This window comes from Daktulosphaira vitifoliae, unplaced genomic scaffold, assembly GCF_025091365.1.
Source record: "Daktulosphaira vitifoliae isolate Bord-2020 unplaced genomic scaffold, ASM2509136v1 Scaffold_5, whole genome shotgun sequence".
Classification (NCBI taxonomy): Eukaryota; Metazoa; Arthropoda; class Insecta; order Hemiptera; family Phylloxeridae; genus Daktulosphaira; species Daktulosphaira vitifoliae.
Window position 1 is genome coordinate 31,845,596 of NW_026099576.1, and position 72,089 is coordinate 31,917,684.

A 72,089-nucleotide genomic window follows, 5' to 3' on the forward strand; every position below is an offset into this window, starting at 1 on the left:
GATATAAAAAATCTTACATACAATGTTCGGTATAACTATTATCTTTACATGAGTGCAACTAATGTTGCCTACAATTACATGTTATGCATTTAAGTAAAAATAACGATTGTCATTAGCAAATTATATTTTTTATCATTATTATTTACTTGTATTGTATAAAATATTTACAATTAACAAATTTTTATATTTCATTTACATATAATAAAATACAAATATAAACACATATCTATTTCGTAATTAAGTATTACGGCGTCCTCTGTCTATATACTATATAAATGTTTTATTTGCAGCATTATTTATGTTGTAAATATTAACTATTTTACTGTTTAAAAAGTTGCTTACCTCTTTGACTTCATTAAATAAATAACTATCTGCAGAAATTTTATTTTTTATAATTTTATATTAGAAAATTTTAAATACATAATTTACTGTAAAGAAAGTTAAATTTGGCCACCTAAAAATCAAATATAATATTTAAAAATTACAGTTTACTATAAAAAATGTACAATATTTTAGACAGTTTTACACCTTCACTGAAAATAAAATAAAATTGTACCTATCTCCTTTAAAGTTGGAAATTTAAGTCAATTACATATAACTGACTTACATCAGTGATATAGGAAGGATTTCTTAAATAGGAAGTGTCATAGATGTAAAAATCGCAAAGAGACCGATAGTTTTAATAACCTACTTTTAAATTTTTTTTGCTTCTTAATTCATTTTGAAAAAAAAATATCATGGTAAATAGGGGCATGACCTTTGTGATCCCTTAATTAATCCAATTACTTAGGTTCTTTTGATAGTTTACTATTTTTACTATTATTTGTGTTAAGCTTCAGATGCGACACTATTATCTTTAATATTAAAATCTTTGGAGAGTTTTTTACTTTTGGGAGCTTAATTTTAGCTCATTTAAAACAAATGTCGCAAATTAATTCACTAAAAAAATGTAAAATATTATGCTGAACTTGTTTCTTATCAAACTTATGACTTTATTAAGTTGAAAAAATGTTCTATCCAGGATTGTTACGTATGAAACAATTTGTTTTAAAAGATGTTTAAAAGATGTATTACTAACGCAATCAACAACATTTTAAATTTATTTTAGTTAAATAAATTTCTTGATTTTTCAAGTTGAAAAGAAGAGGAGACAGGTTTGCGGAACACAAGAAACGATAGAAATAGGTTTAGTAATAAAATTTTTATATTTAACAAATTAAAATTCATTTGTTAAAATTGAACAAGTCAGATAAGAAAGTATTAGCTAAACCAATTTTTGCGAATCTCGAGATTAAATGTGAATGGTAGACCCTATCAAATGCCTTCTTAAAATTAGTATTAACAACATCTACTTGTTTGTTTAAGGAAAAAAAATTTCATAGAAATTGTTTGAAAGTGCATAAATTTGTTAATGTGTATTTTTTTGGTGTAAAAACTATGTTGTTGCGGTACTAAAACATTTTTAAAAAGATGAGATGATATAGAATTAACAATTTTGGAAGGATTGAAATAATGAATATCGGGCGATAATTAGTTATTTGTGATCTATTGCCTTTTTTAAAAATTGGAGTGATGTAAGTATTTTTTCAAAAAGAAGGGAAACATCCGATTTTAAAGATTAAGATTATTGAGTTCATTAGAGACATCAAAGAAGTTAATGGAGCAATCCTTAATAGGAAAACCTTAATAAATTCGAAGGATTCGATAACAGGACCATTGAAATGAAGTAAGTTCATTTTTTTTTATAATTGGACGCAAAATAGTGACTAAATAAATCTACAATATCTAGACCATCTTCAGCTGCATCATGATACAAGGATAAGGAATTAAGAAGACTAGCTCAACCTTTTATATTTTTAATAAATGACTAAAATTTCCTGGAATTAGTTTTAAGAGAATATTGGATAGGAACTTAAAGAAATATTTAATACTTTCTTAAATGTCTGTTCAAACAGGACTATCTAATATCTGAGTCTAACGAAACATTTTAAACGGTTCAAAATGACAACTCCATTTTTTTATACAAGATAAAAAAACACTATAAAAATGATGATCTTCTATAAAATTATTTTTGCTGTAAATATTTTTTATCGAGGCTTTCAATAAGTAAAGCTAATTTTAATGAAACAATTTTTGATTTTATTTGTTTCTTATTTTTTCACATACAATTTCCAGCTAATCACACACTTCACTCGCCGAAAGATTGTCACTTTCCATTCTTATTATTGTATCACACACTACTGTTCATTTGGCTTTGAATAAAATATAATCATGCAATAGAGACAGGATTATCGAAAAACTGTTTTAGAATTGTAAAGTATTTATCTTGAATTGAAAAATCCATATATGTGGAAATATTGAAATATCTTATTAATTATGGATTTAACTAGCAAAATATCCGTACTAGTTTGCATGACATTATATAAGATATGAGCTGCATAACTAAAGTCTGATATTTGAGTTTTTAAATTTTCCTTAAAATTTAAAAAACCTTTTATATTCCTTAAAAACCTTAAATCGCCAAAATTTGTGTTGGAGTTATCTTTCAAAAAAGCTACTATTTTATTGGCTAAATTGTACTTTTATAGAAAATCCACAACAAATAGTTAGCATAATAGTATGAAATGAAAATATACTTTCCAACACATTTCCTTTCATCCGATAGCCCAGATTGTTCTTTATTAATAATAAATGACGTTCATTTATCCGATTTAGAATTACTTGACATGGCCAATAAATGATTTTTTTTTTGTAAGTAGTGTTTGATATCTGATAACCCTCCATGTTTTATTAAAATAGAAATTTACAGATGATATACTGAACTTTTCCTATTTCATTGGCTTCTCTTAGAAAAGGAAACTGTGTTTACAACATTCTATTGAAACTACACCGTCTCTTTGGCATATTAAGTATTATTTTTTAAAGAGTGAAAAAAAAAATTAATATCTTAATTTAGCACAGTAAAAAAATTATAGAATAAAATTGATAAGTTCACCGATACGCGACAAATCCAAAACATAAATATGACTTCGCGAGATCATCAACTGTCAGTATCAACTAAGCTATGACACGACTTACGTCGCAAAAATGTGGTCGACACTGGTTTTGAGGGTAGATACCCGTGGGCCGTTTATTAAATGAGCGACAACACATTATTTTAAAAAAAACCGAAAAGATAAACACAGTAATAATAATCTTCGCATAATATCGCGGCACTTTCGCTGGCGTCGACGACGCAATGTCCGGCGTAATCGTTGGACGGTAAATGGTTAGCAGCGTTGTGGCGACGGTGCGCGGGTGCGGATCGGTTGGTCGACGTTGTCGCTTTCACAACGGGAGGGGACTCCCGCACCATTTGCGGCGGGTCGTCGTCGGCCGTGCGGCATTTGCTGGACTTTGCACCGTAGCGTATAACACGCGGTGTTGGTCAGTCAAATACTCATAGTAGGACGACGGCTGATAAAGATGGCACGAGTCGCGGGGCACCGTGTATAACGAAGCTACGCGGGCCGTGTCAGCTATTAATACTTATAAACGTCTAAGAGCGGAAGGACTCAGAGAACGTTAGCAAATTTGTCGTTCGGATTTTTTATTAAACGAATATAAATTATATATTTTAATATCACTGTTTGTTAGGGTGGTCCTCTGTCATAAGTGAAGCAAAAAAAAATTTTGATTGTTCAGTTGCAGGATCCTCTAAATTTTTTTATTACTATAAGTAAAACATTTTGGTGAAGTTTAGTCGTGATTGGTCAACCCCTTCCCGTGCCGCAAAAGGGTTGAAAATTTGATAAATGGGGTAGTTTTATAGTTTTTCGCTTATATTTCAATAACAAAAAATCGTACAAAAAAATGTTCAGGTATTAATTTGTAGATCTAAACTTGTTCTTTAAATATGTCATGACGTATTCCCTGATTAGACCATTATATGCACCCAGAGAAAAACCTCGATCTATATAATAAATTCATTGTTCAATTTGATAAATATATCATTACTATTGAATCAATGATATATTTATCAATATGATATTTTTTTTTCTTGTCTTGAACAATAATTATTTATAAGAATAGTTATTTTGTTCGTATTAATAAAACATTATCATAAACCCTTGATAAAATTTCTCTTTCAATTTTGATTGAGGTTTTTCTTTGGGTGTGGTCTGTAAAATTTAAAATAATAGAATAATTTAATTATTTTACAAAATCGGTTTTTTTCTATTATTTTGTTCGTATCTTACGTATTGTCGAATTTACAACAAAAAGTTTCTTATAAAATATACTTAAAATAATATTTTAAGTAAAAAAGATATATTTAAAAATTTTAAATTGATTCACCATTTCTTTTTTATTGAGAAATTTGTCTCATCATTTGGCGAAAATAACAAAAAAATACAAACAGAACTAAATTTTTTTACACTAACATATTACGAACTATCGACTAAAAAAAATAATTAAGTATAAATTTATTTCCGATTAAAAACTTTAGTTAAGTATCAAATTAATATGAACGGAGTTCTTAGAGCTTGTTTAGTACACTCAGGATACGTTTTTCTGTATTTTGAACTACCTTAAATAAAAATGAAAAGTAAGTTAAGCTAAATATTTTTATTATAAATATATTGCTGTTTAAATTACTTGTAATAATAATTGTTATTGATTTTTATTTTTATTTTTGGTGTGTTTGTTGTTGTAATCTTCCATGAGTTTAATACTTCTCTCAACATTGTCATTGACGATTTTTAGTCCATCAACAATTTTTTTCCTAATATATAGAAGGAGTCTTTTTCCAAGTCAGCTGGGTCTACATCTAAAAAAATTATGTTAATATGATATCTTTTGAATAAGTTTAAGGACTGTTTAGTGAATAATGAAGTTGGAAAATTTGTTGCTAAAAATTCAGGTACTTTTTCAATTTTAAGAGACAATTTCTTTGAACTTAATTTGTCGTCTTCTTCTAGTTTATTTTCCAAACTCAAATCATTAATCTTGGTCACAATATCTTTTTTATTTCTGCAGGGAGTCTTGTATCGAAAATAGAAAACGCAACACACTCGTCACTTAAATACCACAAATGGTTTAAAAATTTCGAAAGGAATGCATTTGCAATCTCTTTGTCATCATTTGTGTAGGCATATAAAGTTCGTATTAAGTTTATGTCATTCATGGGAGCCTCGCTTTTTGTGATAGATGTAACCCAAGATTTTATGTATACTTTTATAATGAATGTATAAATTCTTTCTAGCGCATAATCGACTTATATTTAGCCCACCAGTTGAAGAACGACCCGGTTGAGAGTTTTGATATACATCAGTATTCCAATTTTCTGATTCTTCTGATCTTAAATATTTTAAACTAATAGCTGAAAAATAATTACATTGAGGTATGTTGAAGTAATAATATAAATATGCGCAATATTTATACAAATATATTTGACTACCCGAATCTATTTCTTTAGAGGCAGTATCAAACTCAAGTCTTTTTGTTACTTCCGATTCAATTTTGTCGGCTTTTCTTTTTTCTTTATCTGATAATTTTATATCGATTCCTAGCATACAACCAGGACGACCTGGCTGTCGTTGTAAAATTAAAAACTTTTTGTCTTCTTCAAATTTTATAATTTCTAAAGATTTAAGTGAGCAATGTCAAAAAGATTATCTAAGTATTCTTGAAATGATTTAAACTTATTTAGGTGTTTTTCATTAACTCTGTTCTTTGATTTTTCTATATCTCGCTAAGTTTCATAATATTTTTTCAGCTTTTTTACACAATCGGCTTTATGTTTTGTTAGAATTCGGGCTTTACTCCAGTAAATGAGACATTTGTCTATCACTAAGTTAGAGCTTTCCGATTAAAAAAGTTTCACAACACGTAAATTAAAAAATAAGACTTGTAAACGATATTTTAAAGAAGGTAGCTTACTCCCTAATATTTGATTATTCAATGAACCGACTAAATAAATTGTTTGTCATTGCATTTTGAATAAAAATATATCTCATGTATACAAATAAAATTACATAAAAAAATCACTATTCGATATATATAATAATAACCTACAACTGTACTGAAATTTAATAAAATGTTATCAAATCATCACGATTATGATGATTTGTTAACAGTGATAACGTGTCTTAACTTATTTAACTTTTGAAAATTACGCCCTTCGTATTTTTCATACAATTACAAAAAATGGCAAGTAATTTATTACAAACAAAAATTTTCGATATTTAAAATTGAGTAACTGCTTAATTTACTTTATTGATAGTTTGCAAAATGTAAGTGTAAAAAAATTTAGTTCTGTTTGTATTTTTTTGTTATTTTCGCCAAATGATGAGACAAATTTCGCAATAAAAAAGAAATGGTGAATCAATTTAAAATTTTTAAATATATCTATTTTACTTAAAATATTATTTTAAGTATATTTTATAAGAAACTTTTTGTTGTAAATTCGACAATACGTAAGATACGAACAAAATAATAGAAAAAAACCGATTTTGTAAAATAATTAAATTATTCTATTATTTTAAATTTTACAGACCATATAATGGTCTAATCAGGGAATACGTCATAACATATTTAAAAAACAAGTTTAGATCTACAAATTAATACCTGAACATTTTTTTGTACGATTTTTTGTTATTGAAATATAAGCGAAAAATATAAAACTACTCCATTTATCAAATTTTCAAACCCTTTTGCGACACGGGAAGGGGTTGACCAATCACGACTAAACTTCACCAAAATGTTTTACTTATAGTAATTAAAAAATTTAGGGGGTCCTACAAACAAAATTTTTAAGTTCAAATTTGAGGACCACCCTACTAAACAGTATACTAAATTTCTATATTATTTACAAACGTAAATAATATAGAAATTTGTAACTGTTGGTTAGTAGTGCATGTGTCATAATTTATTTTATTCTTATCACTAATTTTAATGTTCGTAATCATTAAACCCTCATTTCACGAAAACTGTTATCTGTGACTAATAACATTGTTTTCATATATTTTATATAAAATTACTTTATATTTGTTTCAAAAATTAATTTTTTTCTCTTTTATTAATATTATTACATAATATTTATGAAAGAACGGGACTATTTTCTAAAAATGGGATAAAAAGCGCCTCATTTGTGTTTTGTCGAGATAACGGGACATGATTATCAAAAATGAACAATCCCGTTTTAAACGGGACGTATGGTCACCCTAACGTAAAGCTGTATAGCTAAACCTTCTAAGATGGTGGCGACAATGCAGACACAGAGAGAAGACCGACAACAACACCGATGGTAGTGTTACCAAATTAACACAATTCCTTGACAGCGCATTCGACCGATTTGTATCCAACAAAGAGTTTAAATTTAAGTTAAACATAGAATCATTTAAACGAGGAAATTTATAGCCATCAAATAGTAATACAGATGTATCAGAATATAAAGCTATTGTGTTATCAATAATATTGAAATTATAGTGGTATAAAGAAGGGTTAAAATTTGGAGGAAAATAATCGCATATCGTATAATCGTAATAAAAAATAATCNGAATATAAAGCTATTGTGTTATCAATAATATTGAAATTATAGTGGTATAAAGAAGGGTTAAAATTTGGAGGAAAATAATCGCAACAGAGTATTATTTTCTTATTTGAGTTAATTTTAACTTAAAATAATATTAACTCTAAAGACCGAACATCTATGTTAATTTTAATGAGATGAAAGCATTATTGACAGAAATTAGAACACCTCCATCTCTTATTAAGGAACTTGAAGCAGTGAAACTGTCACATTTAAAAACAGAATAATTAAAAATAAACAAGTTTAGATGAGTTAAAATTTTCATTTAACCATGTTTACGAGAAAAAAAACGGACAAATTGGATACAGAGATTTTAGTAATTATAAGATTAGTTTTGATATTTAAACACCTAATATTTTGATAATAACAATCAAATTGAACAAGAAGATTAATTATCCTATTTAATTATTAAGTCCGTTTCGCTATAATCCCTACGATGTTGGAGCTCATTGCAAAATTCATACATAAAATCACGTTGTCTCATGGTTTGTACTGATGAAAATCGTAAGTCTCACCATAATTAATGAGATTTGAATTTATTTTGAGAAGCAAAAATAGAGAAAACAACTTTTTTATCGTAGAAGAATTATTATACTGGCCTAGGTTTAACTAAAGTAGGTTGAATAAAAACCCATGTGAATAATAGAAGAATAAGAATAGTATGTATGTTAAGAAACTAAAGTATATTATTTACTTGAGTCAAATCATCATTCGAATCATTAGAAATAGATGTGGTTTCCAGAGAATTAATAATAAAACATAGGCTAGAGTATTATATTTGGTCGTAAAATCATTGATCTTATAAGTTAAGGTAAATAGTTTTTCGGACTTAGAGTTAATCAAAGTGTCGATACAAAGAGTTGATCATTGAGTCGTTTCAATTTAATTGATAGATTTGAACAAACTATCAATTTTAAAATATGCACAGAAATGCTCTTTAAAATCGGTGAGATATAAATGAAAAACTCTAACGTAGATTGTTTAGTTTGCCTCAGAAATTGATCAACTTAAGTACCACTCGTTGAAGTCTCCAGTCAGTTGTTAAGCGAGGCAAAATAATCAAGTGATACAATATAGGAACGAGCCAACCATCTAGTTCCAGATAGTTGATGAAAATGATAAAATATTTCCTTTCTCCATTAGAATCTATGTTTAATACATCAAGTCTTTTTGTACTCTATTCATTTTAATTAACTGAATTTAAGCCAAATTTTCTGCAAATGAAATCGATAATACTAGGAACTTTATTAGCAGCTTTTGAAATAGCACTCTTTAATGATTGGTAAATTCATCACACTACTTACTACTTCTAAGTTAGGATTATGCCGTTTCTTCAAAATGTTTATACCCGCAAAAATTATTAGCGCCATATGTGCCAATATAAACTAGATGTTTTAAATTCAAACCAAGTTTTTCAATGTGCTTATGTACATATGTATATAATAAAACTTCTGTACAAAGTTTTACTTCAATAATGCTTAGGTATTGAATTTTGATTATTTAATATTGAATACTAAAATACTTAATATATAAACATTATTTTTTCTATAATAAAGTATATTTCATTAGCTTTAATTTAAGTTATATATAAAAGTGTCAGTATTTCCGGAACACTTTCAAAAATTAAGTTGAAAAAGTTAATTTTTTGTGAAAAAGTTGTCATTTTGAATCCCACTTGTGGCCAGGTAAAGGGTCAAATTTATAAAAAAATGACAGGTAAATACCTCATGTATCTATAAAAATATAACACGGTAACACGGAGATGACTTAAACGTTTATTTGTGGCGGGTCGTCAGACGTGCGCATTTGCTTGGACTTATTACTTAGGCATACGACACGCGGTGTTAGTCAGTCAAATTACCCTATACATGTAAAGGTGTCATGGGTCACGGGTTTCTGTGTGATGTGAAACGACGCAGGATTGTGTTAATATTTAGTTTATAATATGTAAGCCGTATTAAAAGTGCCGTGATTACACATTTTTATCTAGAATTAATATTTATGAATATATATATATATATATACAGGATGATTTTTTTATCATAACCCACTCAATTACTTACTGAATAAATATAATTTAAACATTTTCTCTTAGTTATCTTTCGTTACACATTATTCTTGAATTATTAACTATGTAATACTTTTTAAGTTTAACCCTTATGCCTTAAAATGGCACCAACTTTACTTTTTTAAATGGGAACACATATTTTGAATTTAATAAAATGTTTGATTTTTTAAAATAGTAAATGGCATTTAAATTTTTAATATAACTTAATTAGTTTAATAGATATAAACATTTAAAGTTTCAAATTTTTGAGTTTAATAACAAAATAACAAAAATATCTATTGGATGCACATTAGGGTACCATTGTTTTTTGTAGAGTAAGTACCACAAACTAATAATAAATACATTTTTCAGGTAGATAATTGTGTCATTACAAAATTCAAGTAGAATACCCAAAAAATTCAAAGAAAGAGGAATCACAGTGTAAAAATTGTAAAGCTTTTAACATATATAGTCGAAGTATCAAAAGCGCATATTGATGATTAAGATCTAATATACATACAAATCTGATTAATCGAAATAAACGTAAGATCATATAAATGTTTGTAAATACTTAACCTAGGTAAGTGCGAATATTTATTTTCATGTTTTACTCCCTAAAAATACACGTAATTAACAAGAATAAAAGAATGTGAGGTTGGATATTTTATTATTCGATAACTTCAATATACTTCGACCTCAAGATATCCAAAACTAAATTCATATCTCTCTCATTATCCTTTCTACTCTTATAATTTTCCATTTTTTTTCGTTTATAACAAGGTTTACATAAAATTTAAGCATACCATAGACAGCTTATACTTTTTTCCTCTATACATTTCTATAAATTCACACAAAGTAATGACTCCATTGTTGACTTACCAGGCTTAAATACAAACTGGTTTTTAGATACCGATGTCTTATTTATTATTTTCTTATCTTACATCTTAATATTGTGACTCATAAACTTTATGTCTTTATAATTTTCACACTCTTTTACGTCTCCTATGCATTTCATAATCAACATTATAATACTATTCTTCCATTTTTTTGGTAGTTTTCTTTCTAATATACTACTTGGGATTTATACTCCTACAACTACTCGAGATCCGCCTCCCTAGTTTTTTGTTCCTAGTCTATCGTATCTCTTAAACTTCGCCTTACTTACTGTGAACTTGGATTCTTTGCACAAGTGTTTATACTGCATTCAATCTTCTCTCCTTTTGCTTTTCTGTCATACTTTAAACTGATTTTTCATACTGTCTATGATTTTCTGAATGTAAATGGTTTTTCATAAAAAAACCCACCAACAAGTTTTCTTGTTTTTCTGGTATTCTACTCCTACTTTCACCAACAATTACTCTTTAAACAACTATCCAATTTATTCTACACATCATTTATGACTTACTCCAACATTTCACACCGCCCTCTCTTTTATTGTCTTAAAAAATTATTTTCCTTTTTCAATTGCCATCACCGAATACTTGATTTTTCTCCTGTGTTCTTTTTGTTTTTGTATATTCTCTTTCCACTACACTACAACCAATGGATATGGTAATCCATTACCATAAGTTTCGCCTGAGATAATTTTACAATCGTTTACTCGCATTAAACTCTATCTATTCTACATAAAATAATCAATCTGTGATCTATTACTCCTACCCTTATAAGTTATATAATGTTCTTCCCTCTTTCTAAAATAATTATTAACCACAACTAGATCATGCGATACTGCGAAGTCCAGAATTCTTTCTCCAGCCCCATTCTTCCCACTAAAACCATACCCTCCATGTACTCTTTCATATCCTCTCCTCTCATTACCTACATATCCATTCATATCTCCACCTATCACCGCAACCTCATTACCAGGTACCCCTTGCATCACCTCATCCATCTCTCTCCAAAAAACTTCCTTGTCTATTTCACCACATCCTACTTGTGGTGCATAGGCACTTATTACATTCAGCACTTTTTCCTCGAATATCAATTTCACGACTATAATCCTGTCACTTTTTCTAGCTACTTCTACTACTTTACTTTTCATTTCCTCAACCATTATTATCCCTACACCATTCTTTGTACTATACTTTCCTGAGTATATTATTTTATAACTCTCACCTATTTCCTTTGTTTTCTTACTTTACACTTAGTTCCCTGCACACAACAATTGTAACTTTTCTCCTCTTCAATACTTCTAATAATTGTTTACTTCTAACAGTTAATGTTCCTACATTCCATATACCTATTATTACTTTTTATCTGTCACTCTCAAAATAAATTCATTATTAAAAAAAAATAAATTCAGTTTTAAGTTATATACAAGGTATCCCACCGTGATTTATTGATTTGATAATATAAACTAATGTTAAAATTAGCAAATTGTGGTTTAATTCCATTATGCTATGGAGTTCTTCAATGTGTCTTAGCGTAAATCATATGCCATGACCTTGATCTTAAAGTACTTAGCAAGGCCTTTTTTCTTTGACTATGTTTGAACGCATTGCGCCCGGTGGTATTCACGTGGGTTTGTTAACGTTTGTGGTTTTATTTTATCTTAAGTCTTTAGCTATGTCGAGGATAAGGAATGAGGTGAGTGGAATGTATGTTTGAATGTAGAATGAATTTTACAAAATATAATTATAACAATTAAATGTATTATACAAGAAATATAAAATCTTATATACACCAATGTGGATAGGGAGGGACACTTTTTACTAATGCCACAAAGGCGCTAATGTAAACAAATAATAAATTATACAAGTTAGTAAGTCTTAGAAAGATAGATGAACAAGCATTATACTTATCGGCTAAATGAAACGGCTGATGATAATGTTGAATATTGAAAAGATCAATTGAAGTCGAATGTAAGTAGCTGACCAACATTTACAATATGCTATGATCAGTATTGTGATATATCTCAGAAAATATATAGACCCAACGGCAATAAACTGAACGCACAGGGCACGACAATCGCAAAGTAGATATCTTTCTTTTACAGTAAAACGAATACAAAACTACTGGCTCGCAAACGCCATAGAACTTATAGCAGAAGAAACATTAAGATGGCGGCGACAATGCAGATATAGAGAGAATACCGACAGCAACTCGATGTAACACAACAGCAACATGTTACAACATTCGATCGATATGTATCCAACAGACTAAGTTTAACATTTTATTGTTTGTCTTCATTTCCATCCATTTTATTTTCTCCATTTTTCGTCAACATCACATTGTAAAGTTTCCTGAGCCGTTCCATTTTTTTTTGTTCAACGTCCATGTTTTATGTCAAAATAATGCTGTACGACATACATACATTTTAATTAACCGTTTTCTTGTTCTTAAATCTACATTTTTTAATGATAGTAATTTATTTCTATCTAGGAATGTCTATGTCAATATTATCCATTATGTTAAATAGTATTTTCCAATTAATATTGTCGAAAGTTTTTTCTAAATCTACAAAAGTCATAAAGGATTTTATTTGTCTATCCATATCTTTTTCTAGAATTATTCTTAAGCGTAGTACTACTACTCATAGTCTAGCTATTCTTCAATTCTATTTCCAATTCTTTTACTTATAATCATTTTTAGGAGTTTAGAAGCATATAATATTAGATTTAAGATCCTGAAGTTACTACATTGATTTTTCACTGCTTTATTGGTAATAATACTAGTGTACTTTTATAAGTCTTTTGGAACAGTTCTCCGTATTTATATTATTTGATCCTGTGCTTTATTTTGTTTTTATGAATATTAGTGCATAACCGAATTGCAATCTGAAAATAGTTCTAGTTGTCATGTTTCCCCACCAGTCTCCATTTTCTTGCATTTGGGTAAATACCTTAGTATAATTATTTCATATAGAGATTCTACATACTCTGTTCATTGGCAGCTATGTCTTCTTCATCAATTAGTATATTTCCATATTTGTTTTTGATGTGTGCACATTGTGTTTTTCTCATTACGAAATATGCCTTTATTATTTTGTAGACTTGATACTATATGTATTTCATATTTAACATTATTTTAGTGGTAAATATTAAATTCATCATTTAAAATATTTTTATTAATAAAATTTAAACTATATTCCCACTCGCTTAGGGAACGATTTCAGTCATCGCGCCTGATTTTATAACTCTAAAAACAAGTTCAATAATAATAAATATTTTATTANCTTTTTAAGCAGAGCTTATAGTTCAATAATAATAAATATTTTATTACCAAATTATCAAAATAAAAAAAAAATAATAATAATTTTTTTTATAATAAATATGTTACACATATATCTGTGGCTATTTTGTTTTTAAAATATATTTAAGAGTTAAGTAAAAAATCAATTTTTTGGTTTCAATTGTTCTCTATTGACTATATAAAGGTCAAAAAAAGATCATCATTGAGTTTTATCAACTTTTTTTTTTTATAATTTCATTGGATATGTATTACATTTACATTCCATCAAAAACTAAATTAATTTAAAATTCACCATTCCTTAAAAAAGGAATGAAATTCAAAAAATACATTCTATTCAAACACTGGGTTTGTACAGCTTTTTTCTATATTTTATTAGAAGTTTAGAAATCAATAAAAATGTTTGAAAAATTATAATCAGAATGATTTTTAATTTATAGTATAACTATGTAAACACACTATAGTAATGATAAAAATATTATAAGACAATTTAATATAACTATAAAAGGAAAGCTTTTTTCTTTATATCTTTACGAATAAGTAAACATACATTATATCAGTGTTTCCCAAAGTGGGCGATATCGNCATTATATGAATAAAACAAAAAACATATTACATATTTTACTATTACTATATTATTTAAGTTATATAATAAAATATCAATATCATTCAGAGGATAGGTGTGTGATTTGTGAATAGTTAATTTCAAAACATAATAATAATACTCCCTGCTCTAATTTATGAGTTCTATATGCGAGATTAATAGGTAGTGGTCACCACGGCATTAGTTAGGGGAGGGAAAATAGAAAGGACAAGTGTGTTCGGCGTCCTCGTTTTGTGATACAAACACTTTGAGATCAAACCTCCGGCAAATACGGTAACCGGCGTCAGTCTCGATCCGGACACAACGCGTGACTGACCTAAGTGATAATTTACCTCTGAAGGCGAAGCAATCGGATAACTCGATCAAATTTCGTATAATTTATCCATTTGTGGTTGTAAAAATAATCAATAGAATAATTAAAGCCTAAGTAGTTTTTAATGTGTTCCGGCCGGTTTGTGCGTGAATGTTAGTGACCGAGTGCCAGCACTCAAATTTGGATTCTAACAAACAACAAACCAAAATAAACAATGGTAAATATTTCTAATACATTAATAAAATAAATCAGTAGATTTTTGAAAGACTATACTCGTATATTAATATTTAGTTGTGTCGTTCTACTTCATAGAATAAGAAACGAGCGTTAAAGTCACTGAGACTTAAAAATCAATTTTTTTCAAGGGACTATTAAAAACTTATTACATAAGTCCACTTTTTACTAAATTCATATTGTTGTATTGATAGTGTAATGATATGTTAATAAGTATTCATGCATTATGTTGAAAAAGTGAAAATTAAAACCATTGGTATTATTTTTGAATATGTGTTTCTGTAATTAAATAGAAAGTGGTTAATTGTATATTGCCAGTCTTTCGCGATTGCTTTCTCAATCAGCTTTACTTTAACTATGAGGCATGCAAATTAATTATTAGATTCTTATGAGTGAAAAAAATAAATTAAATATAATTTATTACCTTGCATAACTTTTAAGTACCGAGAGGATTATTAAACTATTGTAAAATTTCCTACAAGTTATGCTTGACAGAATTTTCTGAGACACTATATTTACTAATTTCTATTGAATTCCAAAATCCAAGTTCCTTGCAATGAAATAAATGAATGAATTTAAGTATGAAGTACTCTAAAGAAGTTTTTATTTTAACAATAATAATAATAAAAACCATTCATCATGCAATTTATAAATATAAATATATTTATATTGTTAATAAATACTTGCTTTATTTACTTTCTATATTCATGTTAATTATCTTATTTATGTTACTATATGAGAATAATATTGACTTAATATTGAACATGATAAGTGTTTAGGTATATTGAAAAATTTATACGAAAAATCCTAAAGTTCATCGATGAGAATTTGATTTTTCCCATTATTTATACTTCTAAATATTTTTTTTTTTGTTTAATGAATTTTTTATAGTTTTCATATTTTAAATTGTTAATTTTTATTTTTACTTTAAGTTATATTTAATTTTAAATGCATATTGCAGACATTGATTTTGCTATTTTGAATTGTTCATATTTCAGTAAATATTAATAAACTCTAAATAAGGAATTAAGTACATATTCTTGTTCAAACAATTACGTGTGATTTTAATTTAAAGCACGTTGGCAATCTGGCAGTTCAATCAACCTGAATGATGTACTTCCAGCAACATGGTGTACATACTTTTTGTATAATAAATACAGAAAAATATATATTGATATGCTGAGCTCGAGTAACTCTGCGGTCAGTAGCACGAGACGATTTGCCAATAATTTCGGACGTGTTAAAAATTCAAATTGGAAATTAAATTGCTTAATCATTATTCTACATAAACAATATTTTCTTGATGGAAATACACACATTTTAGTATTATAATGTAACTTAATTTTTTTAATTAAAGAATTGATTTTAATATTTAATGAATAAAAAAGATCAATTTTTTTGTATAATTAACCATAGTCATGTTAAAACGTACGAAGTTGAACTGTTAGTAGTAATTAATTTATCAAATACGTGGTACATTTAATCGCACTCTATTTTGATGTTAAGTATAGTATTTTGGCATAGATAAGGTTCCACGACCCTTTAATTATTTTCGTTCGCGCCACAGTTTACCTTTCAGACAGCAAACTTTCTGATAACAAAATTTGCGAAACAAACATGCTGTAATTATTATTTTTTCTGTGTTCTGGAGGTCAAATTAGAATGGGAACTTGGTGGTGATTTTGCAATTTACGAACAGAAATGGAAGTGATATCGTGGTATAATTATTTCGGAGCATAGTGATTTTTAATTAAGTCACGTGGGAGCAACTATGGTAACAATTATATTTTTGTTTTTTGTATATATTTTTTTCTCTGGGAGAAAGGCGATTGTCAACTCGAAACCCGCATGCATACACACTTGTCGACGATATGCGTATGGCAGTTGCTTAATGTGTTATGGCTGTTGTTGGCATGATAACTATTATGTCGCTGATCGTTCAGCACATTTTTTATAACGCGCGTTTATAATCTTTAAGGAAAATAGCTATTTTGCACGTGTATTGTTACCGTCGGACAATAACAATAATAGCGTTGCTTATAAGAATCGCCGCAATAGCCACCACAGGAAACTGAGAGCCACTCGAACAAGCGTTACACGGGCACTATCTATTCGTCTTAGTGCTGACAATCGATGACGCCCAAGCATACTTGACGTCTGATTGATGACCGAGAATAATAACAATAATTAAAATCAGAAACTTTCAGCTCGCGCGACATCATCAACGACATACCGATCACTTAACCTAGTTTAGCGCGACACACGTTATAACAACAACCAATGCAGTAACGAGAATTTTTTTTTAATAGCATATGGTGTGAAAACGTATTAGCTAATGAAAAATTGAATTATTTATTCGTTCAAATCTAATTGACCATGAATAAAATGGTAGGGTTACAGAAAAATCTCTCGGATGTCATTTTTTCTACTTAACTTTTGATTTAGTTAAGAACCGGTTTCCGCATTACAGATAAAATAATGAATTTTTCTGCACAAGTTCACACTTTGTTGTTTTGTTACCAAGTTACTGTTGGTAAAACGGCATATGGCTTTTATCGACACAATCGATTAATTTAATATTTTATTCATGGTTTGATTTTTCGTCGATGGAAGCAGTCCGGTTTTTTTTATTTAATATTATGACATCCAAGACAGCAGTCTTGCGTCACCAGCGAGTGGCAGCACAAATTCTATCTATAATGCACGGAGCCTTTCGTTTTTTCACCAATACGGTGATCTATTATTATTGTAATACACTCAAGTCAATGGTGATAGAAGTGATAATTATAATTTAAACGTGCGCCGTCCGCGGAGGTTCACATAAACTAGCGGTAGACTTTCGGGAGCTGCTATGTAGAAACCAACACGTTAAACGACCGTTGGCGCGACCTATTGTTGTCGTTTCGGGTAACAACAACAATAAATATGCGTTACGCAATACGTCACAATATTTTAATCGCCCTGAAGTTCAGCACGATTTTTCTATATCAAAACGCACTGAGCAAAGACCACCGCCCACTCACTGCACTGGTCTCGAGTGTCAAACAATTAACATACAATCAATCGACGCGTTTCAGTCATAATATGAACATGTGAATTGCATAAATATTATACAATTCCAACAATATTTCACATTTAAATGTTAGCACTAAATTAAATGTTAGATACACATTATGTCAGGTAAACCTAATGCTATTATGAAGAGCGGTCCACTTATTTGCTCGGCAGTAAGTCGTACGTTTATTAAACAATATTTATTTTTACATTTTTTTTTTATAGTATTTTCCCGATATCATAAGTAATGGTTTAAATATATATAGTATAAAATACATCATTTATTTTATATGCATATAATTGAGTAGATATAGTGAGTTTCTGCTCTGAAAATTACATCCAATTAGAATGCACCGGTATAAATGAATTGATATCGAGTAGTCAAGGCAAGAAAGTTGTCTCTTTGGACATTTGTCCATTAAAATATTTAACCAATAGATTACCATAGGTCGACAAAATGGGACAAAAATTTTAGTTTCATAAACAGTCCTCATTAACAAGACATTTCGTCTTTAAGATGATTTTCGTTGTACGTAATACCAATAAATGTACAGATATAATAAATCATTACACTATCGAATCTAGAAAAAATAAAATTTGTGTTAAATTTTATTTATTTATTATAAATATTTTCAAACAAAACAGCATTCATTAATTTTAAAATGCTAAATGATAATTTTTTACCATTAGTCTGTATTCCTTTTTAAGCAGAGCTTATATTGAAGGCAAAGAGTTCTTAATATTAATTATAATAATACTATACATATATATATAAAGCTAATAACCTTAGAAGTTGAAGCTTAAAAAATAAAAAAAAAAATACTATACTCTAATGACATTAAAACTATAAAAAAAATTATTAAGTATTAATAAAATTAACGAACTGTATGTGAATAAAATATTATTAAGATTAAACTTAACATGTTATTATATTTAATATAATTAAAAAGTATGAAACATCAAATATATCTTATAAGCTTAATTAAATAGATCGAATTTATACAAAGAATATATAAATATACTTTTGAAAATCACACAATTTTATACAGTAAAAATCTCTTGATAATATTACAGTTTGTGTAGAGATTAATAGTAATTTTATATTTTCTACATAATAGCAAGGTTTGATTTAAACAACTTTTTTTATACAATTTTTTATATAAGAAGGTGCAACTGTTTAACTCTTTTTTAGTCGTGCATTATGACTGCAAATAATGAAACAAAAAATGTTTTTCATTATCAAAATCATTAACCTTTAATTCAATGATATATATTAATTCAGTTTTTTTCAGTCACTCTTAAAATAAATTTGATGATTCTATTAAAAATTTGTTTATTATAAGTAGCACCTCATATATTTATAACATGTCACCATTGATTTCACAAAAGAAATAAAAATCACTTTTAATTTTTCAATATCAAGAACATATCTTAATCCACCAGATATATAATTCAATTGTTTGCTTGTATTTGATAAATTATCAATATGATATTGCCAATTGAAAATTTTTAATTTTGAAAAGATAAATTTTGCATAGAAATTTAACATAAAAATGTTAAAGTATAATTTTCTATTCATCAACTACAATATAATTGTACTTAATTGTCTATAAGTGGACTATGTACAGTGGAAATTAAGTTAATTTAAAATTCAATTGTAAAACCTTTCAATAATAAGTCGAAAATGATTATTGTTTATTGTATTTGTCATAAAAGATCAATAGACTCGAATAAAAATTAATCATAATAGGAAGTTCCGTTAAAAGTTGTGGATGAGGTTGTTAGTATCGGTAATTACTCATGTCAGATTATTCATTTTGAGCCTAATTAAGACAATCAATGACTACTTTTTAGTGGTGACTAGGGAAAGATACCTGAAAATATTTTGAATCGACGCACAATGCCAAGGAACGTTTTTGACGCGGATGTCAAGCGCATTACTAATCATAACGCGAAAGTAGCTCGTGCTCGGTTTTCTTTCTACGGGTTTTTTACCTCTTTTAGTATTCAGGGTGCACCGGACGTCACAGCCGGCGACTCTGCCGTGCCGCAAATCATAACAGATATCATAATTGATAAACGAAAAACGTATCACCCATACAAATGGAGTCGTCGTGTAGATATGATTCACATCCTCTTCTTCAGTGACGTAAGAACTCGACTCCAAAAAAGGCAACTAGGCTGAAGTAAACCGATACAGTTAGCATGCAATAACTCAAAATAGCAACTTTTTTCTGACATTTTGTAATGCAGTTAAACGTCGCCTCAATGTTCAGTGAAAGTCACTTCACATGATATTGCCTCGGCCGCTCTTTGTGTTATTATTATTAACTATACAGCAACGATTTTTTTGCCCAATATTACTGCACATTATAAACATACGGAGGTCGTGTATTTTTAGTTCTCTCGAATGACTGACAGAATTCACACACTCAAATAAATATTATTATTTTCATATATGTTTATAAATCGTATGTGTAAGAAACTTTCACCAGTCGGCTATTAATCAAACGTTTGAAATAAAAAGTAAATGGAGTAGTAATTGAATTTGGATAATTTGACCTGATTATAGCATATGTAGCTACAGCAGCGGTTTTAAGAAAGAAACGTATGGTGGATCACACATTATTGATTTAGTTAAATCCTGTAAAAAGTCTATGCGTTTAGTTAGTTATTTCTATAACTGAGTAAAGTTCAACATATTGAGTATTATGTTCTCGGGGGAATATCAAGAAAACCTAAATCGTATAAATTAATAAGAATTTTAAGATACATACACCGAGTTAGGTACATCATCATCATACATAATTACGTTTTACTGAGTTTNATACACCGAGTTAGGTACATCATCATCATACATAACTACGTTTTACTGAGTTTTTACTACTGGAACTGCATTATTATATAATAATAACTATTGTTATTTATTTAACGTCCTCTCTTAAAGTTATCGCTTGTTACAGAAAGGACGGGAAAGCCTTCGTACCACAGCACAACGGAATCTAACCCAATAGCAAAAGGATATCAACAATCAATCTGTATTTAAAACTTGCCTAAAAATTTTATTGAGCAAAAAAAATATTTTCAGATTACCCTAAAAAATTTCTGGCCCATTGATAATAACTCGCTAATTAAAATACTTAGAATATGCAAACAATTATAAACAACATTAAATACGTTTTTAATAGACTTTTATCGAGTTCATCGACTAAGACGTCCTCAAAAGTCTCAGAAGCATTTTTTTCTTTGCGCTCTTGGGCAAATAACTCTTGGTAGCCTTCCATCTTTTTTATTTGCTGAGATAACATTGTCAAAATTTATTCATTTTGACAATATAAGTTTTTGTATTTTCCAATCAAACTATTTTAATGATTTCTTTATGTCCAATAGCCTAATTTTCAATTAACAACAACCTAATTCCGTCTAAATCTAATTCCGGGAGTAAACCGGTTAAGTCAATGAAAAATGATTTTGTACTTTATAAAAGAAAGTAGTTTTATTATTTAAAACACCATAAATTTAGTACATTAATGAGTAATGTTATTTTTAATTTACTTGGATAATTTTTAGTGACATTAATTTTACATGAAATAGTTTTTTTTCTTTATGAATGATTATTGATAACAAAATAAAATAGCAAGTTAGAGGTAAAATACAATACAATTATTTGTACAAAGATAAATAAATTACTACATTTTACAAGTATAATGATTTTTTTTTACTATATCTTTTACAAAGATCAATCAAGACGGCTTAAGTCCTTAAATAAGTGAACCTTGCATTAAATAATTATTTATAATAAAATTATCTATTTATACACTACTTATCATTATGAATAATTAGCCATGACGAACTTGTTCTTTTACTACATTAATATTAACAAAATAAATATTAAATAATATCTACTTTTTCGGTACATTGTCTAAATGGGTTAAACGAGGTCGTGTTTCTAGTATTATTATTGTATGTTAATCGCTTCCATTTGTGTGCGTTTTACAAATGGGTATGTTTTTACTTTAAAGATCTATGAACATATGACTGTAACCGAGTAAAATATGTTTTCATGGTCGCTACTTCAACAACAACTTTCACAACAAAAAATGCATTGCTAGCTACTGTAAATCAAAAAACAAACAAAGAAGTTTCTGTTATTAAAAGTAAATTAACATTAAATTTAATTTTAACCTGGTAATTTAAAATTAATAAATGGGAAATTTCTTATCAATAAAAATAAACAACTGTTTTTCAATTAACTAACTTACCTGTAAATTTTTATTCTTAAATTTGAATGACAAAAATGACCTTTATTATTTAACACAGTTGTGTTCAAAAAAAGGTTTTTTGTATAATAACCTAAATCAATAAATATTATTGATTCCAGAAACTAATACAATTTTTATTAATGATCAGAAAATACGAGACCGTTTAACAAGACTTAATTTTTTTTCTTCACAACACCCCAAGTTGAAGTGAAAAATAACTATAAATGGTTTTATAACTTGTGAAGAGAAACTAGTTGGTTTAATAATTTTTAGCAAGTATTCAAACTAATTTATTTTATCATGCATTGTTTAATTACCATCAGTAAATTATGCGTTAGAAATTAGAGAATAATGTTATCGATGAAACCGTTTTAAGTTTCTTTAAATGAAAAAAATGTTAACTGGTAACAATAATTGTTTTAATTCAATTATTGAAGGTATGAAAAATATTTACTTAGGTAACTCACTTGTCAAGAATATTGGATTTGATTTTCATATTTCAATGGTTATTATTATCGCTAGTACTACATTTTTAATAATCGTAAATCATTTTTCTGAATTATTATTATGTCAATCATAATGATGCAGAATATTTCAGGTTTGTTATAAAATATACTGCATTATACAGGGTGTTCAGTAAGTTAGGAAACAGTTAAATTGTTACATACAATGAATACAATAGAAATTCGTTTCCTTATTTACTGAACACCTTGTATGTATTTGATAATGCAGTTTGCATTTCAATTCTAGTCGATAATTTTTAAGTAATTGCATTTACTTGCTCATTTAGAGCATACCAGGATGTTATTTAAGGGTAAAAAGGATAACATTTAGGTCATGTTGAATACAATAGATTAGGGTAAAACTTATTAAGCATGAATATTTGTAAATGGCTATTAGTTAATCAAATATAATTTTTTTCTCGTTTTTAGAACATTTAATCTCTTTAATGGAATTATATTTGATTGTAGTACTATATGAACCAATACTTTTAGAACTACACCTCAAAAATAAAAAAAATTATGACTTAGTATGCCATTATAATGTCATTATATTATTCTTAAAGAATAATAAAGTTATTTTTTCTTACTCTTTGGTCTCATATGAGTAGAGTGCAACCAAGATGTTAAAATTATAACTATAAAAGTCTCTAAACATTTTTGATGACAAAATCGATTTTTTTACAAGTTGGAACATTTCCTTTTCTCAATTAAACCAAATAATATTAACATCGTACGATATCAACAAAAACTAAAATAAAATTACAATTAAGTAAAATTAAAACTATATTAAAAATATTATTAATTTAAAAAACTAAAAAATATTAAAAATATTAAACTCAAAGCCACAAAATGTATGTGTTTAGCGTTGATAATGGTAACATTGTTTCCGAAATACGTATCCGCGACTTTTCATTAATTTTTTTGTGGCTTTGAGTTTAATATTTTTAATATTTTTTAGTTTTTTAAATTAATAATATTTTTAATATAGTTTTAATTTTACTTAATTAATTAGCCACAAGTGATCAATTTTTATTATAAAATTACAATTATCATGTTTTTACTAATATATTTTAGTCATTCATAATAAAAAGAATAGTTTATGTAATTTATAAACATGTCGAAATAATGCGTGCTCATAATTTTATAAGTGATATATTTATACTGTAATTATTGAGTAACTTAAGAGTAATAACTACTACTAACTATTAAATTTTTTTGTGAATTGAATAAATTTATGTTATTTTTGCCATTATGATTTTATTCGTAAAAATATAAATTTTATCTAAAAACTCTTAAAATATTTGTTTAGTTTTTACTATGTTGCTAGGGTTTTTTTTTATTTTACTTTATAAGTACTCAAAAACACAGTTTAAATTATTTTTAATACTAAATATTTCAGTGAAGTAATTGGAAAGGTGATTTCATCAATCTCATAGAAATTAATGTATTTTAAAATGAAATATATATATATATATATTTAGTTGTAGTTTATCAGAAGTAAAAAAAAATGTTAGGACTATTTAAGTTAATTTTTTAGATGCATTTTTTATTAATGCCCAAACAAAAATGTAATGAAAGAAATCTTTTATTCTTGAACAATAAAATTGATTTGAGATCTTCAATAATGGATATTGTAATCTGCCAACCATGACCTAATGCTATAATTAGAAAGCCAGTATAGATCCATTTATAAATGTTATTTCAGCGATTTTAAAAGGAACCAAATTTATGCAAATCTGTATTGGGATATGTAATAACATAGAAATATTTTACGTTTTAGGTCATATATCCCTAATAATTCTAACACTATAATTCCAGTTATAATACATTACTAAGTTTTCAATCAAATTAATAAAAACATATATTGATTGAAGATTGGAATAAGATTAAGAAAATTTATAAATGCATATAAACCCACTCTCTAGCAATAATCAAATCGTTGTCTTTTATCTATATAGCTTGGTCAGTCTTTATTTGTGATGCATTTAAATTGATTTAAAATAAGCTAACTTATATGTTTTAAAATTTTTGAACCGTGAAACGGTGCTCTGTATCTTATTAGTCAATGTATAGTAATTATAGTGGTTTTGAAATAACTCAGTTGTCTCCATTGCCTTTTTTTTATTATATTCTTCTGCTTCTTACATCTGTACGAAAGAGCATTGACCACAATCATATTATTACTATTGTTATTCATGCAGTGTAAAAAATGATTATAACGAAACGTTGCATCTAGCACCTTAATATTTAGAAACAGTTAACAGAATATCAATTAATATGATTAACGAAATTAATTAATATTGAATCAGTTTTTGAAAACCTTCCAATCACAAGTTTTGATTTTCAAAGCTGGAGTGCTAATGACATGTACATATTCCCAAAAAATGAATTTATTATTTTTTTGACTATTATATATGTTTATAAATGGAACTTACATTTTAGTATGTTTGAAATTTAATACTAAAACCTTGAACTCAAATACGATACAACGAAAATGACCACAATATATTTACGTATCATTACTTCTTATTTTGATGTATATCATAATATGTTTTTTCATCTATAATTATAGAAGTATCCTTTGTGGGGTAAATAGAGTGATCTAGTATAAAAGTGTGCAACATTCAAAACATTCATATCCCGTTGGATTTGTTAAATCGGTCTCGATGGCTACGTTATTGGTTATTTAATAATTGAATAACCAATTAATTAATTATAATTATTAAACTTAATGAGAATATATTACAACAAAATGATAGCGTATAGTTGTTCATAAATGATAAACGATAATAAATTTAGTGTAAAGTCTAATGAATATGGAGTTTTATGAAAAAGTATATGTGTACAAATAATGAATATATTTTAAGTCCACTTTTTAAATATATTTGTTTATTCATCAAATAAAGGTCGGGTTTGTTTTACTTAAATTATTTAGAAAAATTATCCTTTTTCATTAAAAAATCTAGTTGATTCTTCTTAACATTCATTATATGATTTTACATATTACTCATATAACTAAAACATATTTTACATTTATTTAAATTTTAGTAGTGAGATTTGAACTTTATTTAATAAGTAATGAACTGAAATAAGATGAAAAAGAAAGCATACTGTTACCCCTCTATTTAGTAGTTATAAATATTAAAAATTAGGCCACTAAAAAAAAAGTGGTATAAAAATTATTAAATAAATTATTTAAAATTAATAAAATAATATATAAATCTTAATTATTTCAAAATTAGTATAGAACATATTCTATTAATGTTACCCTAAATCAATTTTTTAAACTCCACGCCAAACATTTTTGTGAAAAAAAAATTATGTTATTACGTAATATTTATTATTAAAAATACTCTATATCAAAAAAATTTCAATCCTATACATTTTTTTTATTAACGTATAGTAGTATTATTAAAGAGTGAATTAAACATAATAGTATAAAAAAATTGTATAATTTATTTAATATATTCAATTTTGACGACGAATAAGAAAACATGTAAGAATGTTCCACGTTGTTATATTCATTAACTATTAGTCATAACTATAAAATTAAATTATTTATTTTAATATTAGACTCTTGTAACGAAACGACTTTTACAACAGTTTGTTCGAACTTGATATTATCTAAGACATTTTTTAATTTTATAAAAATCGGACGGTATTTAATTTTTTTTTTTTTTTTTTTTCATTAAATTCGATAGCAAGTATAATAATAGGTAAACATTTTTAAATAGCTTCTCCTAGTTGGAGAAAATCATGCCATAAAAAATATTGTTAAGAATAAAAGGTTGACAATTTAATTTAATTTATAATAAGTGATTGGTAATTAATTGATAGACTTTATTTTATAGTCCCCATATAATTAAAAATCAGTATCACTTTATCAAATAAAAATAACGTTGAAAATGGTACTATTAAAACAGTAAAGAATGATAATAGCATCATTCTTAATAATATAATAAATACATGTACTTTGACTTCTAGTTATTGTTTAATTATTGTAGTTCGTGTGTTACTTGATATTAACTGGAACAACGACGATAAAATCGCAGCTAGTGATTCGCAATTCTTCAAAGCACTAATTAATAAAATGATATGAAGTATATTGAAAAGAAGGAATTTATTGACAAAAAAAGGGTATTTATTTATAAGCAAAATGTAAGCGGTTTTAACAAATGTAAGTTTTAGGCTAAGTGATAGAACACATGTTTCAGTTAGAAAATATACAGAGAATACACAGATGTAGAGTATAAAAAAAAACTAAGGTGATAACTTGAGAAATGAAAATAATTAAGTAAATTTGAAAGATATGGTCTTTTGCCTTTATATAATAGGCAAACAATAGCATAAATGGAGTTTCTGGCAACCATGGATGTGTCATATTTTTTACTGTTATCACTAGTATTAGATTATATTTATAATATTAAATATTAGACTAATATTTAGATATATTCGTAATATATAGATATCTGAAAGAGCTGAAAAAGCGAGATGGCCCTATGGTATTAGTCCCTTTGTGTGTTTGGTTCAATAAACGTACTAAAGTTTTAATTATTTTTTAGTTTTTTGGTGCCACAAAGGCGCAAAGAAAAGCATTGACTCATGATTACCATTTACGAAGTTTGCATAAGGAATGCGACTTAATGGCCAACAGCTTTATAAATTTGAAATACGGTATTTTAGTTCAAAAATGTGTCTAGAAAAGAATATTATATAATTAGAGTAGAAAGATAAAATATCTTACTGTACTAGCCTTTTTTCTTATACAACTTTCTTTTAATTCGCCTATACAGTACATATAGTTAATTGTATTTTGTGCATCGAAAAAAAATATATTGTTTTATTAGAAATTAATACTCAAAGCCGTAGAAAATACTTTACTGACTTTTTATCTTGAAAATTTTGTTCAATGCAAATAGACCAGGTTCCGTTTATTTATTATATCCTATGTAATATTTAAACTCTCACAATTTTTTTATTAAACAATAACAATACTTTTAATTACAATATTATTTTCAATTAAATTAAATAGAATCATTTGAGACTAGTATCAAAATGATTCTATTACTCTCTCTTTTACATAAATAAAAAAATTAATTTTATAAAAAAAATTTCTAAATAAATAATGAGATCAAAATTGATGTCTTGTTAAAAAACCAATAATTATTCTTCATGAAAAAAAACAAGTTAGAATAACAAGAATTACGTTTATATTATTATTACGTATTATAGGTAATATATTTACATTTTAAACTCTTTTAATTGGTTCTGAAAATATTTTTATGAGAATCTGCATTTAATTTATTTATTACATACAACATTTCTTTATAAAATTAATTGTAGTTTTCAACAATGAACTATTATTAGATTAAATGACTGAAACAAATAAAGTACATTGGCTACATGAATTCATACTATATTTACGGTTAATGCTTTCAACTTAACATCGCATAAAACAAATAAAATGATAATAATGAAAAAAAAAACAATTGTAATGAAAATTACTATGAGGTTATAAGAATAGTGGGTCATAATAAAACGTTTTCCCTTGAAATATACAGGTTCACAGTACAAGCCAGAACATTACTTATGGATTATTAAATAAGCCCGTTCTCTTTTTTTTTGAAGCTCTTCTTTTACATATACTATCTGTTATTATAGTAGTGGTTTTACGGATCTTATTTAGCATAGTAAATTCCTCAAATTATTTATCGGATAGATTTGTCGTACAATATTGAATCTTAAAAAACAAACAAAAGTTAAAAATTTGTTAAGACTTTATTAAACGTTATTATTTAGTATTTTACAAAGATTTTAAGAAAAAAGAAATTATTGATAAATAACTCCGGTTGATTATTTGAAGATTAAATAATGATTTTAATTGTAATATTTTATACTAATTAAATAACAACAAAAATTATACATGAAGGGGACCACAAAAAAACTTGTCGAGGTTCATGTAGAGCGTGTCCAAGGTAAACCAGAGGGCTACGCCCTATTGCAACTAACGAAAGCCACAAATAAACCATTACGAAGGAAATCGATCATTTTAGTTGTCAACTAAAGATTTACCAGGAAATCGAGTCCAATAAAACAGAACATTTGACAAACCATAATTTTTCAAAATCAACCTATTTAATTTTATATTATTTGCAGTTGTGCATAATTACTTTTTGAAATATGTTTTTTGTGGAAACACGAGTGTGTGTTGTTAAAAATTTTTAAAAGATATAGTCTGTATTATTATTATTTCATAAAAATTTTAAAGACAATACATAATTAAATTATTAAGTAAATAACGAATTGAAAAGAAAACTTAATAACCTAAATGTACGCACTATAGTGACACTTAATGATACTATTTATACTAAATAAGTATACTTAATTCCGTTATTTTATCACCTACACGAAGGCTAAATACTTGTTAATTTTCAATGAAATTGTTTAAAAAAGTTAATACTATTTGAAAATTGTAGAACGGTTTGTTTAAACTATTTTTTTCAACGGCGTAGTATCAGTACAAATTGATTTTTAATACTTCTTTGGATGGTTTGGTCGATAAGTAATTCGATTATATACATAATTCATTGTTGTTATGCATTTATTCTGATCACGAATTGATAATTGGGAAATAATATGTGTTAAACAAACCCATTGTGTGCGTGCTGTTGGAGAAAGCTTAACATTACAGATTTGTATACACTGCAGATATGTAATTGTACTTAACTGAAATCGAGAAATGAGCTGAAATAAACAGTCAACAATAGTAATAATATTTTGAGACTGTCATTATAATAACATTTCAAAATAATTACCGGGTCTTTTATACGATTTTCATATTTTTGTGTTACTTTCATTATTCTAGTTCGCACCACTCATATTACTAACATATATTTTAGGGTATATAATTGAAAATAATATCATAGTACATGTATGTTACTATTTTCAAAATATATTATACATTCAAGTAGAAATTTCCCAACAATGATAATTGAATTTCTTGATTTAATTACTAATACTATATATGATCATTGTATTGGATATTGTTTGTAATCAATCACATCTAATTTTAATATATTTTTTCTCATACTTTGTTTTATTGAATGGAGAATATGTATTATGATTTGATAAAATCAATGTATCTTTTAATAATAATTTAATAATCTGTTGCATTTATTTTTTAAGACGTAAGATAAACCTTCAATCAAATAATATAACATTAAATAAAAAAAATTATGCAAAATAAATTATTTCTTTAGATTTTTAATACTTGTAATACCTATCTATCTTGTCAATGATATTATTAATATATTAAACATTAAAATATAATTTGCATTGATCAAATTATAAAAATACATAATTTATCATTTTTAAACAAGGGTCATTACTTAGCTTTAGAGATCATTAAGTTTATTGTAGTTTTTTTTTATTAATATTACCCAACAAAAGTTATCCTTAGTGTTCAATAAAAGGTATAAATAAACTCATGATAATAAGCTGCAAATTAAAATTTAACTAGTGTATGGTTTTTGTTAATAATTTCTTACAAATGTTATTTATTTTCTTAAATATTATCAAGATAATATTTGTTATGTCCTATAAATATCACTTTACATCTGGTATTGTTAATACATTAATTAATTTAATAAAAATGTATTTTATGAGATTTATTTAGTTAAACTTAAGTAGTGTACTGTTAGCTCATCATATCGAACATCTAATGCCATAATATCGATTTTCGGCATTATGTAAGTGTTTATACAAACTTGTGTAAATACTTACAATAATAAAAATAAATAAGTTATTTCGATTAGTATTAAGTACTATTAATGTATACCTAGCAAATTCCCTGCTTAAACTAGAGTTCGATATTTTTTGTTATTGATAATTCATCAAGAGGATTTATCTATGATCAAAATGAAAACGCCAATGTAATTTTATAGTATCAGTGACAAACGATACATTAATCTAAAATATTTTCGCTAGTCATACAAAATTGACAAACAACACAAAAGAAAAAAAAATGTCTGGAAATAAGTGAAAGCCAAAAATATTATTTGGTATCAAGCAAAAATACATTGCGACAAGGAAAGTGTACAAAATTGTACAGTTTCAGTGTCTCTATCTTAAGTACGTGAATCCGATTCACCGTAGCTAATCACAAAATAATCTACGATCTGTTACAGAGTCTTTATATGTCACATGTGTTTTTTTCAGAATAATATGTGTAATACTAATATGCAAAATTTAAAACGGTATTTATAAGATTTCTTTTTTTACAGACCAACAGAAAATATAAACTTTGTTTCCATTTCAAGTTATTGGTCGTCGCTATCATTCTCATAGCATTTCTATGTTCACCAACTAATTCTGAAAGTAAGTACTTACTTATTAATTAAAATTAATAACCTTATTAAAATATTTTTATGTGTGTATAAAAAATTTAAAAAAAGACATTTTTTAAGGAAGTTTTCGATTTTTTTTTTCTAAAAATTTGAATCCTTTGCAATCTGGTTTAAAGCAATACCACTTAAACTAAATTTTTACGATTTATTCAAAAATAATTCATATGAATTTAATTTTATTAAATATTTTTTATTGCAACTCTCTTCAATTATGTTTCAAAAATTTATAGTCCAAAACATAGGTATTTTATATTATATGATTGATAAATAAATAGATTACATAATAGATTTAGTAACAGTTTATTCTAATAAAAAACTGTATCACTTATCGATATTAGTTTACTTAAAAATGACGTAACAAATATATTTTAGCGTCATCGTTGTGTTTATTTTGAATAAATCAAAAATTTAATGCAACAAGTAAAAATCAAAATGATTTCATAATATAAAATGTACTCTCTTGTGTATATGTATAACTTTCATGTTAGTAAAAATGAATCTTGGCGTGATGTATAAGGGATTTTGTTAATAATTAAAGTAATTATATTGACATCAATATATCAATAAATGTGTTCTAAATAATTATCTCCTTAAAATTGAATTAATTTAAACTGTAAGAACTGATCCAAAAATTACCATACGTCAGTATGATAAAACAAACAAGTTGTGTAATTTTCACATAAAGTATGAAAAATTCGTAAAAAAATTATGTATATAAAAATTCAGATATATTTTTTTAAGAAAGTATATTATTTTATGCTGATGGTAATATTTTGAAAATAATATACAAGAACAAAAACTAGGGCTTTCAATGATTTTTTTGTTTTTAACTTAATAAAATGAAGCTCATATGTTACAGGAGAGCCTAAAACAAATTCATTATTTAAGCTTTATATCGTATACAATTTGTATAAATCATTGTAAGTCGCTAAATGTTGAGGTCAGCGTCTATGGTTTTCTCCGTTTTAGGCACGCAATTTAGACATGAGTGGAATTCGCGTTTTATAGAATTCACTCAATACTTCATTCTGTACGCTAATATTGTAGGTACTTTAATTTGTGAACGATAAAGTTTAGTGTTATCTATAATATAACTTTATTTCATGTAATAAACTAGGGGAATTTTATAGAGCAAACTGTAGGACGACGAAGATCTGAAGATTTTGAAAAGATATTCTATATTAAAGTTATGGTCTGTAGTTTCTGCCGGTGACCCACACTTGACGGGCTATTCTCTAACCCGAACTTGGACTTGCCATTGTCCCAGCCCACAATTTAGTGATATTACAACTCTACACGTTTCCGCGTTCTTTCTAGAACTATTTACATGACAGGATATTGTGTTTTTGATTTTACCCAATAACGCATCATTTTGCTAGATTACATTTTATAACTTTAAATAAATAGTTATAACATAACTGTTTAGTAGAGGTGTATGGCGGATCTCGAGACAAAAAAGGCGTCACCAGAAAAATCACATTATCTATCTGTTTTAAGATTGTAATGGCGCCCTAACATTGTGACGAACTCGATAGTGATGAGCCCTAGTCATCTGATTATGTTGACGTTCTCCGTATTATGTGGTAAGGGGCTACGTGTACGTAACCGTAATCGTATTACCGATGCCCTTGTCTTTACTATGTTATAACTCTAAGCTTTAAGTTCTGTTAGCCCTAATTTGTGTGTCATTAATTTATTCGCGTAAGCACTGATGGTGACGTCGAGTTATTACGACCCTTACGACTACCGTCACCGACATCCGTAGACGTGAAAATAAGAGTGAGAAAAAAATACTTATTTCCTAAAGGAGAAAAACTAGCCGTTGGTTGTGTAAAAAGTGCCGCGTAGAGTCCACGAATTTGATATTCTACACCCCTATGGCCAAATGCCCCGTTATCTTACCACCCGACTTCGTTTGTCTCGATGTACACAATGTGTACAATGGCCAGTGCTTGCTGCCGTCTTGACTGTTACATTTGAAAATTCTCGCTTAATTACTAATTAATACACACGTCCACCGCATCTTTATAAAACATCGGTTCGCTAAAAAATTATTTAAAATCGCTCGTATCGCGAAAACGGTCAGTCCACTCGTCCCTTCCTTTACCACCTCATGTATGAAATTTGTATATTGTTTACTGCAAATGGTAACTGCTAATGAGTAAGCGACTGACCATGACAGTTGTCTGCACTTGTCATTATATAATATGAAAAAGATTGTGTAATACTGAGAACAAGGTGTAGAGCGGTGGACATTTCAAATACTGAAATTCTTTGTCATTATCCAACAACAATTGTTTGGCGTAATGATCCACCGCAGCCGTGTTTCTTAAAAAATTGACTATGATTACCTTTATAAGACCTTATGGAAATACTTTAGGAGCCGATTCAAGTGGAGCAGAATTTGGTCACCTGATGTTGTCAAACATATAGTGATGTTGTCACACTATAAACTGTGTGGTAACTACCCTATATTTAATAGTTAATACTTTTTAAGTCTTTTAGAAATTTTTATACGGGTACAGAGATTGGAGTTTTGAAGCCTTGTGATGATGTAGCCGCCACACTAACCACACGATCAATCTATCCTTCCATACACAACTACGCATGAAATATACTTTTGAATAGAAATTATGTATCTATTAATATAATGATAATGTTGACACATAAACAAAATTAATAATACTAATTAAAAAGTCATTTACTTGTTTTCTTGTTTTTCAACACAAAATGTTTTGAAAATATAAGTGTAAAATACTATAATAGAAGTATAAATTGAATACTATTATCTACCACTAATATGCTATATAAACTACTGTTGTTTATTGTTTACTGCAAATAATAGTGTCGTCCGTTTAATTGAATTTAGGTATTATCATTATGATATTGTACACATAAATAAAATTAACGATATTGATTAAGAAGTAATATCCTCTTTCTCAGTAACTCTATGACATGGTATTGATTTAATGATGTTATTGTTTTTACGATGCCCACGATTATAAACGCATTTAGATTTTTATTCTATTTGGCTTTATATTATTAAATTTATATTTATAAATATATAATTATATATTTAGGCGTTGCAGAATGTAGCGATAAGGTGATCGAGTGGTTATTGCGGTGGTTACACTAACCTATGGGTTTAATACTCACCTCTTTATACCAGTATAAAAAAATTAGCTTCAAGACTTAATAATGTGGTAACATCCCTATAATCATCAGGTGAATAATATAAGACTCAAAGTGAGGTTATGTGCACCCTTAATATGATTACACGTCACGATTCGATATATGTAGCCCCATACCATAGCCCTATCACACGGCCCATCGTTATTTAGACGTCACACATGATCAGATGACTAGGGCTCATCACTATCGAGTTCGTCACGATGTTAGGGCGCATTTTACAAATGATGACGTCATCACAATTTTAAGACAGATTGATAATGTCCATTGCTCTGTTGACGTAATTTTTTTTTGTTTCGGGACACGCCATACAATTTATACTTTGTTTAAAGTTATAAAGTTATGTGCGAAGTTTGTATATTACATAAACTTGTCACGTTCCTAACTAAAACAATATTTTCCAATTGACAACATTAGAATCATAACTGTGCGCGTATTTTATTCGAAAAGTATTATAATTGAATAATAAAATATTGAATCATACTTTACACTATGGGCGTACCTTGAGTGCTTTTCCCTGTCCAACATTTACTCATGTGTACGCTAACTTGGCCAGAGGCTAAAATATCCATGTCAGTAATACTATCGATTCTCCCGTGGAAATTATCTCTATGTAACTGTGTACACGTACATATAATGTAATTCTTACTTTCTCTGTTTTTATGCAAATACTACTAAAACTTCCGTCGTCTTCATCTATTAGCCGTTTTCGCTGCAGGACAATTTGCGCGCTATTTTTTTTTCACTCAGAGTCTGGAGCGCTTGCACTGTTTTTTATCGGGATAATTAATGCGATACAAGGTCACTTTTTGCCGCTGGTCAAGGCTCTAAAAGCTTTGATCGCGGAGAGCACTTGCGATTTCATTGATACTGGTTTTCCAAAACGGTCACTGGCATCTAAGCTACTATGACATAATACCGTTAAACTAATAATTAAACACTGTCAACATTTAATAAGTGTATCTATTAAACAAGCCTAAATCACTGACAAGTGACGAAATATTTTTTTTCGTTCCCTTTAGCAGTTTTGGAAAAAAACAATAAGGATAGTTGAGCAATTAAAAAAACATTTCAAATTTAGTTATAACATAATACCTTTATTTAAAGTTTTAACTACAGGCGTTATCATAGCAAATGTTTTTTTATAAAAATAATAAAAACTCAATAGAAAATACAATTAAAATTTATTCGAGAAAAATATTGGAAAGTGAATAGTGTTACTTTAAATTTTTACATTAATTAGCTTATTTTACGTTCGTAACATTAATATGTGATAGTTGTCATTAGATAGATCACAGGAGCATTCACCGGCATACATAACGTATTTCTCAATTTTATGTCAGTGTTGTTGCTGCAAAAAACCTCAAACAAGTTTCACATAAGTTCAAATAAAACTAGATCAAGTCAACTCACTTTAAATATAAATTGGCAGTATTTTTATACTAAATTTTAATTTATAGAAAGCAAATGCTATTATTGGTGTTTGTTATTTATGTGAGAGAAGAATATTTATTGTGTAATTTCTGTTTAGTCTTTTTCTGTTCTTCATATTTTTACTTAGCTTTTTAAAGTCGGTCAATATCATTATAACATAGTGTGTATACCAAACCTTAGGGCGTTAATAAAACTACATAATCCAGGGGTTAAGTGTATTCAGATAACTAAAAAATAAATTTATTTGTACATATTTAAATATATATAAAATAGGTCTTTATTAACACATATCTTCTTTTTATTTTTCTCAAAAAAATACAACAAATTTTAGTAACAAATGTTGAATATTAAATTTAAAAATTCGTTACGTTTTACATTAATTTTAAATTTACAGTGATCAAGATGCAAATGTTCATTCAAGTACAACTAAGATTAACTTATTAAAATATTAATGGGAATTATATCTATTAATTATAGATTAAAGTGTTTGAAAATCGGACCATTTTTTCCAAAACTGAATAAACAATTACACAATCACGACTAAACTTTTCTTTTTTATAAGAAATTAAATATAACAAAATTTAATCTAATTATAATATATATAATTTACTTTTATGAACCACGAGTGCACAAAACAGCTGTTAGTGCGGTCGAACCAGTTTTGCTTAGTCGTTTCGCATATTCCTTTTACTTTTATAAAGATGTGTGTGCAATGCTCTCGTTTCTTTTTTATTTGCATCATATAGTCCCTATATGTAGTATGTATATGATACATGTATTTTATGTGAGCAGAATTTGATAAAAATATTCATATCCCGTTTGATTATTAAATCGGTCTCGATGGCTACGTTATTGGTTATTCAATAATTGAATAACCAATTACTTAATTATTAAACTTAATGAGAATACATTACAACAAAATGACAGCGTATAGTTATTCATTGTGATTATAGTGATTATATTTTAAGTTCAATTTTTAAATATATTTTTTTATCCATCAAATAGAAGTTGGGTTTGTTTCTTTTCATTATGTATGAAAATTATTATTTTTTCATTAATTAATCTAGTTAATTCTTCTTAACATTCTTAATATTACTTACATAACACTCATGTAACTAAAACATATTTTTAATTTATTTAAGTTTGTAAAATCTATAAAATTTAGATTTGTTAAACTTGTTTACTAATTATTTTTCATAATAATTAATTTACTTTAAATAAAAAAAACTTCCAATTTCTTAGAAAAAGTAATAAAAAAATTTAACTAGATACATTTAGAGTAACCTGATGTAAAAGTGTAGCATTTAATAGTAGTATGAGGTAGTATTATTTAATTATTTTTTTAAGCTAAAAAAATTGTCAAAAAATATAAATTAAGTATTAGTAGTGAGATTTGAAATTTATTTAATGAGTAATGAACTGAAAAAAAATTAAAAAAAAACATACTGTTACCCCTCTATTTAGTTATAAAGAATGAAAATTAGTCAACTAAAAAAAAATAAAGTAAAAAATATTGGATTAATTATTAAAATTTTATAAAATAATGTATAAACCTTAATTATTTCAAAATAAGTATAGAATGTGTTCTATTAATGTGACCCCAAATCAAGATTTATTTTTGAAACTCCACGCCAAAAATTGTGTGCAAATATAAATGTGTGTTATTACTTTATATTGATTATTAAAAATACTCTATATCCAACCAAAAATAAATTTCAGTCATATAAAATTGTTTGATAAACATATAATACTATTCTTAAAGAGTATAATTATGAAAAAGTTGTTTTGTATATTAGTTTATAGAGATAACTATTATATAATTATCAAAATAAAGATATTTCAATATGCAGAGTGATTGTCTAACTATGTCTCACGTAATATCTTTAAAAAATACAAGTGATATAAACAAATTTTTTTTTTTAATCATTATGGATCTTTGATAAGCTGTTTCACAAGAAAAATTAAATTTCTATGATCATCCCTTATAAATAGAACTTGTGTCAACTTCAGATTTTCAAATAGCAACCCCATATTTTTTTTATTCGTCATAAAAAAAAAATGTTTAGCAAAAATTAAAAATTATGAATTTTAAATAAGATACCCTACTTTAAAATTTACGATATTTTATGAAAAAATTCAGTAGTGTTTCCAATACGGTCACATTATTATTTTATGTAGTGATAACAGCTACAGGTGTACTGAGTCAACGCATGTAGTCAGAATAGAGCTAATTGATTTACGACATATAACGTTCGAGTCTGTTTATATTTTTTCTTAATAAATCCTAAACTGTAGAGAGCTGTGGAGCACTTAATATTAAATAAAATAAAACATTTTTTGTTACAAAATATATATTTTTTTTATTAAACTAAAGCCAATGGTGTAAAAAAAAAATAGAGTTGTCATTTGAAAATATGAAGTTGATACAAGTTTTAACACCTCATCAAAAATCCATAATGATTAAAAATAAAAATTGTTTATAACACTTGTATATTTAACATGATTCATCTATTACTTATATAATGTATTCAATTCACTCGATGATTTTATAACAATGGTAAAAATGGTGCAAGTTTTGATAGTCATTTACTATTAGTTTATACCTATAAAGTATATAATCTAAAATTTGACTTTTACCCCAGTTACTCTACTTTAAAACTTTAATAGCAACATAACAAGTTTTTGTTTTTTTAATTTTTATGTAACATCTGTATTCGTTAGACATAACAGAGAAAATCGCTATGTATAATTTAATGTAGTTTATAATTTGTAAGAATTAAATGTAAATGTTACCAATAAGTACTTAATATTCGAAAATTATTTCTGACAATTATGACAACTTGATCATTTGTGATTGGCCATATTTTCCCCCTTATGTGGCGTTCATATCTATAACAATATTTACTTCCTACGCTAAGAATTTATGGTCTACACAATAATGTATAGTATACTTCACAAGGTTGACTATATGTTAGTTTGTGAGAGTAATATGTTTTTGGCTAAAATAATTAGTTCATGGCCATCGAATCATATTTACAATGATCATATATTTACTAGACTAACATTATCATCGTGTTAAAATAAATCATGGCGTTAAGTAGATACTTAAAATGTTTTAAATTAGTAACAGTAATAATTAATTCAATTAGGTATAAACTATCAAAAAATAAAAAAAGTAAACGTATTATATGTAACGAAGTGATTTATTAAAATATATTTGTTAAAATCTTATTGATATATTATTACAAAATAAATAAAAGTACTGTTTTATATCTTATATTTTTTAAAATTCTCTTATATCTCTCCACGTTTCTCATTAAAAGACATTTTATCTCTGTGTGACCACTCCCTCAATAATCATTCCCTTCCAATTTAAAATCAATTAACTAAATTTTAAATAATAAGGCCCTAATGTTCAGAGGCAATGATTATTATAAAGTCTTCTTCTTTTTCCTCGCCTTTATCACAACTACTTGGGATCGGCCCCCTTATTCTAAACTTTCACTTTAACTATTTATTTTATAGTAGTATTTATGATTTATTCTAGCGATTAGAAGACGACTGAGACGACCAACAAGTAACAAACTTCAACAAGATGCCAATGCTTCAGATGGATCAACGGTTCCTGCGTCGACTGTGGATATGGAAACATCAGCTTCAGTGAGCAAATTTAAAATTCGTACCCGTGTAGCCACCAGGAAGTCAGGTGTAGATTCTTCATCAGAAAGACACGTAACCAATTCAAAAGACAACCAAGATGAAGGCGGATATAAGGTAATAATTCTAATAATAAAGTCCTCGAGGATAATAAATAAAGAGAGATATACTAGGCAAGATCCTATTGTTAATAAAACTTTTAGAACAATTAAATTTATGTAGAGACCTTCATCAATTATTCTTGGTAAAATAAAATTATAGAGTATCAATCGATATGTGAAAGGAATTCTATGCAACGCTAGTCGAGGAAATACGAAAGCATCAATGTCGATTTTATTCGAAAGAAATCTTTTGTATTTTATACGCATATGAAAAAAACATTTATTATTCTTAGTAAAATTATTAGATTTATAAACATTGAAGTATGAGAAAGAATTGAATGTGTTTTCTATAAACGGTAAACAATAATGGAAATATATTTTAGCTTTTAAATTGTTTTAAAATTTATGAAGATTTAAATGTGAGGTAGTAAATGAGGTCAAAGAAGCAAATTCAAAGAAAGCGTTTTTCAAAAAAAATAGACAATTTTTTTTTTAATTGTTATTTATGTGTTAGCTTTAAAAACGAAGTATGCCGAAAAAAATTATTTGTAATTGATTACAATTAATACAGTATTTTTCAAAATATTATATTTTATGTTTTTCAAATAAGTGGTACAAATAATAAAAATAATTTTAAATATGATTTAATTGTTATACACACAATTAAATGGAAACATCTTGTCAATCAAGTCTTAAGAAAAAGACTAATACTTGTTTGATTTCACAAATGTATTTCTATTTGATAAATTAACATTTTTTTAATTTTACGACGCCTGATGATTATTTGTTTTATTTCGTAATACAATACCACAAAACTTAATCTCAGTGAAAATACTCAACTGATTACTTCATGTGTGACAATTGCGTGTTGGTTGAGGTTATTGATCCTTTACTTTCTTTCGCATATAAATAAATTCTATATCATATAGTTATGTTACATAAAACATACCTACTTTATTGGTCTCACTGTAAGAAATGAAGCAAAAATTTCATACTTCATTATGACTTTTTCAATATACATGTCAATTTTAAACACGAGCAGTGTAAATTTGACATAAATTAACCATTATCAGTACACAAATAAAAAAGTTTTTATCGTTTTTTATCGAGATTTTTAATTGTGTACTTGTCAGAAACTTCCAATACATGCATGTGAAAATTCAGACATATTTTTATCAGTACTATTGACCAGGTATCACTTTTGACTGATATAAATATCATTTCAATTTTGTTCAAATCTATAAAGGAATATTTAGTTTGAATAATGGTAAAAAATTTAAAAGCGGTCAAACATTTGGGTAATTAGTTATTAAGTGAATTTTATGACAAATCATACTATTTTATAATTTTTGCTAACGAAGATTTAATAGATAATCTAGTAGTATATACAGTACATTGTATATATTCATACTAATTTGTTGTTTTGTAATAGTTTAACATTGTTATTAGGATTAAAAATTGGTTAAGAAAATTAAATAAAACGCCTAACATATGAATTATGAATAAACGAGTCACCATAATGATTACAAAATGTTTCTCTCCGGCCATGGCGTGTAAAATTATTGTTTAGGTTTTTTTTCTTTTGTATAAAACTATTAATGTTAAATTAAAATTATCAAGTTAAACAACTTATACAAATGTCAAGGACAAAAAAAAGATTACAATAAAATTAACGTACAAAAAGAGTCTAATAAGTGTTAAATCCACCTACGCTTTGCAGTGAATACAAAGTATAATATATTTGCATTTATTATTTTTATATTATAAAAAATATAATTAAGACTAAGTTTTTAGTAAAGTTTTATAATGAAATAGAAAGGTATTGAAAATAATAGCAAAAAATAAACTCATGATTTTAATCGATATAAATCAATTTTAGATTGTTTGTTATTACACCAATTGGTCTCAATACAGACCAAAAGCTGGCAAATACTTACCAGAAGATATCGATCCCGATTTGTGCACTCATTTAATATTTGCTTTTGGGTGGTTGAAAAAAGGACGACTATCATCTTTTGAATCCAATGATGAGAGCAAAGATGGAAAAATTGGTTTATACGACCGAGTTAAAAATCTTAAAAAAGCTAACCCCAAGTTGAAAACTCTCTTGGCTTTAGGTATGTAATTTTTATTTTTCTGATTTTTGATAAAAAAAGGCGCAATAGAAAAAATTATATCCTCTATACGAAAAATATCTTTGGAGTAGTACTTATCAAAGATTGGCATTGATGTGTTGAAATGTTAATACTAAGACAAAATGTTAAGTTTGGTTACTCTTTTTTTGGCCTTTTTTAGTGAGTGTAACTATTAATTTAATAAATTACTTTTTAATCTGAATTATGTATTGAATTTAAAGTACTCAATTAATTATTACTGATTCAAAAACAAAATACATTAGTATAATTTAAAAATATAGTCAGATTTGTTCTAATTACTTTGACTTAATTAGTAACTTAGTTCATAAGTTTAAAAATATACTTATATGCTTATAGTTAATTTTTAACTTATGTACAGTTTTCAAATTTAACTTAACTTTAATAATTTAAAAAAGTGTTAACTTGCCCAACTTTAGTATTTATTATGTGACTCATTTATTATTTTAGAGTGACTGTCAAATCGTACTATTGTCATTTTTATATTTTACAAAAGAGTCATTATGAATAAATAAATTAAAAATAAAACATTTTAAGTATTACAAAATGTATTTTTTAGGCAATCTTTTTGAAGTGAAATTATTTAAATGTATAAGTTTTAGATCCTATTATTTAATTCTGCACCATTTTTTTAATATTACTTTTTGAATTTTCAACTTATAATTGAATTTCCAACTTCAAATACGAATTTTCTTAGTAATTTTTCTTTTGCTTATCTAACTACAAATAAGCTAATTCGTCAAGAAGAAGTAAAATTACAAAAAAAGAAGTATATATATATATTTTTGGACATACGTCATTTTGCAATAGTGCAACTCAATTATTACCAATTATTATACTTGCTATTATCATTTAATTGTAGAGGAGTATTATTTGATTTTAAAATAAACATTTTTTCCTAATAGTTAATTATAATTTTGTGTCTTTGATAAAATTATTACTTATATATATTTTTATAACAGGAGGATGGTCTTTTGGTACTCAAAAGTTCAAAGATATGACTGCTTCACGTTATGCTAGACAAACATTTATTTATAGTGCAATACCATTCCTTCGAGCAAAAAGTTTTGATGGATTAGATTTGGATTGGGAATATCCCAAAGGAACCGACGACAAAAAAAATTTTGTTTTACTATTAAAAGGTAAAAATTTAATTATAATAGTCTTAGTAATTTCATTAACAATATCTAATTTTACTTTTAGAGCTACGCGAAGCGTTTGAAGCTGAATCACAAGAAATAAAAAAACCACGTTTACTATTGACCGCTGCTGTCCCTGTAGGTCCTGACAATATTAAAGGTGGATATGATGTACCTGCTGTATCTTCGTAAGCTCTAATATTGTACTTCTGTCTTATTCAATTTCACACTTGTATGAATAATATAATTTCAATTTAGCTATTTGGATTTCATTAATGTAATGGCATATGATTTTCATGGAAAGTGGGAAAGAGAAACTGGACACAATGCTCCATTGTATGCACCATCATCTGATTCGGAATGGCGCAAACAATTAAGTGTTGACAATGCTGCTTTGATATGGACAAGAATGGGTGCGCCTAAAGACAAACTTGTTATAGGTATGCCAACATACGGAAGAACTTTTACCTTATCTAATCCAGCCAATTACAAAGTAAATTCACCAGCATCGGGTGGTGGTAAAGCTGGAGAATACACAAAAGAATCAGGATTTTTAGCTTATTATGAAGTAAGTACATAATTAACATGATTATCATAATAATAATTACGGAACGGATTAAATTTTTATTTATAATTTCTTATCGAGTTATTCTGAACATATAATCAGCCAGTACTAATTTTTAATAGTCGACTTGAAACTAACTAATGTTATAACTGGGGTTATAGTTATGGATGGCTTAGGGAATTATTTCCCTTAAACCAAAAATATTTCTACGCTACTGTATGTAACTACAACTAAATTACACAAACTTCATTTTCTTCAAAGTGGTTCAAACAAAATGCATAAATATCTAAAAACGCGTTACTTGATAAGAATTAAGCACAAAATTTAATAATAATTAAGTATTTTATACAATTACTTTACTTAAATATTTATAGTTATTTTTAAGTGTTTGGTAATACTATAGCCGTTATAATATAAACTTATTCAATGAATATATTTTATATTCAAGACTCTAAAAAATTATTAGTTTTAATCTTTTATTACAAAACTGACTAATTTTTTTAGAACTTTTATCTTAGAAGTAAAAATAATTACGTTTTAGAGATTTGATTTATATCATAATAACTAATTAATTTTATTTAGATTTGTGAAATACTTCGTAATGGTGCATCTTATGTATGGGACGATGAGATGAAAGTACCTTATGCTATTGCGGGAGATCAATGGATTGGATTTGATGATGAACGTTCGATTAGAAATAAAATGAAATGGATTAAAGATAACGGTTACGGTGGAGCTATGGTTTGGACAACTGATATGGATGATTTTACTGGAACAATATGTGGTGGCGATATTAAATATCCATTGATTGGTGCCATGAGGTAACTAATTTGATTCTCAGTTATCAGCATATATTTTAGAATCATGTATAATATATCATCAAAAAATGAAATACTTTTATTTTTATTAAAGAGAGGAACTTAGAGGAATAAAAAGAGGAAAAGAAGACATTGATTGGTCTAAGGTTGCTAATAGCATTACAGTTGATTCTATTACTAAACCATCACCCATTAAGATAAGTGTTAGTGAAGTTTTAGCAAAATTAAAACCATCTAAAATACAAGCTTCTACTGCTATACAAACTGAAGTTGTTGATATGAATGGTAAATTTACCAAATTTATATTAAATATTTAAAGTATAACTTATTCAAATAGTACCCTCTTTTTATCATTAAATAATAATTTTTTCATAAAAAGTTTATTTATTTTTATGAACCAAGTAAATACCAAGTTTATTGTAAGAATAAATTATTTCTATGGGTAGATATTCAGGATAATTTTCAAAAATGTTGAATGACTAAAATAGTAGTAATGAAAACTAGTTATGTTTTGTAGTATTACTTTTTGAGTTAATATAATTTTTAGTTATAGATGAAGGAGGTGCATATTGATGAAGAAATCTTATCTGTGTGTCGTCGTAAAAATTGTTCCTCGTTAAACACTATCCCGCTCCTCGCCTTTTCTAAATTTTTACATGCTAATATTTCAAATTGGTTATCGACCAATTGGTTATTAAAATTTTATTTAATCTGTATTCCGTTTAATAGTTAATAAATAATAAAAGGCTCTTATTTAACTTTAAAAAGTTACCACTCATATCTATCGTTAGAAATAATTTCTTCTCGCAATAAACTTAGTACTTACTATGGTTTATAAATCAAACTTTTAATCTGTATATTTTTATGAACAAATAATTACTTAACCATAAAATTAGGCAGTATTCTTAATAAATCACGCTGTATAATTAATATTTTTCTTTTAACGTTTTATTTCAGTTCGCGCTCCTCAAATGATATGTTATATGACAAGTTGGTCAGTTAAAAGACCAGGAGCAGGAAAATTCACCCCTGAAAACATTGACCCTATGCTATGCACACATGTTGTTTTTGCTTTTGGTACATTGAAAGACTTTAAATTAACCTATAGTAGTGAAAAAGATATAGAACAATATAAAGAACTTATAAATTTAAGAGAAAAAAATCCAAATTTGAAAGTACGTTTAAAGTTTCCTAAATATTATAAACATAATAACTACTATAAATTAGATACTTGCATTGGAATGTTTAATTTTAAATTAGTGTAGATATATTTTAGTTTTTCTTTTATTTCTGAAACCATACGGTAATAAGTTTAAAAAGAGAGCAATATTTTATTAAAATTTGCAGTTTAATTCTTGTTTAAATAATCACATTTATATTTAATAGATTCTTCTAGCTATTGGAGGATGGGCCTTTGGTTCAACACCTTTTAAGGAGCTTACTGGAAATGTTTTCCGTATGAACCAATTTGTATACGAAGCAATTGAATTTCTTCGAGAACACAAGTTTAATGGTCTCGATGTTGATTGGGAATACCCAAGAGGAGCTGATGACAAAGCAGCATATGTAAATTTATTGAAAGAGTTAAGATTAGCATTTGAAGGTGAATCTAAGAGTTCTGGATTACCGAGATTGTTACTTACCGCCGCTGTACCTGCTAGTTTTGAAGCTATAGCTGCTGGGTAATTGAATACAAATTTTTAATTGTTAATTGGTATAATAAGATAAGAGTATACTACTTTACTTCTCTAGGAAATTTCACTTTTTTCTTTATGTATTACTTAAAATAAAATATCTATAATTTTTTTTTGAAGTTATGATGTAGTGGAAATTTCGAAATACCTTGATTTTATCAATGTTATGACGTACGACTTCCATGGGCAATGGGAACGTCAAGTAGGACATAATAGTCCGTTGTATCCATTAGAAAGTGCTACAAGTTACCAGAAAAAACTCACTGTGGTAGTTTAAAAAATATACTTTATTTTCTAAAAAAAAATTTTAAGTGAATTTTTTGATAGGATTATAGTGCTAGGGAATGGGTAAAACAAGGAGCACCTAAAGAAAAACTTATGATAGGAATGCCTACTTATGGAAGATCTTTTACATTAGTTGACCCTGCGAAATTCGACATTGGAGCGCCTGCATCCGGCGGTGGTTCTTCCGGCAAGTACACATCTGAAGCTGGTTTTATGGCATATTATGAAGTAAAAAGCTACCATGCTTAAATTTTTTTATATTTATCTAAATGAATAATTTGGTTTATAGGTTTGTGACTTTTTGCACGTTGAAAACACTACACTTGTCTGGGATAATGAACAACAAGTGCCATTTGCTTATAGAAAAGATCAATGGGTTGGCTTTGATGATGAAAGAAGTTTGAAGACTAAAGTAATTAAACTACAACTGATTAAATTTTTAAATATATAATTTACTACTTTTTCGGTTATTTAAAGATGTCTTGGTTGAGAGAAGAAGGATTTGGAGGAGTTATGATTTGGTCTATTGATATGGATGATTATCGAGGAATTTGTGGAACTGGTAAATATCCCTTGATAAATGCTATGAAACAAGAACTCAATGGATACACCGTTAAATTAGAATACGATGGACCTTATGAAGCAACCGGAAAAAATGTAGTCTATACAACAAAAGATCGTAAGTATTTAATCACGTTTACATGTTAATTATATTGCCTATGTTTAAGGAGAAATTTATAATTTCTAATTTCGCTTAGCTACATCTGTGACTTGTGAAGAAGAAGACGGCCACATATCTTATCATCCTGATAAAGCAGACTGCACACATTATTACATGTGCGAAGGAGAAAGAAAACATCACATGCCATGTCCATCAAACTTAGTTTTTAATCCAAAAGAGAATGTTTGCGATTGGCCAGAAAATGTTGAAGGTTGTATGCAACATACTCCCGCCCCGCCAACATCCAGACGATAGTGTCATCAAGTCCCGTAGTTTTTAATTTTTTGTAAATAATGATACAAGTATTTGTTATAGTATTTTATTTATATTTACTTGAACCTCAACCGGTTAATTTTTATATTTATCATCGCCAGTATAAGTTGGATAAATTTTAAGATTGATAGAAATAGTAATTGTAATTATTATGTTGTAATTACACATAATATTTAAATCATTTGTGAAATAATGTGTACATTTAATAACTTATTATAAATAAATATATGATATGCAGGGCCCAGGGATAGAACGCGTAGAGTCAATTTATTGGAATTTTATTTTATTTTTGCTTTTTGTTGGTCTAAAAAATATCAATTTTAAATAATAATAGTATAGAGAAAACTTAATTTAAAAATATTAAGAAAAAAAAAAATAAACCATTTTTAATTGTAAAATATTACATTTAGTTAAAAATATTAAATTTCAGCTTGATTTTCAAATTTATGACAATACGTGTTTTATTGCTGGACTCGCCATAAAATGTTTACTAAGTGTATTATTGTTTATTTCTTAAATATTTTTTTGATAAAATATTATGTTTAGAATTTATGCGTCGTATTACGTTATATAATAATCATGATTTATGAAATAAATTTACTTAAGTAAAAGTCAACGACTAACATTTAAACAAATATCTATGAAGCAAAATATCAATAAAATTCTTCTACAATAGACTAAACAAATTAGACAGAACGGTATAAATAGAAAATCTTATTTGTAGAAAAAATATAATCCAGAGTAATATAAGGAGCGCATTATTTATAGGGGTTATAATTAGTTTGTATTAAAATTGGTTTAAAATATATAACACCTGAATTTTATAGTATCTTGGACTGTAAAAATATTATCATCATAGCCTTTATTCCAACCATATTAAGTAAGCTTTATTTTAATTTGACAATTTGATGCAATTTTACACAGACTATCCTCCAAGCGCAATTTCATTATGGCTGAGGACACCAATATAAATATAAATATTAATATTCGCAACAAAAATCAAACTGATTATTTTTTAAATAGTAGATACCGTTTTTAGTAGAAGTTTACAAAATATTAAAATATAAAAAGCTATAGCTAATAATAACAATACATTGCAATTATAATAACAGAATATTTCATTTTAAGTTTTGAGTGGTTATTTCATTAATCTATACACAATATTTAAAAAAAACACAAAAATAATATATTAACTTAAATAAATAATAATATCTTCTGAGTGTTTTAATGTATTCAAAATTTGGCGCTTAATTGCTAGGTACCTCAACTATTTGATAATATCCTATACCATAAATGCAGAGTTTACCATATAATATTTTAACATGGAGAGACAGAAAAAGATTAATCAACTCTAATAATTAACCAAACTCCTGAAATTTGAAAAAGAAAAACCCAGCACAGCGGAGCGTGGGGTCAAGNATATATATATATATATTAGCGTGTACCTTATTTGACCAACTTTATAAAATCGAATGGAGTCGTTGTCTAGTATGTCTAGTCATTTAGCATCAGTCTTAGGTAAATGACATGATTTCTTTTCGGCCTCTTTTATTACTGAAAAGCACTACGATGTCTTCATTTTCAGAACTTAATATATTTTCCTCATCATCGCTTGAAATACTATTTTCCAAGTCAATATGTTATATGGGTCTGAGAAAAAAATAAGATTACAAATAATTGGCATTAATTTTTTTAATTTTTCAGGAATTAATTTATTTAACAGGATTTATAGTAGATGTTGGATTCAACATTTCTCTTCTTAAGCCTTGTTGAGCTCTCCGCTTTTCAATTTCACTCAGTTTTTTTGTCTACGCCTCCCATACGACCCTTTTTGCCTATGTAGAATTAAAAACTGTTTATCCTCTTTATTAATTTAAGTGATAAGATTATTATCATCTTTTACATAGTATCAATAATTTAAAAATCATTGAAATGAGGCAAAGAAAAACTGAATGAAAATATGATAAAAGCTGATAGATATAATTATTTAAGTTCATATATTTACAAACAAAAGTTATTAATAAATATTATTAACAAAAATATAATTGAAAACAATTTATTTTGAAATAAGAAAAAGTTATAACTATTTTTCAGTGTTATAATAATTTTACTAAAAACATTATTATTAAAAAAATTAATTGTGTCATAAACAAATTAAGATACTAAAATTTCTCTAGGTATCCTCGGTTACTAGGTAGCGCAGTGGGAAAGCTCTCGTCATGATGGCGAGGTAAATTAGGTTCAAATCCCAACCACTGAAAAAATTTTGTTTCATTTGTAAATTTTATTTAACGCAGCATTTGAAAATAATTTATTCAACAATTATTTTGAGTAACAAATTAAAAACTACTTAGAAAAACGTGCATATTGTGAAATAATTTTTAGTTTTTTACAAAAATTAAGTTATTTTGTTTACTTTAAACCCTTAAATTTCAGTATTATTGAAAAATCATAATAACATTTTTTTTAGTTTTGTATTTTTAAATATATTTTAAATGTTTGAATTTTGTTGTATTCTCAATGTTTAGAGAGATATTGTCGAAAAATTGTTTAATAGTATTTTTTAATTTTTATGCAGTCAATGATATGTAAATATATGTAAAAATATTTTATTTTGCTAATATGTTTTCCTTCAAAATTAATTCTACAGTTTTTTCCGTCATCTTAATATTTTAAAAGATAAAAGATATTTCTACTCCTTTTTATAATTTTTCAACCACTTTGAGGCACGTGAAGGAGTTGACCTTGAATACTCAAATTTTACAACAAAAATTTATTTACTACATAAAACAAAAAATATGGGGTTCTTCCATTCAATTTTTTTAAATTTGGTCAAATAAGGATCACCCTAATATACAGGAGGATGGAACGTATCTAACTGACAATGCATATAACTTATGATCTACATAACATTTTATACTTTTTTTTTTTTTAATCAATTTTTACAATATAGAACTATATTTAAAATATGTTTTTTGTTATTTTTCGCAATTACAAAAAATATTTTAAAAATTAATTTTTTTTTTTAAGATTTTAAGTTAGCCATTTTATAGATAAGTTTTAAAGAAAAATTTTGATAACAAAAACTATTATTTTAATGCAGTAGTTACGTTTAAACATTTTGAAGTTTGTTAAATTTTGATTTTTTTTACAATTTTCCTATGGTATCAAATGTCAGTCCAAATTATGTAAAGTACAGAAGTAATATTATTTATCTTGTAACAGTACACGATTTCTTTTTCATGGATAATAATAACGTTTAACGCGCTTAATACAGAAATGATTAATCTCTAATCTTTATTAAAAAAGTTAGAAACATTATCACATGTCAACTACGAGTGTTCCATGGTTGGCCAAGTTAAAAGTGATAACAATTATTAATTTGGGTGATTCAATTATTGTAGGTAAAGACATTGTGCATCTTTAAAAAAAAATTATATTGATTTGATCATTTTTGAAATAGTTATGGCAGTTTTACGTAAAAATAATTGAAAAAATGTCGAACATTAGCGATTTTTAAATTTGTAATTTTTTTGGAGATTTCTTCCATTTACGGAGAACAAGTGAAATTTTTTTCAATTTTCGAGGGTAATTTCTTGGACTAGGTACGATTTGTGATCTTTTTATGTATCGTTGAAAGATATCGGTTCGGAGAAAGCTGATAAAAAGTGATAACAGGCACAAAAAAGAAAAACACATCATTTTAAAATGAATACCTTCTCAGCTTCGCATCAAAGCTAAAATTGCAATAGTGAATTTAACATTTATTTATGAAATTCATGTGAGGCTAGTTTAAATCTACACTTTTAACATACATGAGTAACTGGATTAAAAAAAATCAATTAGTAGAAAAACATTTTTAAATAGCATGGTAATTCATGGTTAAACAGAGAGGTTTAAAACAAGAATATTTAAATGAGACTTTTTTATTTTAATTACATATTATAATATAAATATTTTAATTAAATTGGATTTATTTAATAGGAAAAAGTAATAATTCCAATGTATTTAAGTAAATAATATAAAATTTAACTTATGACATGTTTATAAATATATTTATATAAAAATCAATTTTAATTTGAAAAGTAAAATAAAATTTTTTTTTTCCTTTCACCAGCGTATGGAGAAACATTTAAGAGCACAGTTTACTTTATATTAGTTATATTTTCTAGTTAAGTTTCGTGTTACAAGGTGATTCATTAACTGTATCATAATATCTATGGAAGAGTTAATGAATTACCTACGTAATATCTTAATAGTACAAAATATATTACAATTTTTTATTTTTAGAAGTAAATAGTATCCTAAGATCTATAATTAAAAAAAACAATTAGTCTTACCCCTTCTATACCTTATATTTTACTCTCAGGATTGTTATTTTATTTTAAAAAGAAACATTTATGTTTAAATAGTTTAAAAGTAAGACAATAATCTAAATAAAAAAATGACTGTTCAATAATTACTGTTGAATGAGTACTTTAAAAAATACTTAGATATATTGAAAAATATATTAGCTCTTTTGTACTAAAGATGCGAGAGTAGTGCGGTTTATAAATGCCAAGAAATAAAATAAACAAAACTGCGCTTCACTTTCAGTCATCAATATAAAATGTTATTAACCTTCAATATACTGGTTCAAAAATAATTAACGATGCAGCGATGATGGGTCATATGTGTAGTTAGACTATATCCTTATTTTCAAACTAATTAAGCATAAATATCTCCAATTTAAAAATTGAATTGTCACTAATTTAAATAATTTTCGATTTTTATTCCCCTTCTCAATAGTTTTACATTTCTATGGCTTCTTTATGTTTTTGCTTACCTATGGTTTATTTTTATTTTTATATTTCTTTGGCTTCTTAATGTTGTGCAATTTTATGGCTTCTTTATATTTTTGTATTTCTATAGCTTCTCAATATTTTGCATTACTATGGCTTCTTAATGTTGTGCAATTTTATGGCTTCTTTATTTTTTGTATTTCTATGGCTTCTCAATATTTTGCATTACTATGGCTTCTTAATGTTGTGCAATTTTATGGCTTCTTTATATTTTTGCATTTTTAAGGCTTCTCAATATTTTGCATTACTATGGCTTCTCAATATTTTGCATTACTATGGCTTCTTAATGTTGTGCAATTTTATGGCTTCTTTATATTTTTGCATTTTTAAGGCTTCTCAATATTTTGCATTACTATGGCTTCTCAATATTTTGCATTACTATGGCTTCTTAATGTTGTGCAATTTTATGGCTTCTTTATATTTTTGCATTTTTAAGGCTTCTCAATATTTTGCATTACTATGGCTTCTCAATATTTTGCATTACTATGGCTTCTTAATGTTGTGCAATTTTATGGCTTCTTTATATTTTTGCATTTTTAAGGCTTCTCAATATTTTGCATTTCAATAGCTTCTAAATGCTATTGAGTTTTTCTCAAACTTAGAAATTTTTGTGTGAATTTATATATTTTTCCTATGGAAGATAATACAGTACTTTAATTTTTTAATTTTATAAAATATAATATGAATACCGGTCCTTAATCTAAATTTCTACTTGACACAATCCCCCGCAGCATCTATGCTCACATCAGCCATCCTCATATGACATACAATAACATCCCTCCCCCTCGTTTTTGGTCTTCCTCTACTTCTTCTTCCTTTAACATTCATTTCTATACTCTTTCTTATATGTTCGTTCTTTACCCAATATTCTTTAGTCACTACAATCATCCATCTAAGGATTTTCATCTTTGCTACACTAATTTTCTGTTCTATTCTATTGTCAACCGCCCAACACTCTGAACCATAGATCATAGCTGGTCTCAGCTACAATTTTATAGAACTTACTTTTCAGTCTCTTTGAAATTATCTCATCGCATAACACACACTAGGCGCTACCTTCACTTAACTCACATACAATTAATCCTGTGTCTTATATCCTCGTCCACACCATTGTTCTTTTGCACAACTGATCATAAATACTTAGAACTTACCACCTCTCTTATCACGTATTCCCTTATTGTCACTAATCTCCTCATTTCACCTACCTCGTGTTTTCAACAACAATACATTTATTATAATTAAAGTGAATTTTTAGGAGAGTAATTTTCTATATTACAAAGTTATAAATGTACATATAACATATTTAAGTATTAATGTACATGATTATACAAATTTATAATTAATATTTAAGTATTTAACAATGAAATAGTTAAATGACCAAATTTTCAAAATTTATTAAAATTGTAAGAAGTTAAGGTCACTATTTACATTGTATATTAAACGTAGGAGAGTGGAATGAAACAAATAATTAGTAGAAACGAGAGGTACATGATAGGGGGTAGTATTATGAGTTGGATGTGCAGTAACTGAAATTTTAATTTAGAAAGTACAGGGAATCTATCTCACTAGATGTAATTGTGGAAAGAAAACAAATGTTGGCTGTGTATTTTTTATTTGATAAAGATGATAGAAATCTTAAATGGGAGTTGAGTTATGAAGTGGATGTAAGATTTTAAGAATAAAAGCTGCAAAACGCAAAAAATTACTTTGAGCCCATTCAAACATAATAGAATCTGTGTATTTAAAAATTTACTTTTCTAAAATTAATTTAAAAAAATCAATTTATCATAATTACAATTGTTAAAATATTTGTATTATGTCTGATAAAAATGGTCATTAATTAATCTTAGTACATTTTTTCTATAATTCATAAAATATCAATATCAATATTCTTGTAACATGTTTTGTGGTGAATAAAAAAACTCAGTTATTTAGTGTATTCAATGGTTTTCATATGTTTTTCGGGGGTATTAAAGACATATAATTTTCAAATATATCGAATAACCTATTTGATAGTTTATATTTCTAAAAATGTTCACACAAGTATTGATTTAAAAACATGATGCTTGGTTAATGTATGTGGTTTATGGAAGGAATTATTTCGAAAAAAAACCTATTTTACTTTTTTGACACAAAATATCTTAGGTATTAATAATTTTTCGACATAAAACATTGTTACAAATTAAAAATTGTACCTAACAAATATTTTACTCAATAAGATTAGTTTTTGTGTTAATGTTTAACAAGATAATAACTTTAAAATATATATATTTTTTTTAAGTCAATAAATTCTAACGAGAAACATAAATGAAAAACATCATATTATAAGCTTCAATGTATTAAAAAAAAAAATGGTGGATTTGTGCTATAAATGTTTTAAATTAAAAAGTAAATAAAAAATCTTAATTGTGAATCGAATTTTGTTGATTATAATATAATCAACAAATTTCGGTTAAAATATTATATATAACCACACATATTTATATAAATGCACAATATGTCAAATTAATATAAGATTATTTCGTTACCAAAACATAGTTATCATTGCTATTATAATATCTATCCCAACTATTTGGCGTCGCTCTTCCTTTACTATTTTACAGAAATTTACACCAGCTGTCTAACTAACAGTACCTTAATATGGCTGAAGGAAGCAAGTATGGGGTCAAATTGTGCGCCGCTGTTAAAAGCTCCTATATGATCACCCATCCGGGAACCAACAACAAATAGCTCAACTGAACGTCAACGCTAAAGCGGCAACTGAATGATCCACTGCGCCACATAATGCATCTCTGTGACAAACTCATGTATTACTGTAGTAAAGTAAGTTAATATATTACGAATTCAAAGATAAAACATGTTCATATTTTTCTATTAGCATGTATTTACATTATCTGAACAATTAATTAAGGATGAACTAACATTAAGTCTTATAAAGAATTAATAGTACATAATAAATTTATCAGATAAGTTATAATAATGTTTTGACAGAATTAGTTTACACATATAAGCTACATCAGATAAATGTAAATGCTATGCTCCAATTTTGTAAAATATTAATTTAATCATTTTCTTGACATAGTGATTAGTTGTATGGGAATTTTTTTTTAAAGTTAAATGCACTTTAAACTTCTTAGAAATACAACAATAAATGAATTATTTTACATAGTTTAATTAAAAATCAATTAATAAGGTTAATGAATAATTTAGATTTAGTCGCTAATTGTAATTGAATTTATCGATAAAATACTGCTTGTGAGGAAACAAACCAAAGATATGAATAAAATCTTCTAATTTCGTAAGGAATTTTGAATATGTTCCTTTATGAAAAAATATAAAAATTTCAAAGGTGGCAGCTACCAAACAGCTCCCTTTTCCACCCGTAGTGCATAAGATCAATACACACACACACACACAACAGTCATTATGAAACTGGTTTGCTCGTGTTACGACAGTGGCGGTGCAGCTATTCAAGAGTACAACTGTTGATGCCGTTCCGTACACACGCCGTTCCAGTAGATTTCAACCGCACTTGTTGTGACGTTAGTGTCTGTCGCGCGCACTCTTTCCGGCGATTTTTGTTTTTAACATCTATATGATGAGCCTCCCTTTTGTGTATGTTTATTTTATTGGTATTTTTTTATTAGTTTGTGACTACGATGATTTTAAAAATGAAATCAACCTACAGTGAATTTTATAATTCTTAAAAAATAACTGTGTTTTTCTAATTTCAAAAATAACATTTAGTATTTAGTATTTCGAGTGTGAGTGATTGTGTTAGAATTTATTTAAATGGTTAAAAAAACTTCAAAAGACTCAGATCCAATCATGGTAAGAAATTTTTCATGGATTATTTTTAAATCTAAATTCATCCTCAAGGATCAATAAGTATTCTTACTGATAATTAAAATGAATAATTATCTGAAAGAAATATAAGTGAACAATTAAAACAAAATTTTAATATAATAATAAGTTTAATAATTATCTGTTATTTAAATTGTCTTAATTTTTGTAGTTTTCTTAATCTAGTTTAATTTAACCGTCATGCAGTAGAAAATATAAATTTTACAATTGAAAAATATTCATTTTCAAATTTAAATGCTTAAAAAGCAATAAATTTAACTCTATTTTTCTTCAGCTACAATTCTACAAATCAACTCGACAAGTTTTTTTTTATTATTTTACAATGAATAATACAAAAATATATTTCAACAATTTCGTAGAAAATCCTGATAGATATTTTGTTAAACAAAATTAACTTCGTCCTTTGAAAATGTTCAAAAAATCATGAAAGTATCAATGTAATCAAGTTTATCTACAAAATGTCACAAAAATCAAGTTTAACTACTCCTTATTGTTGAAATTTATACTTGATTGTTTATGAAAAAAATGCTATTATTAATTTTCATGTTTACCTTTAACGATATAATTGTTTTTCGCGTTAGCTTTTCAACAAATCACTTCGTTTTATGTTCATATGTTTTATTTTCTGTAAACGATTCTTTTGCAATAGTCAATTGAAAAAAAGTATAAATATACGTAAATTACTTACTCAGCGTATAACAATTTAAATTCTGACAGTAAGAAATATATATATTTTTTAATTAATTTTTAAAATAAGAAATTAATGCGTGGGATGTTTTCGTGTAATAATTTAAGTACATGATCGAGTTAATAGTAAAAAACGTAGATTGAATACTCATAAAACTAAAAATCATAAATCGTTTTTCTTGGGGGAAAGACTATAAAAATTAACGACCATTTGTATGTTTGACGAATGCATAACTTATTTTTACTATAGTCACATTGTTGGAGTTAAAAAAGAACTATTAATTGTCTGTAATCAAATTATTTCTTATAAATTGTTGATCACTTTGCGACCAACCCAATTATTTTTCCGAATAGCTAAATTTCTTCAGCATGCAAATTTGTTAATAATCAACATAACGGATATCTTGAACGCTATTTGATTACTAAACGGTATTATTCGAATCAACCGGAAAACAGCTTTCGACTTACTTATCGATTCTGTTATTAAATATTATATACCAGTTTTACGCAACAACATATAGACGTGTAAAAAAATATTATCACTTATTATTACAGTTTTCGAAGTCGATAAATAAACTCTAGGGAATGTTTTACAAGACAGAGACGCATTCTTACTTACTTTCTCGACAGTTTAAAGTAAACGGCTATAACTTAATTATTGTCGACCTACAACTATAAAATACTATATCTAATGTAAATTGCCTATTTGTAATCCGATATTTGTTCTTCAATATTAACCATTTTATAATTGTAAACCTTTTTTAACTTCTCTATGAGATTCTCTAACTAATTAACTTATGTACGCCTATATGTAACCAATTTTGTTGGACTTGATAGTAATTATTGTTTTTTTTTTTTTAAGCGTTGTAATTGTTATTATCTCGCTTTTCACAAAACCAAATGTTATTTAAATTTCTAAGTATGGGTTTAAAATATTTAAAATGCGTAACTAAATAAGCTTAAAGTTATTTAAAATTGACAATAAAACCAGGATAAATTAATTATGTCGCCGTAAGTGCCTACAACCGGAAACTACTATGTGTACTCTGTGCAGTCAACGTGAAACTTTTCAAACCATAATTTTCTTAACTGTTCATTAAAACTATTAATCCACACACGTCAGATAATCATTAAGATTTAACTGGACATAGAAAACGCCTCTTGACACTCTTACACAACGACTATTAATTTAAATGTTTTTGTTATCAATTAATTTCTATAATCGTACTTTGAATTACATACATCATTAAACCTTTCTTAAAAAATAAAACTTTTTGTACTTTAGATTATTGCGTCAAACCATTTTCAATCAGTCGTGATAAAATTATTCTATGACTGACAGAATGAATGAAATAGAATAAAACCGTTGTTTGGCTGACCTTCTTAAACATATTTAGAGTGATTGAATAGTTAACAGTTTTAAACATAATCAATTTGTTTATTTAGTTTTAATCTAAAAAATGTAATGAAAATATAATCTAGGCCAAGTTATAATACTCGTTTCATTCATATATACAAGTCTTTTTAGGTAGTATATTTTTATTTTTTTTTTTTTTAATTTTCCTTGATTACAAAAGCAATTGGTAATAAAATTTCGGCAATAAACAAAAAAATAACGTTAGTTGGCTTTTACTTCTTTCAGATGGATACAAATGATCATTGAAGTAGTATAACTACTTCAACGGTCTATATCAGTAGAATCCGCATAAAATTTATAATGATTCTTTTTTATGGTCTAGTTTTAATATAAGCGTCTATTTACTACTCACATTTATTTGATACTATAACCGCTCTTTGAAATACAAATCATAATAATACATACAATTTTTATTTTATGTTTTTGTGGAACTCATAATGAATGTATATTTGCACGTTTTATGGTTTACATATAACTTGTATTAACTTACATGTAAATCCGTTTATAAATTTGGCTCTGTATGTAAGTACAAATTTTCGTGGGAATATGTACCACTTAACAATGTCGGTCACGAGGTTTTATCGTATATTTCTCTTTGTTATCCGTGAAAACTGCCGTGATCGTTAGGGCCAGTCTGTGAGAAAAAGAGTCAAAGAAAATTACCAACCACGTATCTTCAAACATATTGTTGTTATTTTCGCATATTGTTCGTTTAGACTAAACGGCATTAGTTTTACTATCATTTACACACGCACATGGTTTCGACCATATTATTAGCGATGACGAACCACAAATACCAAAATACAGCAGATGAAAATGGTTGCGTGCCTTATCCACCTGCAGCAACATCTCACAGGCCATAAAAGTTATACCGAACGTTATTCTTAACACCATTTTTTACATTATTAATAATATCAATACCGTATGGTATAAATAGTACGTATAGCAGTCTAAAGAAAATAGCTAAAAAAATATCGACTGTTTCAATTAGTATCGTACTTGATGAATTATTTTTTGTCTAAAATGGGACTGTATAATCCAATTAGTTGTGCACTGTGGTCAATTATGATTATACTAGACTACTATTAACGATAATGAACAAAGGATTTCGTTTAACGGTACCATTATGTATGGTAGTGCAAGTGTAACTGTATACTCAAATAATAATAATAATATTCATTATAATTTACATTACTTATGTGAGTGAAAAATAGAATGTCAACGTATTACTATATTTAACGTGATACATTCGTATGCCAGAGAAACGGGTTAATACTAATTTATTATTGATGTTATTTGTGTTTCTCTTTTTGGACCAGTTCAAAATTGAAATGAAATTTAAATATCTAACAGTATCCATGAAATATGTTTAAAAATAATCAAGTAAATAAACCGTATGAGAAATTAACTACATGTAAATATGTGATTATCAAACTTGATGAAAATGTTTAATAAATTACTATTTATATCATTTGACATAAGAAACAATTGGTTACATTTCGATGTTTAAATACTATTTGTTTGACATTATGGATACTGTTGGTTATAATACCGTCATCTACATAAATATAATCTGTGTTATAATTATGTAAAATACTCGAGTAAATAAATTCTTTTCCGGTCATTAAGTCAACGGTGTTTTTACCTGTTGCTGTTTTCTGGTACACTAAAATACACCATATATACCTAGCGCAGTGGTCGTTTTCACCGATACAGCTGGTCGCGTGTAGATGGTGTGCGTAGGACTTGGCTAGTGCAGAGTGTATCATCCCGTGCGGTAAGTGTAGCTGGCGTGTCTTGTAACTTTAACGTTTATCGGCTTCATGTCACAGCCTCCGGTCGTTACGTCTTATAAAATTACTGAAATAATTATTATCATTTAGACATGAAACGATGAGCAACGCCTGTAACGTGTCTGAAGGTCATTAGTATAAGCGAACATTATTTATGTGGAACGCCTGGAAAAACAATGGACTTTACTCGTCTGTCCCCCTGAGTTAAAACTGCGCTTATATTGGACAAGTACCACTCTTGATCACTGCGATGCCTAAGGCGAGTATTCGATCAACTACGACCTCATGTCGTCAGTGTCAGGAATAAGAGTGTCGAAGACGCATTGTTTTTGACTTTTGAACTGATATGGACATTGATGGCTGAAAAAAAATGTAAAGGGGCTATTATACGAGGCGGCAAAATTTATACAAAGAAATCACAAGAGCGCATCACACGTCATGAAGCAAACCATCAAAGACTGAGATTTTCATTATAATATGATATGAAATATGTCTTATAATATTATGTATATTCTTATTGCCTATAATTCTATCGCGATTCAGAATATAGTTGGTTAGTTATGCTAACGTGAAATTAATTATTACAACATTTTTACTGGCAGGCAATAGGTCATAGTGCATAAATATTGCTTTACAACATTGTATAAATGTCGTTAAAGTCTCCGAAACCAACATAACATAAATGACAACAGTAATGTATCACACAACGGGTGTGCGAGTTTCTTCTACATAGGCATCATATCATAGTTTATCAGAGCATTTGTCTTGAAATATTAATGGGTTTTCTCACGCTACAGTGTATGCCACCCGCAATACTTAGCTATTCATTATTACTCAACGTTAAACAATAGATTAACTTAGTATGATTATTAGTTTATTCATTTATAGCAACACAGTCACTTAATAGCGATTTGTTGAAAAATTTAAAGGATGACTGTAACAATAAACATCAACTAACCATTTAACTGATTAATAAAATATTTTTCACAATAAATATTTAGACATATTAAAGTTTAATTAAGATATATTGATAAAATGTTCATTAACTAAATTAATTATTTTTATAATTAAATGCGTTTATTAAAATACGATCACACAAAGTAAGTTGATATGAATATCAACTTTGAATTATTTACAAACAAGTTCGACTGCACAGATAAATCATAGACAGCATGACTATAGATAGATAATATATTTCCAGACGGTTGATGCTCATTGACTCACACCAGTGTCTATTTGAACTGCAGACAAGGACAAGTTTACTCCATTGTTTTAACAGATTTTTATTTTTTAATGTGTAGCATCATATTGTTGTCTGATCACAAAGCAAGAAAATGTCTTGCGTTAAATTATGCATTAAGATAAAAGTATTTTCTCCAAACAAACCCTATCGACATTTCAAACAATATCATCCATTATACATTCATTAGATATTATATAAATATTATTACATTAATTATATAGCTCTTATATTATCATTATAAAACACAAAAGAGGAATATTAAATTATATACTTCAGCCTAAGTGCATTATAATACTGATTCGATAACTTAGTTTTTTCACTTGTATTAATTCACAAAATCGTTTGAAAAATGTTGAAGAACGACCTGATAATATATTTTGAACAATAATTAATACCACTTTACAAATCATTTTGCACAATAATATATTTAAACAGTTTATACTCTATATATTTCCAAGAAGAAAAATTTTTTATTCCTATCATAATAATAAGTTAAAAATGGGGGTTCCTATAAAATTTAATTTAAGGTTTTTTAACCCTAAAGAATTAAAGAAATTAATTTAACAACATATTATTCTATTGATTTTTAAACCTAATAATTTTTTTCATTACAAAAATTCAAAATTCTTAATGATTCCTGAAAAATGAGTGTCTTACCAGATTTGGATCATTCTGTATATATGTATAATCCCGACCAGGACCTAGCCATGTGGGTTAAACACATTGATGTTGAGATTGCATAACATAATATACACACACGCCAAATTGTTGTAAAGACTGGCAGTCAAAGTGTAGGTATAATATTATAACAAGTGCAACGTATACACTGTACACTTTTTGTACTCGCCCACTTTCACGAACATTTTGCACATTTATAATATATATTAACTAACACATTAGACATTAAAGTAACGTAACAATAAACTATATGCAAATAAATAAACAATAACCGTCGGAGATTTTGATATTCACTCTATTAATACTAGACTTAAGTGCTGCCCACTATACATAGTGGATGTAGTTATATTCTCAATAACCATCGACCACCGTCAATGTTGACATGGTGATTTATGGACAACATTTAAAAGTAACCTGCTTATATTATATTCCTGAAAATATTTAACAAATAGTCTTGAATCTTGATCGCTCCTAATATAAAAAGTCAATTCAATGCTGTAATGTTGATCATTTATGCTGATTATACAATTATTAGCTATGATTAGTACATCTCAAATATAAACCTGTGTAGTAAACCGAAAATGACAATCAATCAAGTTCAACACACTAGTACTATTTACCACCAGATAATGGTTATCTCTAACTATATCAATTCTGGTAGACAGTAAAATATATGTTATAATTTTAATATTACGCTGGTTTATTTGTGAATATCAGTGCTAGTGTAGTACTTTGCTCCTAGTTATTTTATATCTGCGATCTTGGAGCCGTGTAATTAAAGTTACGATAAATTAATCCATACTTTTAGCTTAGTGGTTATGCCCAGAAGTCGCAATATTATTATTTATATACACTCAGTGTTCACATGTGAAAATATTTAATGAATGTAGTAGATTAGATATTGTAGTACCTAGTGGAGGTTTCAAACACAAGACGATAGCTAAAAATAAAAAAGGTTGGTCTTGAATGAGAACCGTGAAAGTATCTTTTAAAAATGTATAAAAAAAAAACTCCGGGGGCTTAGGCGTACTCTTTCATAATGATCTCATCATTCAGTTAAAGTAATTTTTATTCGTACATATTGACAGCACTATAATGGCAATTCATGATAAATATTATGTAAATCGAAGTATTCAGGCATAAACTTAAGAATTGTATAATATAGCACAAAAAATAAACCAAACGTTTTTTTAACGAATGGACCCAAATATCGATGTATTAAATATAATAATTATTCACTTTACTACATTATCATCATTATTTAATTTCAAAACAGTTAGCCCAGAGGCTCCAATGTCAAAATTTATATGCACTACACGATAAATAAATGTTTTATGCTCATTTTTTGTTCATTCCTTGTTATTTAAATATCTTTTCCATGAAGTTGCTGACACTCAAAAGGATAAGAATGTCCCTTATATATCATTTATCTGCTAAAAGCAATACCCAATGTAGACGGGAATCAATTGACAATATTTTAATCACCTAACAATGGATATTTTCTTAATAAGATCTCACAAATAATATTTACATTCTATCAAATTTATTTTATCTGAAAGTTAAAAAAAAAAAATGTTTTAAAAGTATATTTTTGTATAAGAATCAATTAATTTGAATTTTTTCCTTAACATTTTTTTTAAGTTTGAATTTAATTTTTAGGGAATCTTGCAAAACAATATCCCGTAGTTATTAGTAGTATTATTTATCTGTTTATTTATTTTTTTTAAATAAAATAAAACTCTTTATTATGTAAGAAATTAACCTTTCTTGATTAGTGTCAAATGACATTAGCTATATACAATAGATTGTGTTCATATAATATATTGTTTACATTATATTATAATGTTTATAATAAAATAAATTATAATAAATAAAAAATCTACGGATCAGCCATTAATAAATATCATTATATCCAATCTTAGTTTAATGATAGATAAGAGTCTTTTATATACAGGAAAATTTCAAGGTTTATTGTAAGCTATAAACTCTTTGTTTAATAAATAGATAAATATTTTTAGTATTACATGAAATGTTTACGGATGTATCCACGTTTTCAGTTATAAGCTGACGTTTTGAACTCATTACAGAGTCCATCTTCTATAGTGGTTGGAACTATACTGTAGGAGTATAGTTACTACCATAAGCCTGTAACTATCGCTCTGAAGATAGTCTCTGCAATGAGTCCGAAACGTCAATTCATAACTAAAAATGTGGATCCATTAATAAACATTTCAAGCAATACGACAATCTACGAAAGTTTTAACACATTAAAATATTTTTAGTAGTTTAATTCTAATTAAATCAACTGTTTAATCATATTTAATTTTTTATTTTTATTGTAAGATATAATCGTTTACCGAATTGTTGACAAGCCCTCCAGGTGCTTAACATTGGAAACGTCTTTTTGGTTTATAAGTTGTAAGCAAATGTATTATATTTAAAGCGTACGAATAAAATAAAATTAGCCATTAAATTACATTTTTATTAAATTGATAAGCACAATTTCATAATTCTTTTAAAAATAAATAATTAGTAGATTAATAAAATACTTACTGTATTTAGAAAGACATTAAACTATTTTACATTTTTAAACCCACGTGAATATTTTTCACGACTAAGTAGTCTAGTTTGTTGAATACGTCTAAAATATTTTTAAAATATTAACTTCCCTATACATATTAAGTAATGTATACACGATGCAATCCTGAAACTCGTGTTCTGTTACATGTTGTCATAAATCAAAACCTTAAATTGTGCATAGATAATAATATCTGTAAATACTTGTACTGGATTTATGATGTCTAGCGCACGTGTACGATTCCTGAGAGTATAGTAAGTATAGCTCGCGGGTTACCACAGCTTCCTGTGTGTCCCTATACATTTACTGGACTAAGGTTTAATCTAGCTAATTCCAAGGTCAAGGCGACACGATATGATTGCTTGTATTGTAGTTATTACAATAAATATACATTTACGTTTTCATTATGAGCACATAATAATGAAGACACGGGCTAAGAACATTTTTCAAAGCCTAGATGCCGTCATGCAGAGAGAGAATCACAGTAATGCACATGATCGGAACCAAATCTGGAGATCGGATAGGATATTCCCCACTGAGACAGCGGTGATATTTTGGAGACTTCGACGGTAAAGAAATAATTTTCTGATGCAACATTCAACGAAATTCATTTTTTTATATCGAACAGTTCAATTAAACTAAATACCACTTAAAACTACGCCAAAATTAATATTTTTCATGAAAATATAAGAATTAAATAATAATAACAATTACATCTCGATGTAGTTATAATTTTTAACTATTTTGCTTAAAATAGTTTTACAGTAAGATATATAATGCACTTTTGGACACGATACAGAGATAAAATCTAAGTTGTTATTTACAGGAAACGAGATTTTTTTGTTACCTTACAAATATTAATATCATTATTATTCTGTTAATTTAAGAATTTTAACCATTTATTCACATGAGATATTATAATTATATATTGTATATGAGCGCAATTTCAACGAAATTTTTGGACGAGTTTATTATATCTAACTTTTCGCTTCTAAAGTTTCTTTTTAAATAACTGTGTATGTAGTTTTGCTGAAATTAAAGATTAGACAAGATTCTCCAAATCCTCCTGTTCTTATTTGCTTCTATATATAATTAGCTATTTCAGATGATTCAATCTTTATTTGATAATGAAATAATCACAGTGCTTTATTTATTACTTTGTGATAATCTCATACATAATTAATAAATATTATTTTTGAAAAAAATATAGTGAGACATAATAGTTAATGACTTCACTTGATTATTATTTTTAGAATTGTTACTATAATTTATGCTAAATTAAAACAATTAAATAATATAAACAAATGCCTTTCGGTTACCAAAAATATCCCAAGACATTCCTATGGGTATAAGCCCTTTCTTAAAATTTATGATTTTGCTTTAAGTTATCTACTGACTAAATATAAAATGATAAGAAAATAATTTTCTTGTGTTAAAAAAAGATATAATACACCACAGTTCTTCAAGCTCCTACATAATAAATACTTGCTAAATGGTTTTCACTTGTATCTGTTTATTACTCAATAGTAAAAGAATAATACGTTCCAACATATTTTTTTTTACTTATATTTATCGAAAAAAAACATTTTAAACAGCCACCTTGACAATATCTCCCACGTTACTTTGTAGAATTTTTACATGGATTAAGGTCCTGCCACAATAAATACACTCTTAGAAAAAGATAAAATATACATAATTATAATTTTGCATTGTAGGTTAATCATAATTAATTTAATTGAAGTTTATTTATTAGATGATATTTTTGATATCAACATTTATTGTCGATGAATAATGTACAATTTTCCTGACGGTTATTTTTAGTAAAACCCATATAAGTAGCTAAAGGTATTTAATAGCCTTACAGGTGCAGGAAATACATTTCCTCTTTTTGACTTGGCGTTTTTTTACACAGTAATTGAAATTGTTCTGCTCTGTTGCTTTCGGTTTTTAGTCTTCAAGAACTAACATAAGCAGTCAGAAAAATTACACATTAAAATTGTTGGTTTTTACCACGGCATTGTATATTTAACAATAGACGACTAATTCGTTAGTTATTTTTTTTTATCTAATACGACAACCCTTAAACAAACCTGCGTTAGAATTTTTAAAAACATTACACTAATACTTACGCGTTAATTCAACTAGACTTCACGCTGTTCATTGATCCATGATATCATCTGTTCTAGTGGTTGAGTTCACGGTATATGACCTTTGTCTGGGATGTATTGACCATGTTTTGGAAATTATTATGAACGATCCTGTGTTATTATGTCAGTCCATTACGTGTACAAGAAATTTTGCAATATTATTATGTTAGATCAGTGATGAACAAAGTTTAACAATCTATAAGAAAGAAACTGATCAAGTGTCACGATCTATTCGACGTGAACCTATAAGTTTTTCAACATTTTGTAAAAATTATAGGTTTTATATATTTGAGGTTTTTTTTACTGAGCTTATATCAAAATATGAGTCTCTTCGCAGATTTAAATTCTACTTAAGCACGTTTTTCAGCCACAAAACACAAGGTCGCTTCAAATAATTCATGAATTATATTATAATTATACGAATTTAGAGTAGTTGACAGCCATATTTGCTAATCATAATTTCAATACTAGGTACTTATGCTCCGGAAGATATTTTTACAAAATACAACTACATTGCCCCGAAGAGTAAATAAAAATCGAATCATTCTAATTTAATAGTTCTTCGTAATAAAATTGATGAGTTTACATTTCTATGCGCCTTAAGTATGCTTCGTAATTATATGGTTCTTGAGTAATAATAATTATTATTACAAATGTTGACGGTGAACCGGCGTGCCAATGTTATTTTATTAAATCAACAATCATTGCCCTAACAATATTATCAATCTGTACATACAATGCAAAATATATACTTACGTCAAGATCTGCGAAACAACTACTGTAGTATGAGATTCAGAACGTATGATTTAATAAAAATTACAAATATCGTTTCAATTTTATAGGCAAGGCTTTAAAGCGAATTGATTGTAGTCGTAAAAAGTTATCAAACAATTATCGAGGGTATAGTACTTTACTTTAAATGGAAGTGGAATATAAAAAAAAACAAATCGAAAAAAAAACTCCAGAGGCATATTTTTATGAGTTTCAGACTGTAAGTAGAGTGAGCTTCAAATACATCAATAAAATTTGAAGAATAAATAGAATCGCTTGCAGCAATACCCTATTTGGATTTGAATGATAAAAAGTAACAACAACACAATGAAGTTGGCTAAAAAACGTAAACCCTTTTTTAAGTAGTCTCAGTAAAATTGTTAGAAATTTAAGACGTCAAACATTTAGAGATAATCAATTTTTTTCTTATAGAAATAATTATTTAATTCACAAATTATAAGATAGATTTCTAAGACAGTTTTATGTTTTCATTAAAATGTAAAGTTATAAACAAGCCCATTATTCAAAACGATATAATCAGTACTCCACACAATGATAACTGATAAATTAATGGTAATTTATACAGATACTTGTCCGGTGCAGAGGCATGTAATTGTTTTAATTTATTTTATTAATGATTAAACGTATATATTACTTCACTTGGTATTCACCGAAGAAATTTCGTAAGGTAAAAACAAAAAGTGGTTACAGCATATGTCTCACATTATTGAACCGTCGCTAGAAAGTATGTATAGAATGATTGATTTATCGCTAACCACTAAATTTGTTCTTAAATAATAATAATTAAAAAAAAAATTATTTTTACTTTGTATTATGTATTTCTACATTTTTATGTGGTTAAATGCTTTTTATATCCATCTCTTATTTCTTTTAACAGTACCAATTAATATTTAACTACTCTACACAATATAAAAAGGCTGGTCGATAAGAACTTTTGAACCAGTATTTCAGAAGTTGTTAATATTGAAATGTAGACTGGAAGCGAGATGTGAATTATGTTATTTTTATCATACACATTTCTCTGTCGTGCTCCTCCTCTCATACAGGTTTAAAAATACTCATAACTACAGATCTCATTCTTCTTCCTAGATGTTAATAACTTTGAAGTTCTATTTAAAAGTTTTTTTATCAACTCGTTATTTTCTTATATATGACAAAAGATAGTCATAAAAAGTATTTACCCAATAAAAAAAAAAATAGCACTTCTATAAACCAAAATTAAGAATTATCAAAGTTATTATTATTTTAGAAGAAACCTAGAAATTAAGAATAAATCAATCATCCTGTGTATACAGTAGTTACTGAAAAATATAATCTAAAATAAGTAATTGAACTAATAATTTCACATGGACTGAATTCGTTCCAAAAGGTCAGATTTATTTGATAAATTTAGTGTAGAATTTCAAAGTTCGAAATTTCAAGTACCAGGCTGAAGCGTTTTGAAAAATTAAAAAAAAAAACAAACTAAACTATTATATGGAATAAAAATTAAACCAAATAAAAAATGTAACTTAATCGAACTGAAACAAACAACAAAATAGAAAAAAATTTCCAAAATAAACTGGACCGAACCAAACAGTGATTATTTAAAATAAATTTTGGGGCAGGCCGAGTTGTTTCAAAATAGGAAATTAAACCTAGCTAGAAAAAAACATAATAATTAAGCTATATCTAGTAAATTAATTTCAATTATTGAATTTCACTCAAATTTTACATATTAAATAAATTTTATCTTAGGGTGAAGTGTGGTAAATGTAAACAAATGGGATAATTCTAATTTAATTTTTTTCTTATAATATTTAGCAAAATTTATTTTAAATTGAATTGTTCAGGTCCTTATATGTGTTGCTATCATATTTAATGTAAGATTGAATTAGCTTGTGTATTTAAATAAAAAAAAATACATTTTTAATTACCCCACTGCAATCTAATACATTAACAGATTTTTTCTAGATTTAGTTTTAAATATAAAAAAAAAATTAATTACATTTGAAAATATTATTTATAAAAATATCTATAAGTTTACTCATAAATTAATCTATCTGAAGAATTATGAAATCATAAAAAACTTTCATAATCATTATAAAAAAAAAATTTATCTTTATTTAAAGTAAAAAATATAAAACAAAATATTTTAATTACATAAAGCAATTTCTTTAGTCATAAAATTAAAGGAATTATATTTACATAGTTGGAAATAGATATTTTTATTAGACTGAGTACCTTGATATGACCTTTTCATCACTACTGTGATAGACGAAGGAATACGTAAAAAAGAGATTTTTACTACCCCACCTAATTAGGAATAAATGTATTTTTGCAACATAAATATTTTTACCTTTGGTGATTTTGATCTCTAACCCGCCTACGTATGACCTGATATATATACCATTAAACGACGGGGTTAATTGTAATGAGTTATTTATTGATTTGTTTTATAAATAAAAAAGGAGTTATTTGCATAATCAGTAATTAATTTTTTATTCGTTAAAATACATATTACATTTACCTTAATAATATATTTTTTATAATATAGAAAACAATATAAAAAGAATTAATCACTAGTGGTTATTATTATTTCAAATTAAAAATCTATTTAAAATATACATTACATGCTAAAAAATAAATCATACGTTTTTTGGAAACAATGTTGTCATCATATCACTATTTTAATTTAAAATAAAAAATTTCAATAATAATTTTAATTATCATGGGCCATGGCTCAGTTGGCCTATGTTTAGTTCCATCTATATATATATATATATATATATTCTATTAGTTTTTAAGTAGTTGCTCAGATTATTCTAAATAAACCAATAGATTTCAACTAATAGTTGTTTCTTTCTAAGATTAACAAATGAGCTAAATGACGGCGTTATTTAAAATATTTTAAAATTTTATTCAATATTTTGAACTAAAAATTACATTACTGTTATATTGTTTATTAGCAAAAAGTTAATCTAAAAACACGGTTTTAAATTGTATCAGAATCGAAATAATATTATAAGATTTTAAAAGTATCATAGCAGTCTTGACATGACATAATTATGGTCAATAAAAACAACTATTTTTGTTCAAAATTTACAGAAAAGATTATGAATTAATTTAATAAAGTTAATGATCGATAGGTGTTGACCTGTTCTTTTGGGTAAAAACGTAGATTTCGGCGCACAAAGACTCGAGTTCGATCCCCAGGGTGCCAACGAGATTTTTCTTGTCATTTTCTTATTGGAGGTGTCTGGTCTTTGGTGCAAGCCGGCCATAATACTCATACCGTCCATCATTAGCCTAGCCAAGAATCATCTTTAATTCCCTAACATTTGAAAGAGGGTATAAAACTGACTATTTAATGTATGATCGGTATAAGAAAATAATATATTACATTCCATTATTCAGGATTCCTGGAAATTTCTTTAGCCAGGGTTTATTGTTTTAAACAATTCAGCTTGTGTTTAACATTTATATTATTGATTTTTAGTAAGTGTTAAGGATGTTTACTATTAGAAATCAATTTCAACATATTAAGATAGAAGTAATGACCTCCTTTATTATTTTGTATGTAGTTTTACTATAAGCAACGATGTCAATTAATCAATAAATTATACAATATTCCACTATTTTAAAATGTGGACCATTTTCTTAATTTGAAGACAAACCGAGACTGGACCGATGAATTTTTTTAATGAACGTAAAAAAGACCAACAATTTTTTAATTTAGATCAACTTGAACTGGTCTAATTTTTTATTTTAAGTGTAAGATAGTACCAGATTGATCCAGGATCTTAACCTGTTCAGTCCTTACCGTTTCAAATCGAACCGTACAGAGCTCCAGTATGGCTAGTTTTTTGATATTTGATATGAACACTTCACAAAATACTGTATTTTAATGAAAGTCAAATAATTTTCATATATTTTTATTCAAGTTTCATATTTTATTTCAAATAAAAAATATTAATAACCAGAGTGAATTAACACCTAAAGTAATTAATTTTAATATTATTTTTAACAGACAAATCGTGTAATCTTTTGATGCATATAATTAATTTGACGGATAATTGTTTTATTAAAAGTCATTTTCATGATGAATGATTGTTACCCATTGAGTCCTTTCTAAAAAAATTATATTATAATATCGGACAGTTAGTTTGTTGCTTACAGGCTATTAACTCATAACAGCGTTGTATAAATCACTGTTGTTACTTCAACTCATTTGTTATTATCCATAAATTAACAGACACAGAATATTTCTACCGCAACATTTTACTTGTGAAGTAGTTATTTAATAAATACATACATTATGTAACAATAAATAACCTAGAAACATTTAAAAAAAGATCATATTTATTATTATTATATTTTATCACTTTTTCGATCAAACAAAAAAAAGATAAATAATTTTCGATTTTTCTGCATATTAAGTCAAATATCAAACTTTTTACCTTTTTGAAATGATCTCCCATTTAATTTTGCAAATATCCACTATAAATAAGTTAAAAACTCTAATTTTGACGTAACTTAATCATTCATATTAAACCTTTCTATAAAAAAAAAAGCAATAAAAACAACATTAATCAAATAAAAAAACTGAACTCATACATATTATGCTTAATAAAATGAGAGTTAAGCACTCATAATGCTTGTTATTTCACAATCAATTAAATTGACAGTCACAAAAAAAAATTATGAATTTAAATTATTTTTATAAATTATAGACATATTTTATTACTGCTACTAAATAAATAAATGAATAAAAAATTATAAATTTTCGTATAAATAAATCTAAATTTATTCTAAATTGATATAGTTCAATTTAAAACTAAACTATGTGAGTAACTCGAAT

The 72,089-nt window shown here is 26.8% G+C and overlaps 3 protein-coding genes across 4 annotated transcripts in view; all 3 read left to right on the plus strand.

Annotated features, from left to right (window-relative positions):
- Positions 1 to 225, plus strand: part of LOC126907878 (putative inorganic phosphate cotransporter) — a 29,810-nt gene extending 29,585 nt beyond the window's left edge. For both annotated transcript variants that reach the window (XM_050689529.1, XM_050689530.1), the window contains one exon: positions 1 to 225. This exon is cut by the window's left edge and continues 465 nt beyond it. The gene's annotated coding sequence lies outside the window, so the exon portion shown is untranslated.
- Positions 226 to 14,656: 14,431 nt separating this feature from the next.
- Positions 14,657 to 47,703, plus strand: LOC126907872 (probable chitinase 10). Its single transcript, XM_050689517.1, has 16 exons — positions 14,657 to 14,939; positions 31,058 to 31,151; positions 39,351 to 39,577; positions 41,441 to 41,678; positions 42,677 to 42,856; positions 42,918 to 43,041; positions 43,112 to 43,421; positions 44,001 to 44,239; positions 44,331 to 44,521; positions 45,194 to 45,411; positions 45,623 to 45,918; positions 46,051 to 46,198; positions 46,258 to 46,443; positions 46,505 to 46,627; positions 46,693 to 46,894; positions 46,974 to 47,703. Exons 1-16 carry the CDS (start codon positions 14,937 to 14,939, stop codon positions 47,189 to 47,191), a joined length of 2,997 nt encoding a protein of 998 aa, XP_050545474.1. The 5' UTR covers positions 14,657 to 14,936; the 3' UTR covers positions 47,192 to 47,703.
- Positions 47,704 to 55,515: 7,812 nt separating this feature from the next.
- The window catches only part of LOC126907874 (uncharacterized), a 39,648-nt gene continuing 23,074 nt past the window's right edge, over positions 55,516 to 72,089 (plus strand). The window contains exon 1 of the mRNA XM_050689520.1: positions 55,516 to 55,881. Within this exon, the coding sequence (XP_050545477.1) occupies positions 55,843 to 55,881 (39 nt within the window). The 5' untranslated portion in view covers positions 55,516 to 55,842. The remainder of the gene's footprint in view (positions 55,882 to 72,089) is intronic.

What these genes read in the sequence shown, in the direction of transcription:
- LOC126907872 (XM_050689517.1), top strand. An exon ending in GATTTTTAGCTTATTATGAA is followed by an intron (nt 43,422 to 44,000) that starts GTAAGTACATAA and finishes AATTTTATTTAG; the next exon opens with ATTTGTGAAATACTTCGTAA. An exon ending in ACCAGAAAAAACTCACTGTG is followed by an intron (nt 46,199 to 46,257) that starts GTAGTTTAAAAA and finishes ATTTTTTGATAG; the next exon opens with GATTATAGTGCTAGGGAATG.